Source organism: Lissotriton vulgaris, chromosome 1_2, assembly GCF_964263255.1.
Source record: "Lissotriton vulgaris chromosome 1_2, aLisVul1.2, whole genome shotgun sequence".
Taxonomy (NCBI): Eukaryota; Metazoa; Chordata; class Amphibia; order Caudata; family Salamandridae; genus Lissotriton; species Lissotriton vulgaris.
In genome coordinates, this window is record NC_141686.1 from 320921732 (window position 1) to 320993820 (window position 72089).

At 46.8% G+C, this 72089-nt stretch overlaps 1 protein-coding gene across 1 annotated transcript; it reads right to left on the reverse strand.

Annotated features, from left to right (window-relative positions):
• Positions 1-9540: 9540 nt before the first annotated feature.
• LOC147736618 (uncharacterized) lies at positions 9541-37105 on the reverse strand. The gene is made up of 5 exons (XM_086953788.1): positions 36872-37105; positions 25010-25176; positions 20605-20682; positions 15587-15742; positions 9541-9998 (listed from the first exon to the last, which is right to left on the reverse strand). Exons 1-5 carry the CDS (start codon positions 36879-36881, stop codon positions 9858-9860), a joined length of 552 nt encoding a protein of 183 aa, XP_086809914.1. The 5' UTR covers positions 36882-37105; the 3' UTR covers positions 9541-9857.
• Between the last annotated feature and the right edge of the window lie 34984 nt (positions 37106-72089).

The window sequence follows — 72089 nt, forward strand, 5'->3', positions numbered from 1 at the left end:
TATGGCCCTTCTGCCAACTTAAAATACAGCTGGGGAATAGCGAGTTTGGTAGAGGCAGAAACACATCAGAGTTATTATGTGTAGCAGGGACAGCCGTCAACGGAGGAACCGGACACGATAACAGACTCGTGGTCAGCTACCCCCCTCTCACCTGCTTCTGTTTCCTCTCATCAGCAGGACAACTCTTATCTTCCCAGGTTATTATGTGTAGCAGGGACAGACGGCCAACGGAGGAACCAGACACGATAACAGACTGGTGGTCAGCTACCCCCCTCTCACCCGCTTCTGTTTCCTCTCATCAGCAGGACAACTCTTATCTCCCCAACGAGTGGCAAGAAGACACGGAGTCCCTATGGAGACACGAGGAGGAAAACAGACCCGGTACGTTTAACTGGGGTCTCCCGGAGAACGAGACTCCTCCCCTCGTGAGCGTCATCGCGGCTGGTACGTCAAAAGAAGGAGGAACCAGGAAATGGATGGACGGCGTTTCCTAGGAGGAGGAAGACAGAGAGTATGACAGAAGGAGAATCGAGCGACTGAAGAGTGCGGAAGAAGAAGACGGGACGGGCCAGGCTCCAGACTATCGAGGCAGTACCATCACGCCAGGAGGCCAACGTCCTCACGAGCCGCCCCGCCCCGCTCCACGGGAGGAGCGTGGCTCGAACAGGTACAGGGCAAGGTTGCGGGTTAGGTGGGTCTGAGTAACCAGTCTGCCTTGCCAAAGCACGCCTGTAAATAAAGCACCTGTACAGTCTCCGCACACCCTTTCCCTCTCACGAGCACTTGAGCACAGTAGAGTCAGCTGTGTATAACACTCGAGCACTCGGTTTCCCTCACTCCCCGGTCCCTCGCATTGGCAAAGTCCCGAACAAACCTCCTAATTTCTGCCCTTGTGTTTCTTTCTTGCTTTTTTTGTTCGGACTGGCCGTGGCGTTCCACCTGATATCGGAGATTTCTCAGCCTGGAGTCCCTAAAGTATAACAAGACGGACCCTGCAGCCTTTGCAAGAGAAAGGATAACCAGCCGAAAACGAAAAGCATATCTAAAAATAAAGCCCTCTTAAAAAGCACTTCTCAAAGCTTCTGACTCCATTACTCCTGCGCCAGTAGCCCCTTTTACATTATGGTAGTGCTCTCGATCTGCCAAACTCTAAATAAAGACCCTAGTTTCATCTGTTTTTGCTCTTGGTGCCTTGACCACCAGAAATAAACCACAAAGCATCATTCTTTAGAGAGTAGGACAGGCTAGATGTACATTATGCACACCCAGAAGAGGCCAGAGGAACAAAAACAGGGCTGCAACTCCATTGTATGTAAAATATGTACATTTTTGTGTTTAGCAACTACAAACTTGTATGTGCACACCCATATACCAAACTTTAAAAGCACTACATAAATATCAACAATTCAGGCATTACAAATTGTCTCTTAATGCTGTTGAGACCTCTTATTTCAAATTCTGTTTTTCAGTCCTCAACCTCCTCAGTGGCTCTATTTTTCCCCCCAGAGTTTTATATAGCGCAAACTTGACCCGAAGATATCAGGTAAGGGAGCGCTTTACATGAGCATCACTTGCTTTACACAAGGAGATATAAATTTTTTTAGGCACTGGGAGATTAAGTGATTTTCCCAGGATGTTGAGTGTCATTGCTGAGACTCAAACCCGGTTCCCCAGATTTGATGTCGACCGCCCTAGCCTTTAGGCCACATCATCTCCCCAATTCCATGCAGTCTCAGGTGTCACCCATCTGCCTTGTGTCAAAATGTCTATTCCCACTCTTAAGTTGTTTGCAATAACTTGGTCTCTTATTTTGTACAAGATCAGGCCCCATGCATGATTATATTGCCATGCCTCCAGTTTCATCCTGTCTCATGTAGCATAATTATAAGCCTTTGCCTTTTTGTCACTACTGTAATAACTCTCCCAATGATTAAGGAAGAGGGCAAGGTTTATTCCTTGTTTCCTTCCCTAAAGTTGGGCTCCCCAGATAACGCATGTCCAGTTGAGACTCTAAAATTGTTTGACCTACTTTTACTTTATCCTTTACGCCTGTTTTCATCTGTCAAAGGAGTCATCAGCCTCTTTTTAAAACAATCAAATTTCGTGCCCAGGGAAGACGCTTACTATAGACTCATCTTTCGTTTGCCAACAGCCACTAAAATTGGTGCTAAGTTCTGGCTTACCAGCTCTCAAAATATTTTCAAGAGCAACAGTTACCAGATGCTAGCCAGGTGATTTTAAAACCTGGTTACGGCACTGATTTTTCCCATGTGGCTGTATTGAATTACAACAGACAAGATTACAATGGTGACATTTCCACCTGCTGCATCAAGCTGTTGCAGTCGTGTCATCGTGTTACCTCCAAATGAAGGTCTCAAAGAAAAACCTTTTTATTCTGCTCCCCATTAAATCTTATGTTTGTGTTACCATCACTATTAGATTGAACGATGCCAGAACCTGCTTTATTGGCCTTCCTGAATCAGCTATTTACAAGGTTCAAGTCGTTTAGAATGTGGCAGAATGACTTGTCACAAAGTTCCTTCCCTGTTATTTGCTTCAACTATATGGGATGCCCCTAGTCTTAGTCTGGTGAAAATAGAGGCAAACGCCTCTATGATTAGTTTCTCAGAGTGCATTGTAAAACTTGTGTATCATTTGCTTTAACCTATGGCTTGTGTGGCTTTTCTCCGTGGTTAGTGTCTATGAAGCAAATTGTACCAGTGCTTCAGCGGTGTAAGCAATGCATTACTGTGTCCTGCTTCTTCAAATTAGCATAGTTTGGCAGCAAAATGCCGGAGAGACCTTATTCTGCTGCCACACTTAGCCTGTGTCTGTCAAAAACCTCATAACTCTGACCTTGTGTAGGATAGAGCGTCCCTGTAAAAGCATTAAATAATGAAAATACTTGTGCATTAAACTTGTTCCAGAGTTACAATAACAGACTGATAACCATGTTGTCTGCCAAGTATCTCCCTTGCGCCTCATTCAAGGGCGCCCTGTTTGCTGCCTAGGCTAAGTGCTATAATTAGTACGGACCTTTAGGAACAGCATGATAGAGAATATGGTCATTCTTTTCAAAGGAATTTTGGAAAAAGTGAATCAAGTGTTGCGTTTGATAATGCACATGCCGCTGCACGTTTTAAAGACTGATATTTTAGTGGGTGTTACTCTTTTTATGCTGGGGACTATACAACAGTCTTGAAAGCATGGTTGTTATAACTTATGCCATTCATAGGCACTACTTCTGCCTCTGTTAAAGTGACCTATTTGCAGAATATTGCATATCATCCACACATTCAATGTGTTCTGGAGCTTGAGAGAATACATGGTATAACACCTTTGGTTGCAAAGTCATTTCAAGCAGTTACCGTTTTGCCATTTATTTAGGCTTGGTGGCTTTTTGAATGGATGAAACGCATTCATCTTTTATGAGCACTGCTCAAAATGAGTTATTATTTTGCTATTTTATTTTGATCCAGGATTGTACATATTCCTGGTACAGTATATCAGGTGCTAATATGGCCAACTGATTACCCCTCTCTTGTTCAGGAGGAATGAAAAATGTATAAGGAATCAAGCCCAAGACTTGCCACAAGAGCATTACCTCACTAAAATCAAAGTTCTGAGACCTGTACATGTATGTGGCCTCAAACAAGCATATGCTGCTTCCTGATGAGCTAACGGAAGACATATATTTGTTCAACAGCCAAGCAGCCATACCTTTCTGAAGATGGAATTAAAATATTTAATGTGCTCATTGTCATTTCACAGAAGGAATTTTTGGAGCATTGGCAAAAATGGTCATTGTCTTGAAATAATTTTGTGAGAACTGGTCTTAAAGTACTTTCTGTTGAAATGTATAGAAGCTGCTTTAAGGTGTCAAATCATTACTTTTCCTTTTTTTTTAAAGATCTCTGCCAGAAGCCTATTTAACATTGTCAGATCAACTAAAACTTGTAGGAAGCATGCAAATATTGTCAAATCCAGTTAGATATTCTCAGGTTTGACCAATATGTTTAAAATGCACAATTTATTGCTATTGTTTTGTTTTGGCTCTTAGAATAGCTCTACCCCATTGTTTGAAGTGCTAGCCCTGCCTCCATTGGTTGAGCTGTTAGGCCCTCCGTCTCACCAAAGTTTGCGTCTGGTTACACCCCTACATGGATCCCTGCATTTGCTAGATGTAGTATAACAGAATCTATAAGGACTGCAATCAGTGATCTACGGGCTCATAACTTTTCCAAGATATAAACAAGTTTATTCGTCTACTGTTTTCTTTCATTTTCAGTCTTTCCCCTATTCTCTCATTTCATCTTTATTGTTGACTAGCAGCCCGTCCCGACGTTGTCTGGGTAGGCTTTGCGAGGTGAAAGGACTCACAAGCATTGCGCACCCCGGACACGGGCAGCTCCTCTCTCTATTTTACCAATCACCCCTTTTTGCCCACTTCCCCTCAAACTACCTGGCCTTCTGTTCTGAGAGCCTCTGCTTCACCTGTTCCGGCCATGCACCTGCGCACCTACCCCCCCCCCCCCCCCACCCCCACCCCCACCCCCAACCTCCTGAGCCCAATCACCTCATCCTCACACCATCACTCGAGTAGTATATAGAGTATAGATATATATATAGCATAGATAGATGTGTTGTATTTCTAGGTCAGACCACTGGGTGGCAATGTTCACGCAGTTGTCTTGCCCCCAAAAATGTTGGACGGAATGTGAGCTCGGCATCAGATGGGTTGCAGCGATTTTACATAATGCCATTTTAAAGTTCCAGCTGGCCAGTGTTGTTCTGTTACTATTTTTTAAATCCAGGCCTGTGGACAACTGATTTTCATTGAGATTTTATTGAGTGGTAGGCATGCCGCGTCCCGAATCCCCGGCCCCCAACCACCTGTACAGCCGTGGGCCATAGACGGGGTGACACTCACCTCCCTTAGCCCAACGCTGGCGCCGCCGCTCCTTAGCCTTGAGCTCTTGGCCACTCCTCCCCGCGCTCCTGGCCGCTCCTACCCCTGGGCATGTCGGACCTCTACCATAGCCCACTGCGGGCGCCGCCGCTCCTCAGCCTCGCTGTCCTGGCTGCTCCTCCTCGCGCTCCTGGCCGTTCTTCCTCGCGCTTCTGGTTTACTTACTTTACTTTACCAAAATGTGTGACCGTGATGTCAGCACGTTCTGCACGCACGTCGTTAGAGCCCACGCCCACCTCAGACATGGCGCTACTTCCAAGGGACTACTTTGGCAAAGAACGTACTTTGCCCTTCTAACATATATTGTTTTTTGTTATATAGCCTATGTCCATCTGCTTACCCTGACAATTCCAATGATGTATTGGGTGTTTGGATTGGCGCTGTGGTTCCCGAGTTTACCCGCCTCAAAGGTTCCCAGTTCTCTCTTTATAATAGTAGTATAGATTTCTTACCTTTTATTTTACTATTACTTTTCCCTGTGTTCTAATATGTGTATCTATTTCCATCTGTCGTCCTTTGTGAGTCTCATGTCTTTTCTTTCTTTTTACACTTTTCTTACTCTCCTTTTTGACTTCATTTTCTAGTATTGCCTTTTTCCAGGCAGTGCTAGAAAGCAGGTGAAAGTAAGGCTGAATCCTACTCCTCCCATCCTGCCAGGACAGTCCATCAGGTTACACCTAAGCTCCTGTTGTGTGTGGTTGTCTAGGAGAAATACACAAAGCTCAACTAGCACCCATCACAGACATGTGATCAGATACAGGCAACAGGTTACAAACTGCTAAAGTAAGAAAACGCCAACTGTCTAAAAATGACTTTTTGAGATTTGTACTTTTAAAATCCGATTTCACCAAAAGTTAGGATTTTAAATTAGAATTCCAGAGACTCCCAACTTGGGGGTCTTATCTCTTCCAATAGGAAATTACACATATAAAATGTAGTAAGGTAATCCCAATGCTATCAGATAGGCCTTGCTGGATTGAAAAATGACTTTGGGAGTTTTTCACTGCTGGGACATGTAGAACTTAAAAGTATATGGCTGCCTTTTTAAATACATGGCACCCTGCCTTCTGGGTTGTTCAAGGCCTACCTTAGGGTGATATATATATATATATATATATATATATATATATATATATATATATATATATATATATATATATATATATATGAGGCAGTTTGGTTCTGGCAAAAGGTAAACTGCACACATAGGGTCTGTATTGGTTAAAGGGCTACTTAAGTGGGTGGCACAATCAGTGCTGCAGACCCACTAGTAGATTCTAATTTACAGGCCTGTGGTACAGGGAGTACCGCTTTAATAGGGACTATAAGTAAATTAAAAATGCCAGTTGGGGATGAACCAAGGTTACTGACTAAAGCAAAAAGAGAAATAGAGATAGAAGTGGGCTAATTAATAAACAGACAGGTTTTTAAAGATTTACAGAAAGAAATAAAATCCAATTTTACCTTGAGAGAGACTGACAAAGGATTCCAAAGTCTAGCTGTACCAACTATAAAAGTAAGAGTAACATAGAGAAGATTATTGTTCGAGATAAATTAAGATAGTTCAGAGTTTATGGCCTTCTCCACTAATTTTGCTGGAGAGGAATCTGAGAGATTGGCCTGTAGTTGTTCGGGTCACTGAAATCAAGGTTAGGATTTTTTAACAGGGGTTGAATGGAAGCCCTTTTCCATTCCTTGGGACTGGTTTTCCAAGAATATTAAAGATGTTCTTAAGATAATTAGCTGTAATTTCAGGTAATGGATGCAGGAATGTAGGGTAGCAAGATTCAAATGGTGAGCCAGATTTAGATTGGTTTAAGAGGGCATGAAGAGTACCTTCATCAAGAGGGCAAAACTTGTTCAGACTAGAGTAACTTTCCGATGGATCGATGGTCTGCTTTGCAGCCTCAGAGGGAGCGTTAAGATCTTCCCCAATGGGGTTGTTCTCTGATGGGGTGTTAGAAAAGGAAGTTTCCCCTGATTGAGTGTAAGAGCCGTTCCTTCAAGAGGTATCTCTCTTGGGTGGCTGATTACAAAAGTATTATAAACCAATTCAACTTTGCTCAGGAAAAAATCCGCCAGAGAATTGCAGAAATCTTAATTAATTTCAGTATTAATCGCTTGAGCCAGTTTACTTAACTTGCGCACTGTCGCAACAAGCTCTTTAATGAAATTTAAAGAGGCCTTTATTTTGGCTCTAAAGTAGCTAGATTTGGCATTGGAAACTGCCACTTTATAAACCTTTTATAATACGTTTTATCAATGGGGTCATACTGTACCCGCTATTTTCTTTCCAGCCTGCAACAAGCTTGTTTAATGCGCCTAAGTGTATCGTCAGACCAGGGCTCGGACCGAGAAATCCTCCTATTATTAGCAGACCTGAGTTGGGCCAACCGAATGAGATTGGAGGAGATCCAATTATAATAATCTATGGTAGCCTTCTTTAGATCTTGGGAAATTTCCAGTTTAGAATAGACTAAGAGCTGACTAAAAGCTTCAGGGGTGATTTTATGCCATGGTCGACTTAGAGAGTTAAATATCTGGGAGACAACAGAAGAGACTGGCCTTTCTGTATTGAGTGGGAACACGGCACATTGGTCTGACGATGCCAGTTGGAGGATAGATATGACTGTAAGATAAGCGTTGTCAGAAAAATATAGCTCTAAAATGTGGACTGCAACATGCGTGGAGGCATTTATAAGTTGTACTTGCCCCCTCTTTTCATGAAATCGGAAAACAAGACTGCATTACTATCTAGTGGGTTCTCAAGATGGAAATTAAAATCACCTGAAATGGTGAAATCTGAGGAGTTCCTTTTTATGTCTAGCAGCTGACTGTTGTTATCCAAAAAAGCTGCTCTAGGACCATGAGATCATAAATAGGAGCCCCATTAAAAGAGTAGTGATTGGTCAAGGATATTTTAAAAGACAATGCTTCACATTTAGAAATTGCCTCCAACGGCCCAAAAGAAGCTTTGAAAGAGTCCCTATTTATAACGGCTAATCCACCGCCCTTTCTTCCTATCCGGTCAAGCCTAGTGATGGTGAAACCGTTGGTAATAGCCATGAAGAGATCTGGAGCTGGAGCAGCATCAGTCCATGTCTCAGTGACTAATGCCAGGTCCAGCGCATGGGCCTTCAGAAAGTCAGAGAAAGCCAAAGCATTTTTAACAAGGGATCGAGCATTTATGAGACTGGCATTAGAAATCTTAGGGATAGGCATAGCCTTTGTGATAGGAGATCCGTTCGTTTCCAATCACTGTCCCTAATATTGGATGACGGGCGCAAATGAGCTTGCCTTTGGTGCATCAGCGGCGCTGACGTGCTGCTTGGGCGTTTAAATAATCCTCCATGCCGTCTTGAAGAAATGAGGGGGCATGCCCAAATTGGAACACTGATATTGTGTGGCCCATGGAAAGCATGGTCACATAATAAACAACCCGGTGTCCAGCAGCCCTCTCTCCTTCCCCCTTTACCTTAGCCAAGCTCCCCTGGCAGGGTAAGATACTGGTAAATAAAGTCAATTTAAAGAAAAATGAAGAGTGCAACACATACAATCAGTAAAACGGGTCTAAAGACCCACTAAAATAGGAATACTCAAAATACGGCCCGGGGGCCACATTCTGTCCTCCTGACCTTTAATTGCTGGCCCCTGGTGAACTGCAGTACTGGGTTGCAGTTCACTTGACAGAGCAGGAACACACAGAAAAATATTTACACGTTAATCAATGAATGGAAAAGTAGGTGTCCTGGACAACTTATCTGTAGGAACACCTTAGGTTTTAAAGACTTCTTGCACTAAACATGTAAAATCATGATAAACTCTCTGCAAACTTCAAAAAAGTGTCTTTTATTAACATGCATGAGCATTTCTTTGACTTTAATTTTTAGCGCATGCCAGTAGAGCGTTGGTGGCAGACAAACATCACGTGAAGGCTCGGTTTGTTGTCCACACCATGTATCTGTTTCGAGTCTCCCCTATGGCCACCTTTTATCACACTTACCTTGCCCTTCTGGCATCGGTGTGGCCCTCGCGCATGCCACAGAGAGCACTCTGCGGCACCCAGGGAAATGTTCGAGAGTACCCATTTACTAAAAGATGGCACCTACCTCTATAGGAGCCAGGCACCTCCTAAAAAGGGCACCAAGGTGCTTACAAGGAAAAGAAATAAGGCGGAAATGCAGAGTGGGAAGTAAGTCAAGCAGTACCCCTAGTCCAAGCTCTGGTTAGAAGTGGTAAAGTGCACAGAGTCAGACTACCGGAAAAAAACGAGATCAGAAGGTTGGAGGACGCAAGCAAAAGGATGGAGGGAAGACCACCTTAAGGTTATCAGGTCTAACAGTGTGTTTCAAGTATTTAATTTAAGATTAAATGACACAGACCACGTACAGAGCGTGAAAAATGTTCTTTATTTCATAATTTGTCATAGATATCTAAATATATTATATTAAGTATAATACTACAAATAAAGTTATATACATGTAAAATTAAATATATAATATTAACAAATATAAATATTAATACAATAAACCGATTTACATCTTGATATAGCTGGGTTGCTATCTGGATTGTTTTGATAAGAAATGGCACACTCCTTGGGAGTATTGGCTTGTGTATTGGTACATCCTGGAGTAGAGTCAGTGGCGATCTTAGGATTCTGCTGACATATGAGATGGACGTACTAGAAATAAACGAATATGCAGTCTCCTGCTGGCATACAAGGTGGCAACAGAAAATGGTCAGGACCTGAGAATCCTACTCACTTATCACGCAGGTGCTGGTCAGACACGCAGAACTGAATGCCATTCTTATGACCCCCTGGACACTTGGTGTCTACTTTTGTCTCATTTGGTGGTTACACCAATGATGCTTATGTGCTTCAAGTCTTCTATTGGCACAAGGAAGGGATGGAGAGATGCCCCAAGTCTCCCAGCAAGTTCTGTACCAGTCGCCGTCCATCGTTGACCTCCAGCCAGAGGGTTTGTGTGCGGACTTGAATTGTCTCACATTGATGCCTGTGAAGTGGCCGCTGTGAAGGAAGGAGTCAGATTCCAAGTTACATTATAATTGATTTAATCATGGACACCATTGAATGCTCATCGGAAATAACTACTCATCCATCCTGTCAACCAGCCCCCAACACTCATTGAAGCATTATACCCCTCCAAGTCTTTGGCTAATTACAGACAATGAGTTTTTTCAAGCCATCAACCCATGTCAAACACCTGTCTCATCTAAACCATCTGCTCATCATTGGCTTGACTAAGACATCGACGTGTGCCAAACCAATTACTCTTTAAAACACACATACCCCGTCCCAGAACATCGATTCATGCAAATTAAAGTGGCTTTTCCAAAGCAAGCATGTTGCTACAATCCAGCAAATTGTCCCAAACCTGTACCTCCTCTATGCTTCCGACTCCCGCAATGCATAAACATTGCAAATTTCAAACACTTCCTGTTGCAAAGTCATCGTGTGCACTGGGAACCCCCCAACTTTTTGCTGACTGGTACTGGTGGTTACTGACTCTGACTGACCCTGGGCTCTGGCTAACCAGGCCCAGGGCCAGTGCTATGCTGAAGACACACGTGGAATACAGTGAAAACATCTACATACACTAGGGTGCACTAAGGGTTAAGGTATCCGTGTGATTGGCGTGACCTCCCCTATAAGGCCCTATTACATATAGGGCAGGGGAATTGAAAATAACCTTAAGTCCCTAGTATAGAATATGGCAGGGCAGTTTAGAGGCCAGCAGCCTTTTCTGCACCTGCATGTGTGCACTGCAGAAGCCTGAGGTCAGTTTAGAATCAGCCCTGCGTTGCTGCACTGCTTTTAAAATGCAAATTGTGCACAAACTCGACTTTGTTGTTTAGGGCACTTAAAATGGATAAATTAAAATGTATGGTGTGTAACCCCAGGGTCTCCCCCAGGTGTCCCAGGGGTTGGGGGGGGAGGGGGAGGTACTTAAAAGGAGAATCCTTATAAAAAGGTTTTTATATGCCCTGGGGTTAGTGAAATTGCACATTTCACTCCCCACATTGTAGAAAAGTGCTTCGCAAAATCGACTTTTGAACTAGGAGCACTGTGAAGTGAGGATCTGCAATATTTTGATATATTCACCACCCCGAAAGTATTTCCCAGGGGTTCCAGGGGTGGGGAGGGGGAGGTCCTGTAGGTATAAACCTGTTTATAAGCCCTGGTATTGGAGAAATTGGCCAGTTCATTTTTCCATTGCAGATCCCCAGCCCATAGGTTAACATTGGAACAGGTTATGAGTTAATAACTTGAGAAAGAAAAGCCATAAAACTATGATTAACGGACTCAGTAGAATGGTAATTTTAAATCGAACAATATAGTATTGTTGAATTTATTCTAAAATGTACAGTCAGGCAGTGAAAAGACTTTCTTGTCTGTAAGACAAACTTCAGTCCTTTATTGCTCTGCCTTGATTGGTCAGATATAAGTGGGTGAGCCTGGCTGCTTTGAAGAGGTGATAAATGATCCCTGGGGTTAGAAAGCCTCTCGAGGAGGAGAGGTTGCTGGGCCCAGGGTAGGGATACTACATAATACTCTTCAAGAGAAGGGTGAGAAACGCTAAAGACATCAGTTTCATTTACAACTCTCTACTTTGAACCAAAGGCATATGCTAGGCTTAAGAAAGGAATGAGCAGACGCAAGGGGGAGAGACTATGGAGATTAGCTATCCTAGGGGTGCGTTTAGCCAGCTCTTCTCTCTCTGCTGAAAAGTCTGACATATTGAATTTTGGCAGAATAGTGGTTTCTGGGTTAACATTTTGCCACACTTTGAAGGAAGTGGTCATTGGGGTGTTGCCCTGCACCTCATTGGACAGGAGTGCCCTTCTGCTTGACCCCAGAGAAAACGGAATAAGAGGGGCGGTGCCTCTCAGATCTGCTTTTGAAACCTGAGAGAAGCAGAAAGGCCCAGCTAAAGAGTCTGATGTGGATTGATCACGCTTTTTGCACCATCTGAAACTACAGCCCTGTGGATCAAACCTGCTTCAAAAGGACTACAGAGTGGACTCCCTGCAAGCTACAGGTTAACAGCGCTCACCTGGACATTACCACAAAGAAACCCTAGCCTGGAGTACTACCAGTGGATTTGTAAGGGTTTTGTCCAAGTGGATTGTGGGAATTGAAGTATCACACTCTCAAGGACCTTCTTGGAGATTCCAGACCCTTGGACTGTGTGTGGAACACTTTGGACCCGCAAGAAGAACTTCAGGAAGGAGTTCTAACTGGACCCAGCATGCTGGAGGAGGCTGCACAAGTCTGGTGAGAGATCCCCAGAAAAACTGCTAAAGGTGAATGTGTCCCTGTCAGAGGCAACAAAATGACTAAAAGGGGCACTGTTGGTTTCTAAGCACCAGAAAGTGACTAATCTTTAAAAATTCGTATCGCTGGTTGCCTACAGTGGATTTTGTTTGTTTTGTTGTGATTTAAGATTTAAAAAAATCCTATTTTTATAAATTGGTGTTGGATTTTTATTGTGTGTTGATCTTAAATATTAACTAAATTGGTGTTTTTAAATGCTTTACATACCTGGATTTGAAGTTAAGCCTGCCTGCTCGCAGCCAAGCTGCCAAGGGTTGAGCATAGGAATAATTTTTAAGACTTATGCTGAGCCCTATATAGTGTCAGGGGTATGATTGCAAGTGGTAAATTCATATCTGCCACCACTAATAATCCACTTTCCAACACTTCCCATGCATTAACAAATGCTTTCTGTTTTGTGAGGCATATTTTTCGTGCATTTAAACAACCATTGACAAAGTCAAGAGATCTTATTTTTACAACTAAAACATTTGCGCCTTTGAAACATGAGGATGTTTTTTAATGAATGGGTGTGTGAAGTTGGAGTGATCATTGGGGCATTGAGGTGTTATTACATTGGAGTGAGGAAAATACCACGATAAGACTTGATAGTGCAGTGTTAGTGGATGGTTGTCCACTGTCGGAGGTTAAGACTGGTTGTGTGGTGGTTGAGCAATTCTGAATAATGGACTTCAGTACTCTGGGGGTGGTGTGAGTGGGTTGTGATGCTCTGAAACCTATTGTGGGGGTGTAGTGCTGCTGGTCAGAGTGAATGTTTTGAAGATATTGGTGTAGATTACTGTTATGGTAGTGGAGTGGGAGATGTCACTATACTTCATGTAATTTATTGCATGACAAAAATATTGCATTCACTATACTGACTACCAGTGTATAGTTGAGGTAAATAGATGTGGAGGTAAGAAAATTGTTGACTACGATAGTGACATACAACCAGTTGTAATATCGTGGTGGTGGTAGGATGGTGGGGTGAACACTCTTGGAAAGGTAGTGCAGTACAGGTGTGCCCTAGACGGATGAGAGCTTGTGATGCTAGATGGGTTAGTAATGCTGCTCTGTGAAGTGGTAGTGTGGTCAAAGAAGAGAGGAAGCGGGATTGTTGCAGGGCAGTACTGTGAGGGTGCAGTGCTGGAAAAAGAAGTATGGTTGTTGGGTGGTGTTTAAAAGTAGTGTGATACTGTGAGGTATTTGTGTAATGATGAGGTTATAGCAGAGTAGTTGGCATGAGAGTGTAGCGGTGAGGGTGATTGTGTGTGATGTGGGATGGGATTCAGGGAGAAAGAGCCTTTATGGGGAGTCCGTAAGCAGTGCTTGTGGGTGGCAGTGAGTCGGCGTGGGCAGAAGCCAAGTGTTATTGTTGGATGTGAATTATGAGAAGAATCCAACATTTCCGGAATCTACATCTCTAGATGAGAACAGGCAAGTAATTTGCAAATAGCTGAATGATATGGTGGGACAGAGCGGTAGTCAGCGTTTGGAGGGTAGGGGTGGTATGAGGTGGAAGTGCTGCTGTGAAGGTAGACATGCAGTCATGTTGGGTGCCATTGGCGTGGCTGGAAGTGGTAGTGCGGTGACAGGAGTTAGATGTGCATTAATGGGACATGGTAAAGCAGTGGTGGGGGTGTAGCGGGATCCCTGTCCAGTGTGCTGGCTTTGTTGGTATCATGCACATGCGCTAACCACAGTTCGCCAAACGTTCTTCGCCTGAAACCAACATGACTGCTGCAATTGGCAGGGATATCTCCGTTTGCTGGATACACACAAATGACACGTTCAGCTCGACTAATCTGTTGCTCCCCAAGGCTGAGGAGCTGTAGGTCCACAGTTTTATGTGCTGTTTTTGTTTGCATAAAGTATGAGCCCTGTAGATAGTGCATCCGAACCAAGCAGATTACACGTAATCCTCCTTTTTAAGTATTTCTTTGTTTAGATTCATCATCTCACCTACCACTCGTAACTGTTCTTAGTCCTTGATTACAGAGAATCATTGGATGCTTGTAATTACAATTAATACAGTTCATTGAACCATGTCAACTATGTCTGAAAACAGGTCAGCCGCTATCACTAGCCCCTTTAACTCCTTTTGTAGATATTTAAGAATCAACAAATTGGCGTTAAACCCACAAGCCAAGTACCCTAATGCATTTACTCCACTCGACCCTGGTTGCTAAACGTTTTTATTTTGGTAAAATGACTGCATACTTAAGTAAGAGACTGTTTCTCAGTCCACCCACGAGGGCTGACATGAGATGTACTATTGATAAAGTCCGTCCACTTTTCAAAGGTGATCGTCACAGGTGGCTACAGTGCTAAGAAGTTGTCCCAGGACACCTTCGGCTAATGCAGCTGTTTAAGCCAGTGATTCCCTACTATGGAAACATGTTGGTTTGTGTTTTTTTAATGATGGGTGCAGGCTCCAAAGTCTAAGCATGCAAATTGCTTTTGACTAATAAGCCTGCGCTGGCTGCAGAGATTGCACGTAACATAGGGCCACTTAGCAGGTGTGTGAGTAACTGCTCCCCACCCCTATCATTCCTTCAGAAGGGCATTAAGAAGAGGCAGTCATACATGCTACAAAAAACAAGGTACCTTATTAGCAAGACAAGTCAGGCAACTATTGCTTAAGTAAATGAATAGACTACTAAAATTAGACTCAAATAACAACTTTGAGCATTTAATGTCCATGCATTCATCTGTGGATTGATTGCTTGTCTGCACATGGAAAGTAAACAAACAAAGCGGTCAGATCCAGGTGACTGATAGTTGGCTCGCAAAGGATCCAGGCTTGTAATGGTGTAGAAGTTCAAACGAAGAGTCACTGACAAAGTAAGTGCATTTGCCTCTGAACTAAGTAGAGGAGCCATGAGCTCAATCTACAATCAATTTTAGTCACCTATGCAAGTGAAGCAAAAAAAGTTGTCAACGTTTGACATTGGTGGACCACTTACGCCAGCCCAGTCAGTTAAAACTCAAAGATAAAACATGCTGTGGTGTGCAGGCCACACATTTGAATCGAAGCCTGACTCAGGCCAGATTTAGATCTTGGCAGATGGGTTACTCCATCACAGCGGGGACGGATATTCCGTCCGCCAGAATATAAATTCCATTAAATCAGGCCATTAGTCTGCTGTCCGTCTGAGATTGGTAAACTGAATATGATTACATAAGGTAACAATAACACCTGTTACTTACAGAGATATGGTGGGAGAGTCGCCTGAAGTATTATACAAAAGAGGCTATTTCTTCAAAGTACATATTCTTACCTTCATCTTCCTAAAAGCTGCCAGCAGATTGTCTAGGTAGATGTTCGATACGACCAGCTCATTCCTTATTTTATTGAGGCGAGGGTATGGAAGCAAAGCTTGCTCTACATGCTGGAAGCAGACTTTATATTGACACAGGCGATGCACAACTGTATCCTAAGACATTAGAGAGAGAAAAAAAGCAAGCAAGAGATCAGCAGTCATACAAAGAGCCAGATACAATACATGAAAGAGGAAAATGCTTCATCTTCAAGCACTCATATCGTCCTCGACATCCCAGACTGTGCCCCAATCTCGCCTTGTTTCGCTTTTGTTTCTGCTGCCATTTTGTTGTTTGCTTGCCTCCCACCATGTCCCTCCACCCCGCTCCCAGCTGCTCCTCCCTCCCACAGAGAGTAAAGGAACGTCCTGCCTGCCTTATCGCTGTGACCGCCCTGACTCGTGCAGAAGCGGTCGCTCCCCACGCTCCCTGGTATCGTAGCATTCTGTGCATTGCTCACATTGCCTACATATTGACTTGTGCCAGATTTATTTCGTAGCGCTATACCGCATTGACTGCATATTGACTTGTGCAAGATTTATTTCGTAGCGCTATACCGCATTGACTGCATATTGACTTGTGCCAGATTTATATTGTAGCGCTATATTGCATTGACTGCATATTAACTTGTGCCAGTTTTATATCGTAGCGCTAGATTGCACTGCTTGTTTAACAATTTTTGCCTGATTGTGCCGGTGCCTCTGCCCATATTATTGAGACTTCCAAGACTGTGCCCCAATCTCGCCTTGTTTTGCTTTTGTTTCTGCTGCCATTTTGTTTGCCTCCCAGCCCGTCCCTCCACCCCGCTTCCGCCTCCCAGCTGCTCCTCCCTCGCTCCACCCCCCTCCACTATCTACATATGTCAGAGCAACAGACGCGCAGCGGACGCGCCCCATGCGCGCCGAAGGCGCGCCAAAGGTAAGCCCGTCTGTGCCTGGACCGCGCCCAGCACCAGACCCCCTGACCCCTGCTAAAAACCCACTCCACCCGCATAACGTACGACGCCGCAACCCTCTCAGCACTTAACCTCGACCGACTCCAAACTGCTACCAAGCCGCCCCAGGACACACCCATGGACCCTTCACCTGCACTCCTGCAAGTTTGACTGCATCAGGACCCACACCAAATCCACAAACTCCAAACAGAACTCCGACAACAACCACCTGAAGTGCATCTTGCTCAACACCCGCTCGGTCCACAGACACGCCATTGAACTTTGGAACATACTCGACACCACATCGCCGGACGTCGCCTTTCTTACAGAAACCTGAATGAACGCCTCATCAGCGCCCGACATCGCCATCGCCAATCTGGACGGCTACAAGATCATCCGAAAAGACCGCATCACGACCAGTTCCGACGATAACCTCGCAGCCTCGGAACACCTTCACTTCCAGATCCACACTGACCCCAAGACCACACTCAGAGGCACCCTCATCTACAGGCCACCAGGACCCCGCACACATTTCAGCGAAGACATCACTAACTTCATCAGCCCACACGCCCTCCTCTCCGAGGACTACATTCTACTGGGAGACCTCAACTTCCACCTGGAAAAGAACAGCGACAGCAACACCACCACCCTTCTGGACAACCTCGCCAATCTCGGACTCAAACAACTTGTTGACACCCCCACCCACTATGCCGGGCACACGCTCGACCCAATCTTCACCTCTGGCAAGCACATCTCCTTCAATCACACCACAGCTCTCCATTGGACGGACCACAGCTGCGTTCACTTCAACTACAAAAAGACTACGACCTACAACCACCCACAACCAATTCCCCGCAGAAACTGGAACAAAATCACCACCGACCAGCTCTTCACATCGCTCCACCAAAACCCTCCTGCCAATTCATCGGAGCCAAATCAAGCAGCCACCAACCTCACACAATGGATCACCCACATCGCTGACGAATTAGCACCCTTGAAAAACAATCAAATCAAGCAAGGTAGCAAAAAAAAAAAACAGGTTCAATGATGACCTTAAGAAATCCAAGAAGATCTGTCGCACCCTCGAGAAGCCTGGCGAAAAAACCCAACCACTGACAACCTAGCCACCCTCAAAAACGCCACCCGAAAACACCACCAACTGATCCGATCCATCAAGAAATCTGCATTCAAGGATCGACTCAACAACAACGCCCACAACAGCAAGGAACTATTCAACATCGTCAAAGAGTTTACCAACCCCACTGCCGGCACCAACGACATCACTCCCTCCCAAGACCTCTGCGACTCTCTAGCCTCGTTCTTCCACAACAAAATCGCTGACATACATAACAGCTTTGGAGACCAGTCCACCCCACCCACCTCCGAACTAAAACCCTCCTCCAACAACCTTTGCGCCTGGAACCCAATCACCACTGAAGACACCATCCGCCTGATGAACACCATCCACTCAGGATCGCCAACCGACCCATGCCCCCACCACATTTTCAACAAAGCAGGCTGCATTATCGCACCCCATCTCCGAGACGTCATCAACTGCTCCCTCAACTCCGCTACCTTCCCGGAAAGCTGGAAACATGCCGAACTCAGCGCCCTCCTGAAGAAACCCACAGCAGACCCCACTGAACTTAAGAACTACCGCCCCATTTCGCTCCTCCCATTCCCTGCAAAAGTCATCGAAAAAGCCGTCAACAATGAGCTCGCCGCCTTCCTCGAATCCAACAAAGCCCTCGACCCTTCACAGTCCGGCTTCAGAGCCAAACACAGCACCGAGACCGCCCTCATCGCAGCAACTGACGACATTCGACCTCTACTGGACAACAGAGAAACAGCTGCCCTCATCTTCCTTGACCTCTCCGCAGCCTTCGACACATAGCACCCTTATACAACGCCTCAGCAACTTCGGAATACAAGGAAAAGCACTGGACTGGATCATCTCGTTCCTCGCCGGAAGAACACAGAGAGTCCGCCTCCCCCCTTTTAGATCAGAGGCCACGAAGTCATCTGCGGCGTACCACAAGGATCATCACTGAGTCCCACCCTCTTCAACGTATACATGAGTCCCCTCGCATCCATCGCGCGCCAACACAACCTCAACATCATCTCTTACGCAGACGACACCCAGTTGATCCTCTCCCTCACCAAAGACCCAAACACCGCCAAAACCAACCTACACGAAGGGATGAAAGAAGTTGCCGAATGGATGAAGAACAGCCGTTTAAAACTGAACTCGGACAAAACGGAAGTCCTCATCCTAGGATCATCCCCCTCCGCCTGGGACGACTCATGGTGGCCACCGGCCCTGGGAACCGCACCCATACCGACGGACCACGCACGTAACCTGGGCTTCATCCTGGACTCCTCCCTCTCGATGACCAGACAAGTCAACGCCGTCTCATCATCTTGCTTCAACATCCTACGTATGCTCAAAAAAATCTTCCGTTGGATCCCCATAGAAACAAGAAAGACGGTCACCCATGCACTGGTCACAAGCCGACTGGACTACGGAAACACCCTTTACGCCGGAACCACAGCCAAACTACAGAAAAAACTCCAACGCATCCAAAACGCCTCGGCCAGATTCATCCTAGACATCCCCCGCTAAGCTCACATTTCCGATCACCTGAAAGACCTCCACTGGCTCTCCGTCAACAAGAGAATAACGTTCCGCCTCCTCACCCACGCACACAAAGCCCTCTACGACCTAGGACCTGAATTCCTCAACACGCGCCTGGCCTTTTACACCCCCACCCGCCAACTACGATCGTCCAATCAAGCCCTCGCCGCAATTCCACGCATCCAAAGATCCACCATGGGGGGAAGATCCTTCTCCTACTTAGCGGCCAAACCTGGAATTCTCTCCCCACCCACCTCCGCCTTACACAGAACCACCTCTCCTTCAGAAAACAACTAAAAACTTGGATATTCGATAAGTAAAGTACCCCCTCCCTCAAGCGCCTTGAGACCCTCTGGGTGAGTAGTGCGCTATACAAATTTTTAAACTTGAACTTGAACTTGAGCCCAGGTGGCTTTTTGTTCCATCGAATGAGCGATTTTCATTTGCCACTTCTCTATCCTCAACCATGGATAACCTTGCTGCTGGACAGGTTCTACAGCAAATGACGGCTGAGCAGCTAACTGCTGCACCACCAACAAAAACGTTCACTTAAAAGAAGGCAGCTGGAGCTGCATGCTCATTCTCCCATGGTAGCACAAACCCTTGCTCCAGCGACGCTGCGGTCCGACTGCTCTTTTTTCCAGAGTATTTCTCTGATGGAAATTGGTTTAAGTTAGGCAATACCTCGCAAAAGATCCTCCACCATTCCTCGTTTTGCTTTGAATCGTCGTTTATAATATAGGAGCTGCTCATTTGCATTGAAATGATACCAACCCCACGTCCTGACATGAACAGCGAGTTTTACAATGACGAACAGGCAGATCTTAGCACATGAGTAACATGAAGACGTCTCTATTCAGATCATTTCATTCAGAGCACTAATGCAAATTCGCAGGTGTTTTATGGAACCTGCATGTCTATTGTAGCCCCAGAATTGTTATATTGTGTGAGGGTGGGCTATTAACTTAGTGCAATGTTTTAAAGTGGTCAAACGCATTAGAAAACGCTCTTCTGTTGACTATAAGGGTTCCCAAATCAATTTACAATTAATGTCTCTGAAAGATGCAAAACAAAGTAACAGCTGTATCATGGCTGACAGTTACTCATTATGTATTAAATCTTCTCTATCCACCAGCCATTTCTTCTTTGTTTTTTAATGTTGTGTAACATTTTGTAAATTAGTTAAAGTATTAGGTTCACTGAATATCTAGGAATAGAGGGTATCTGTTAAAAAACATAATGGACACGATTCTGCACAGAGCTCCAAGCCACTGTCGCCTTATCGCGACTATCTTCAGGGTAGCTGCATCCACTCTCTGGGTAAGCAGGGATACCTGATGAACGGGTACTGTAGTTCAGATTGGGCGAAGGACACAAAGAGAAAGGTGAGACTCTCGCCTCCAACTCACCAGCTGTGTGCTCCAGTCAACTGAGTTAGTCTCTTCTGGGACACAGACACCCGTTTCACTCCCGGGAATTGCTTCATTCTAAAATCAGAAGTTGGGAAAGAAGAATCAGGGATCTGCCGTCTAAGTTTATCGTGTACAGAGACGGTGAGGGTGAAGAGGGGAAGGCTAGTGCATGAGGTGGAATGCACATGGCAGAGTGAGAGAGGGAGAGAAGCGAACAACAGGACAGACTTTGAAAGGAAAGGGATCCACAAGGCATTGTGAGGAGACCAGTCTGTAAATGACACATATCAAATCGCGAGAGTGGCCAAAGCAGTTTGAAGAAGGCTTCTTAACAGCAGATCTAAGAAGGTAGGATCTAGGAAGACAATGGGGTTTGGGTGGAACTTGGGGTTGAGAGGGAGTGGGGCGCTACTGGCGAAAAAGAATGAGAAGTAAAGATAGTGCAACAGAGAATGAAAAGGAAGGACACCAAAGGGCAAGGTGTGAAAGGGTAGAAACCAGCAAGGCAGTGTGAGGAGCAATGTGTGTAAGAAGAACAGCATCTGAAGACATGGTACCAATGAAAGAAGCCCACAGGGTAGAGTCCCGGAGCCTGATACGGGAGTGAAGAATTCACACCAAACAGTCTGCCAAAAGGAATGGCCCAAAAAGGCAGCATATCAGAGAACATGACCCACCAAGACATTTAGAAAAGGAAAAATGCAAAAAGAGAATAGGAGAGAAATGGTCCCCAGAGGCCTGTTGTGCAAGGAATAATGACCCTATGATAGAAGCTAAAGAACAAGGATTCGAAAGGGCAGGCTGGAAGAGGAAATGGCCAGCAATACAGAGTATGGAAAGATCGACTTTAAAAAAATATATATTTAGAGAGTTTAAGTAGTGCGAACATAACCCGAGGGTATCAGACCCATATACAAATGATCAGGGACAAAAGAGTGGAAGACAAGTAGGTCAGAACAACAACAGGAGTATGCAAGATACTTTAGTGCACAAGAGGACTGCTTTATCGCAACACTGCAAATACAATATACATGAGCATATAAAAGCGATAACAAATAAGGGTGTTAAAAACAACCATATGTTACAAAACATAACAGGATGTATCCGTGCCTGTCGGGTGGGATGTCGGTAAAAGAAGGAATAGCAAGTTTGAGAAGGAAGCATCATACCATAGCATGTTCCCACAGGCGCAGTAGGTACATTTCAAGTTCAGAAAAAGTATTCGTAAGGAGTCCTTTCACTTCTTTTTGTAAAGACACCGTTGAGGGATTCAGTCTGGTTTCTGGAGGCAAGGAGGTCCAGATTCTCTGGGCAATAGCAGAGAAGGCTCGGTTATAGGTTTTCTTTCTTTAGAATGTTTGTGGTTTAAGCAGCAAGATGCTGAACTCCTTGAAGATCTGAAACCAGCCAAGAGTTCCAGTTTTTGGGCGAGGTACAAAGGAGTATTAAGGGGAAGGGCTTTGTGGTTCAAACAAGCAATTTTAAGATTTATCTTAGCCTCAAATGGAAGTCAGTTTAGGGATTTCAGCTCTGGAGTGATGTGGTTATTTCTTTTGGATCCTGAGATGAGCCTTGCCACCAAATTCAGACTTGTAGTTAGGTAGACCACAAAGAGTTGCACTACCATACTCCAACCTCGAAATGACTAACGCTTGAACATTAGACTTGAAGTCATCCGGGGGAAGGAAGGGTTTTATCTTTCTTAGGATGCTCATTTGGAAGTTTTCTCCTTTGGAGGCTGAACTGATGTGCTCCTGCATGTTCAAGTCAAGAATTATTCCAAGAGATCTAGTTCAATGGTATGTGGTATACAGTTGAGAAACGTTAGGTGTTCCATATATTCAACAATAATGGGAGCTTGTTTAGGTAGCGAGATAAGGAGGAATTCTGTTTTGATGGAGTTTAGCTTGAGATGGTTGGAAGTCAGCCAGTGTTGGGTTTTGAGTAGGGTTGATTTAAGTGACTTGATATCTTCAGGGGAGGAGATTTTCAGGTACAGTTGAGCGTCGTCCGCTAACATGTAATGGAGAATGTTGGGTGATTTAAGTATTTCCGTTAAAGGCTCCATGAACAGGTTGAAGAGTATGGGTGAGAGCGTGCAGACCCCTCTGGAACCTTAAGTGTGATCGGAGTAGAATTGAAGAGGGATTGTTTGACTTTTATTCTTTGTGTTGTGAAGGAACAAGGCAAATCAGTTTAGCACCGATCCTTATAGACCCATCCTGTTTTCCAGTAAGTCAAGGAGGTTGAGCGCATCAGAAGCTGGCGAGAGGTCAAGGAGGATTCCACGGCAAGCTTTGTTCCAATCCAACATTTTTCGAGAGTCATCCGCTATGTGACGGAGGGCTGTTTCAGTACTATGGCCCTATTGAAAGCTAGATTGGAATTCATCTAGAAGCTGGAATTGATCAATGTGGCTACATAGTTGGACATGGACACATTTCTCTTGGAGCTTCGACAGAGTTGGAATGTTAGTGAGCAGTTGTTAAAATGCAAGGATTGTTAGTAGGAGAAGCCTCAAAGAATGGTGTGCCAGTGGGAAGGAGCTCACTGAGTAGAGTGCAGGAGGGAAGCCTCCACGTGTTTGGGTGAAGATGGAAAGCCCTCAGCCTGGTAGAGTGTAGTAGGCAGGGCACTTACATGGGAGGTTTGAAGGGAGGTCACACCCATTAAAGATGGGGACCGGGAAGACATTTTCTTAGGTAGATGTGAGATATATGCTTCCCAAATGGCAGGTTGGAGACAAGATGTTGCCCTCTGAGGCTGTGAATAGGTCCCCTAGGGCCGTCTCCGATATATATATATATGCTTACTTGGATCAAGGGAGAATACAAGAGTGATTGCTTCCACTGGCAACTGAGCTTGAGCGAAAGGAATGGCAGTACAGGTGAGGGAGTGAAGTCCTCCACAGCGAACAGTCAGAGCAAGGAGTATGAGTAACTCTGAGGAATCAAGGGTGTCTTCAGCTTGCAAATGAGAATTGAAGCTGATGGATTAAATACCTGATGACAAGAGGTTAGTACAGAGTAAGATCAGTAGTGGGACCAGCATTGACTCTTGTGCAGAGGCTGGAGGAAGGTAGAGAGCCTTTCTATAGAGCAGTAAAGGAGGAAACCCAGGCCATTGAAGTACACTTACCTCCAAGAGAAAGAGAGAAGTGTAGAGTCATTATCATATAGAAAACGAAGTAATACAAAAGTGCCAAGTCAACACGTGTCATGGATTGGTGTATGACATTTGAAAAGGGCAATGGATATGTCAAAAATGTGACATGCAAGAATGCACAATTCATTCCATAATCAAGAAGATGCAAGATAGACCAGAATGTGAAGTCTAAATAACAAAAGGACAATGGCAGCAGCTTTAAGAAAAGAGGGAAAATATCAGAAGACGGGTTCAAGAGACTGTTTGAGGAAAAGAGACTTAGTGGGTTTTACTTAAGATAGAAAAAGTCTACATAAAGAAGCAAAGACCGGCAGGGGCTAAAGGAAATAATGTCCGAGTACAGTAGATGCCAGGAGATGCCAGTACAGGTAGGAGTGGTGGGGCGGGTTGGAGGGTGGGGCTCCACAGATGAGGAGGAAAAATACAATAATTAATTGTCGAATTCCCCACCACTCTTACCTGTACGGGCTGCTCCTAGTAGATGCAAAAGAGCTACTATGGAGAGATGCATGAATGAGATCAATTAAGGTAGTAACCTAGTGTGAAAATGAAAATCCTGCCGTAGTGTAGCTGTAACTGCTGCAGCCATCCTTTTTTGCTTAATGCTAACCAATGCTGCCAGGTTGTGTCAGTTACATCGTTGACATGCAAAGCCACACTCTCATGGCTGGTACTGTAGGCAAGGAATGTTTGCATAGCTTGCTCGGCTCCTGAAGTCTACATTCCTGTATCAGTTTGAATGTTTTTTTAATACTTCCTTGTGACTTCAGATCCTGCACGTGTGTTACTATCTTGGCCTTGGTCTCGTCATCATTAGAGCCCTAGGATCACGGGGTGCTAGGACATCCGCTTATTGCCAGAGTTGGTGTTTCACAGTTAACTCTTTCTTTTCTTAATAAACACTTGAAGACTTACATTGGAGTATGAACAGATTTTCTTTAACAATAGGTGATAATGTTTTGTGATGAACGATTGGAGGGGCCTGGGGAACAGAACAAGCAGTCTGGGTAGTGTAAAAAGCACAATAAGATTTAAAAGACACAACTCAATGCAGGTGCTTTTCTAAACTAGTTTAATCAAATTAAACAAAAGTCCCTGAGGTTGTAGGGATAGGTGAGGTGCAAGTACATCTTGTGTAGGGCGATGGCAGCTAAAACAACAACAACATGCTCTGCTCAGCGTTCTTCTTTGTGGCAGAACAGTCTCCTAAAACAATCTCGCAGATCGATGCACATACCTGGAATAAGATCTGAAGTTCATGCAGGCTGCTTTTCAGGTGCTGGGAGCTCTTCCGGGCCAGGTTTGTCTCTTCATAACATATAGGTCGTGGTGTCCGTGGCAAACAGATGGTCATTGTCCAGAGAGAGGTGAAAATTTGGCATAGAAACGAGATATCTCTACATCCTGTGAAAAAAGTGGGGAAAAGGAAGCCACTCAAATCAGTGCTCAAATAGCTAGGATTTTCTAGACCTGATATTTTTGCTAGTTGTCAGCTAACACACAGCTCTTGTGTCATGCATTTATTAAACTGTTTTAAACAACAAATACCAACACGTATGCTATTGCTGCATAAGTGGTGAAATGCTGTTTATGGGAAAATGAAGAAAGACCACAGAGGCAGTGCTGGAACGAAGGTTTGTTAGGAAGGCAGTTTATGCAGTATCCATGTTTAACTTTGGATATGTTTCAAATGTGTTTCTTTATGGTGTACTTGTGTTTACGTTAGATGAGAAGAGACTGGAGTGCGATTGGATTGTGGAGTCGAAGCTTACTGAGCTGAGAATAGAGGAGATACTTGCACTCATAACTAGCTGACAAGGAAAGCTGAACTCTAAGTCGAGGCCTCTTTGTTTCTTAAAGTATTATAGGTACCCTTCTGATTCTGTCAGAAGAGGGCGGCTTTGCATTCTGCCTGTCAATGCATAGATGCTTAGTTGAGGGGAGTGAAAAAATTCTGCTCTGCCGGTGGAGTTTACAGAGTTTTGCCCACTCTGCGCAACACGAGTAGTGCGGAGTTCCTGCAAAACTCCACCAAAGGCCACTTGGCAGCATTTATTCTTGAGCGCGACTCACCTACCTTAAGTTGGCGAGTGCGAGCGAAAATTTGCATCCCATAGTGCAGTTTTTAGGGTCCTAGAACACCTCCCAGTGAGATTTCCCAAGCGGGCACTTGCAGCAGGTCGAGACCATCCGTTTTGTGAAAATGTTATTTTGGAAGCAAAGAATCATCATTCTTGCTTTCAAGCTTTTGCAAATATTTGCATATAATCAGAGTGCATTCTGGGAGCATTAAACATAGCCTCATATTACTAAACTTTGAAAACGTGTGTTCAAATTTATACTGAAACCACCGTCAGTACTGCAGCCCAAGCTTACAACATTTACTTTGAGTGCTCACCCTAATAATAAAGACTATGTATTAATAAATCATAAATGCAAGTTTGATAGCTTTAACATTTGGACACACATATTACCTTAACTGTAGACAATGCCCTTCCCTGATCCAAAATGTTGTACTGTAAACTGGCAGCCAAAGTGTTTGTGCTGCAGGGTGTTGGACCAACTTGTCCTAAGGACAAAATACACATGAAAACGTGTTGGCCTTGACCCTAAACAATATGTCCTGGGTGTCGGGCTACAGGAATTCCACATCCCTATCACACAGCAGTACTAAATAGTACACATTTTCAAAGGTGATCCAGTTACAGGGCTGAATATCCATACAGAATCAGAGAGCTTTACAACAAGAAGGATATAAGGGTTACAGTGGGTTACATTACAGGTAATTAAACTCTAACAATTACTTTAGTGGATATGTGCAGTAGTAACCACAAGAAACAGCTACAGCCATTTCAGAGGAAATACACAGTTGCTGCATCAATTTAGTTGGTTCGGTCAACTAACGAAGGCAGGTCAGATCGCCTTGTAGCGAGTACATAAGTCTGGTCAAAGGTGAATTAACCAAGATGTCTGTCAAAAAAGAGGAGCTTGTGGTCTTTTTGAAGGTTACTAGGCAGGTGGTTAGATGGAGGCAAAGGGTTCCAGATTCCAGTGTCACTCCCAGAGAAAGACTGATTTGTGTATCATTCTCGACTGAAGGTGGGATTGGGCATTTCTGGAACCCCTATTTGCCCTGGAGATTTTCAGTTTTTTATTTAAATAGGATGGTGAGGAGGAGTGCAGCGCTCTGTGGGTAATGCAAGCAATTTTTAATTGAGCCCGTGCTTCTATGGGGAGCCAGTGGAGGATTAGCAGGGCTGGAGAAATGTGGTCAGATCTCAAGAGACCTAAAACGAAGCATGCTGCAGCATGCAGAGTTGCTCTCAGTGGGCCTAGGTGAAGATTGAGTAAAGATAGGCAATTCCATAGTATAATTTAGAGAGAATGAGCGACAGCACCACTATTTTGAGGTCTTGTCCCAGAATCAATTGTCTGATGCCCCAAAGCAGCCGACGTTAGAGTTGTGCGCTTTTGGCCATGGCTGCGATGTGTCTGTAAAGATTGAGATGATTATCATGGGTGATGCCGAGTGATCTGGCACTCTGCTCAATGGCATGACACCCATCTAGGGCAGGAAGGTTAGCCATCCATTCTTCTACTGGTGTTTTTGCTGTCAAAGGTGAGATCAAAATTAATTCTGTTTTAGTTTGGTTGAGTTTTGGTGGTTGGACATTGACTTTTGAATCTTTAAGAGAGTTTTCCAAAGTAGGTAATATCTTTCGGGGAAGAGATTTTCAAGTATGATTTTAGTGCCTTGCATGGTAGAGTCTCAACCATTTCAAGGGAGTCATTGATAGGCAGTAAAGTATTGATGTCTCTTAAATCCACAAAGTTGTTGCAACGGCCCACTGATGACTTAGGAGCCGAAGTGGTGGAGGGATTAGTAGTCTTTGCAGTGACCTCGAACAGGCGCTTCAGTCTACTCTTTGCTGAATCAAGAGGGCTCTGATATTAGAGGAGGATTTGATCTTTGTAAAGTGTTCTTGCTTTGCGTAGCTAAGTCACAATTCAATTTCAATTTATTTATTTATTTTGTTTTGGAACTCCTACGGCGGTCTACAAAAATACGCCAACAATTAAAAGGACAAACATTACATACAATACAAAATTCCTTCCTTAAACATTGCTATAAAATTATATCAGACATACTGAGATATGTGCAAATAATGCTATAATACATAAAACAATCACATAACCGACCGATAAAAATTCCTGTCAAACATACCAAGAAATGTGCATATAGTGCTATGAATACATGAAACAATCAGCCAACCTCAGGTGAGATGGTGCATTTCTTTCGTTCTCGCATTTTCTGATCAGCTCTCTTCCTTCATAAAGCTCTTTAGAGAACCAGAGCCTAGAGGATTTAGGTCTGGATAATTAGCATGTCAGGGGTGCACATTTGTCGATAAGGGATTCCATACAGGAGTTTTACTCCTCGGTGGCGTCGTTACTGTCCATGTGAGGAATAATCGAAATTAGAGTGGGAAGGACTATTACGGCCATGGCTTCTGCGTCAAGGTTGAATGTGTCCCTGAACCATATTTTGTCTTTCAACGTCGTTAGGTTGGGGGAGTTGGATATTATCTGATCCAGAATGGTGTCTTTATCATGTGTGGGTTTATGGCAGTGTTGTTGGAGATCATTGGCAATGAGGAAGAATGTAAAAGTACCTTTGTGTCCCCGTTGGTGTCTGTTAATGCCCTCTTTTTTTCTCTTATGTAACTTGTACATGTAAATGTTCAGTATTTGTAAAGCGCAAATAATTACTCGAAGGCGACAAGGCGCTGGGGGTCTTCGGAAAGACTGAGCAAGCTATTTCCCAGAGGCGCATGGTGCGGTGCTGATCGGCGCCAAGAATCCGACCGTGAGCCCCCAGGTTCCGGAGTCAGTTGCCCTGGCCGCTGCGCCACACCTCTTCCCTTGGGCAAAGATATAAGTATAGGCTAGGCACAGGTGCAGATCCCTAATGAATATTCCCAAGACTGGCTAGTAGGTCAGTTTAATTTTATTTTGGCCCAACAAGTCTTAGTTGGCAAAGGTTACCATTAGCAGCAACAATTTTCCTTTGCTTGCATGTAGGCAGTCTCTGTGTCCGTGCAGGTACAGTACTGTGCTTGCTGTTCAGTAAAACTTGTGAGCCCTGTGATTTGGTTCCCGGGTGGGAGACCACGGACAGCAGTTCAGCCCTGCTCAGGATTACTGTCCACCTGTGCGGCTCTTGGCCAACACAGGTGGACAACCTGTAGGAGCGGATGGGCGTGTCTCGGTGTTTCAAAATTACACTGGGACAAGTTCAACATACCTCTGTGGGGCCCAGCTTTTTAGCAGGGGGACAGCGTCCACCCTGTGAAAAGAGTGGGTGGACGCCGTCCACCAGCGTGTACCCGCGACTCATGCCCTGCCATGATGTACAGAGACGAGCTGCCGCCCGGTAAAGTCTGAAAGGGTTTGTGGCTGGACCTAACCTAATGAAGATATTTCACCGAAAACAGTCCATGAAATATGACCTGTGGGTGGGAACCTGTCCGTTTCGTATATCAGGTATCTGTACAGTTGTCTCGGCTCAACTCTGAAAGTAGTATTTTACTGTTCGGAGAATGGGACGGGTATTGGGCTAGCGATGGATAATCGTGGTTCTTTTTGGGGGGAGGGGGTCAGCAGAGACCGTGAGAGCAAGAAGGGCCGGGGAATGACACGGAAGCGCAGGTCGGGCGGGGGTGGTCAGAGGGGGATAAGGAACAGCTGGAGAGGCTGACAGCGCACACTGGGGTGGAGAGAGGCTGAGGCTGGGACGAGACGAGAAGCAGAGAGAGGAGAGGAGAGGGAGGCAAGGGGGGTGATGCGAGAAGAGAGGGGCGGGTGGACGAAGGAGGAAGAGGCCGCCGTCCTGGGGGAGCAGCGTCTTCTGGGGACGGTGAACCGCACAGACCAAGAACGGAGAAGAGGCGCAGGCGCAAGCGAGAGTAGGGGAAGGATGGAGAGCCTGGAAGGACTGCTGGTGGGAGAGAGGGCAGACAGACAGGTGGCGGGACGCTCCCTCCCCTGGCCTCACTTACCCCCCCGCCTGTGCCTGGAGTGCCTGTCCTCGCCTCCTGTACACGTGCCTCCTCCCTGCCCTGTCCTGGCACCGCTGCCCCGCCATCCCCAGCCGCTAAGGAGTTCCCTCTGTCCTATTTCCAGAAGCAGGTGTGCGCAGATTCCTCCGAGGACACAATGTGGATCGGAATTCCCCTAATCAGCAAGGCAAATGATGCCAGGCAGTCGCACGTCAGCCCCGGGGCGCCGGGTGATGCTGGCATTGTGTAACCGGGAGGTGTCATCCCGGGCCGGCAGCAGGTAATAGGCTATTGTGGCGGCCTCCTACGCAGGGCCAGCCTGCCTTTAATCGTACCCCTGGGTGAAGGAAATCCGCAGCCGTTGGCCCCCGTGTGCCACAGGGAATCAACGAGCAGGGACCGTGTGCGCGCAGCAAGCAGGGACCGTGTGTGCGCAGCAAGCAGGGACCGTGTGTGCGCAGCAAGCAGGGACCGTGTGTGCGCAGGGCTTTAAGTGGGATGAAAAAACTGGGGGTCTTTCAAAGAGGCGTGATCAGTGTAATTAGGGGCATGGCTTTAAATCACTTACGCAAAAAATCTGTGCTTAGCATATTTTGCTGTTTCTGTCATTGCATCCAGATATTTGATATAAGTAACATCAAACCTACATTAAGAAAGGGATATTGGCTTTGTCAAAGGTTATTACTTGCAGAAGATAAATAAGCTGCAACTATGACTTGTATCATATAATATTGACAAAGCTTCCAATTAAATCCCTGGTGACACAGTGTTGCTGCTCCTGAGTTTCAGAAAGAGAAGGGAAATCTAGAAAGAAAATGACTCTTAAAGGATTTCCCTTCCCCCACAACGCTCCCCTGGCATGACGTCACGGTGTAACTTCTCTACTACTAAGAAGTTAGCAGTGTGAGCAGAACACATCCATGTGCCTGCTGTCTCGAAACAGGTCTCTATCAGGCTTTGTTTTGAGCCATGGCACTTTTTTTCCAGACTGCAGTGACAGCAAACAACTGTCAGTGACAGCAAACAGCTGTCACTGCAGTCTGGTTAAAAAACGGACTGCCTGTGTCAGGGCTCAAAACGGAGCCCGACAGAGACCCGTTTCGAGGCCCCCTGAAAAAAACTGTCGGTGCTCAGACCCCTTGAGACTCGGCCCACTTAAAGCCCACAGTACCCACAAGCAGACGTCGTGTGTGCACAGCGAGCAGAGACCGTGTGTGCGCAGCGCACAGAGACCGTGTGTGCGCAGCGACCCTGTGTGCGCAGCGAGAAGAGGCTGTGTGTGCGCAGCGCGCAGAGACCGTGTGCGCGCAGCGAGCGGAGGCCGTGTGTGCGCAGCGCGCAGACACGTGTGTGCGCAGCGCGCAGACACGTGTGTGCGCAGCGAACAGATATCGTTTGTGCGCATCCAGTACGGAGTGGAGGTATGCACCGCTGTCCCCACAGGTGCAGAAAGTGCATTGGTGTGTGCTTGCGGACAGCCGTGCAGCCGTCTCTTAGGCCAGCTTGCAATATTTGCGGAATTCGCCTCTGTCGATTCCTGGGTTTTCAGGCAGCTGCCCCAGGCGTGCTGGCAGCCTGGCACAGGTGGGTGCCACGCTTGTGCCACCTTTCTGCACACGGGGTGTCCCCTACCATCCTAAGGTTGGCAGCCCTTCCTCTGGGACTGGACCCGATGTGCCGTGGACGTTGGGCAGAACTCGTAAACGTGCAGTATTTGTCGACAGTTATTTCTGTGGGACTGACATTCTGTGCATCGCCTTAATACTCCTTTCTGAATCGTTAGCTTTTGGTATTACTCCTTTTTTTGTACAGGTCAGGACATTATTTGCTTATGCAACCAACTTCGTGTAATAGTTGCAAGTAACTTTGGCGCTATAGAGGCGCTGTTAAAATAATAAGATAACTACGTTTTAATCCCGCTTGCAAAGCGCTGCTGGTTAAACAGCAGGACTGGGTGGTGTCCCATGGGGCTCACGCCCATCTGATGGCAAAGCCATTCATCTCTGGGCCTATGTGGCGGGGGTCGCTTGGAGAAAGAGTGCGAACAGGTAGAAAGGACACAGGAAAGACCCACAGCAGCAAGAACAAGCAATGCGATAGGTTTCTCAAGTGTGAGAGTTTGAGCTACTGGCATTGTAAATGACAATGTCTTTTATTTGTGTTTTAAACACCTGAATAATAACACGCATTGCCATTTACAATACCACAAGCTCAAAGTCTCTCAAATGCTTGACCTATTATTGTTTTCAAACCCCATGCTGCGCTTTCACGTTATTAGAGGCCACGCCCCTTCCGGAGGGCCGCAGCCGCTGTTAGAGTGGGGCTACACTGCAATCCATCCTCCAGAGGTGGGAACAGCGGCCATCAGTGAAATACCTCTGAACCACCCCGGTCAAAGCTTACACTAGAGAGCTGATGAAGTATTCTTGAGAGTCTTAGGATGACAAGTGTGTCATCCCGTGCACTGTGGGGTGGGGGGGGGGGGGGGGGGGGCATTGCACCCGTGACGTCAGCGCCGAGACCCACGCGTGAGTGCGCGCTCTGCAAATATACACGTCTCAGGACATCCCTGTGGCCGTCACACGGATACATACTGCCTAGTTATTTGTGCCTAAGATAATATGTCCATCCCAAGAGGAAAATATTTTAGGAACATGTCACCGATCTCGGTTTTCATCACGCACAAAAATATATTTATTAAATTATACCAATGAGCATAAAATACAAATGAACACTAACACATCTTTGTAAAGCCTTTCTGTTAACATTATTCATATTCTTAAAACCACTACCAATTTCCAAATAATTAAGCCTCACTCTCCGATGCCATTAACCATAACTTGCTAGGCAAATCCAAGGCTTTGTTGACATCATGTTTGGGACTGCCGCCTTCCTCGGGACCCCCGTGCGCTGGCATCTGTATGACATGCCAGTCACACGCAGTGAGCAGCTTCCCTCGGCCAAGCTTTGGCGAACATGCCAAGGAGCCATCACATCCTTCAGGTTGATAAACAGTATTGACTTGGAAAGTCGAGTTTTGAATGTCAGGAAGTGTGGCGCCTTGCTATGTGTGCTGTAGGTATGAGGGATTCCCCTATAACTCCTTTATGTGTGTGGGTAGAACCCCCACAAATTTCAGAAGAGGAATTAAATAACTACAATTTTCGACTAATGCTACAATTTTCGACTAAAGAAATTGAATTAGGGATAATTGGTCTTTCCAGTAACAAAGCCCCGGGCCCCGATGGTCTTCCACCTGACCTATTCAAGTCTAACATCACCTTATGGGCTCCCATTCTTACATCTGTCATCAATGCCGGGGTCGAAGTGGGGGCTCCTAAATCATGGGGAGCATCTACCATCGTCCCTGTCTACAAAAAGGGGGACAGAACAAAAGCGGCCTGCTATAGACCAATCTCCCTGATAAACTCTGTTGCGAAGGTAGTGGGTGGGATTCTACTAAAGAGGCTGAATGCTTGGGCTAAACATCACAACATAATGACCCCAGCACAATATGGATTCAGACCAGGTCATGCAACTACCACACAGTGCCTGAATCTGTATCTAATTAGTGGTAAATACACTCAAGCAAGAGAAGGCACAGTGTATATGGCCTTTATGGACCTTTCCTCTGCTTTCGACTGCGTCGATAGGAGCAAACTATGGGAAGTCCTACAAAAAATGGGCGTAGAAAATAACTTGATCAACTTTCTGGCCGACCTACACAACGACACCCGAGCAAATGTGCGTTTTACAAGAGACATGAAAGTAACGAGAGATTTTAAAATTAACAGAGGAGTCAGGCAGGGCTGTATATTAGCACCTTTTCTTTTTAACTTATATATTAATGGACTTGAAGATCACCTGGTAAAAACAGACACTGATTACCCTCGAATTGGTAAAACAGGCGTACCGGTCCTGTTGTATGCGGACGACGCTGTTCTTTTATCCAGAACCGCACTCGGACTCCAAAAATTACTGGACTCTTTTTTTCAATTTATGTCCTCACGTGGCCTAAATATTAACAATTCCAAATCTTTTGTTATGACGGTTGGTTTAACTCCTAAAAAACAATACCCCTTCTCAGTCAATGGAGAAAACATACCACTAACAAAAACATTTTCGTATTTGGGTGTACTTTTCGATCATAAACTTTCCTGGGGCCCTGCCATAACTAAAAAGAAAGGGGAAATACTGAGGGCCAATTCTGGTATAATGGATTTCGCTCGCAAATTGGGAAACACTCCAGTGTCTGCTGTATTGAAGCTTTATCAGGCAAAAAGTGTAGCGGTGGCATGTTATGGAAGTGAACTGTGGGGGTTCTTACCTACAGATACCCTAGTAGCTCTCGAAAATAACTTTTTGAAACAGGTCATGAGCTTACCAAAGAGTACCGCAAATTTTTCCATACATGAGGAACTGGGTATTCCTTATCTAGCCGACAAAATTGCTGCAAACCCTTTGCTCTGCTGGTTAAGCTGTTGGCGAAATACAGCGATTCCACTGACTCACAACATCCTAGCTGAAGCCCTTACTTGGGAAGGTCAACTCAAGTTACCCTGGATGAAATACATCCGTAATTGCTGTAAAGATCTGGGTAGATTGGACCTCTATTTAACACCCCAGAATACCACCAAGCAAGATGTCAACTTTGTAAAAAATACTTTTTACATGAAGCGACAACTCTCCAGGGAAGAAATTGAGTCAAAACTGGAACCACGTACTAACAAAGACTTGTGTGTTCTCTGAACCTTATTTATCGTGGAATATATCCAGATATGAACGCTTCCTGCTAAGCAGATTTCGTTTTGATCTTTATCATCTGCTTTTAGCTGTACCAAGTGGAGCCCATAGAGGCCAAGTGCTGCCAGCTTGCGGCTGCGACAATAAGTCTCCGCAAGACCTGGCTCACTTTTTATTCCTCTGTTCTTATTATTCTAGTCCACGTAACATGTTTTTAAAACCGTTGCTTAAAAAGATGAATTTTACACAAATTAATCCCGCACTTTTATACCTTCAAATGTTGCATGAAGACAGTACTTTTTTTATCTGTAAATTTTTAAAAACAGCTCTGAAGTATAGATTAAGTATGGAAGGATGACTCCAAACTGAATTATGTTACTGATACAACTCCGTCTTGATTAAGTATATGCACATAGGACCTCTGTATTATGACTTTTTAATAATCGCTCAATACTTTCTTCCCATAAGACAAATGGAAGATAAACTTTTTCTCGTTTTATGTACGAATTGTATATTACTGTATTGTGTGCTTTTATGACTGCTTTTCTGTCAGTCGAATAAAGAACTTTTGATGAAAAAAAAAAAAAAAAAAAAAAAACTGAAGGATTCCTAACCTACCTGATTGGACCTTTTATGATAACACTCCAGAGACATGAGACTTGACTAAACCCTGGTACGTGTGCCCAGGACTTCTGCTCTTACATTGATCAACAGGCTGTTTATGGAGACATTGGCTGTGTCGCTCTTTCTTCCTGCCATGGCTACTGCCGCTTCAGGTGTGTGTGTGTGTGCGTGGGGGTGTGTGAGCTGCGCCTTAGGACAGCTCCAGTCTGAACCCACAAGTGTCCTGTAGAAAAACTTCATCTTAAAACTGGTTGAATGTGGGCATACACGAATAGAACCCGCCGTGTTATTTCTACTTCCAAAGCAGGGATCGCACGTTTACAAGAAGCCGCTGTTTTATTCCTATGAAAAATAGAACGCAGACGATTTGTAATGTAAGGTATCCTCCTGACGCCCGGCTACATGTCAGGGGGGTCCAGTGGGAAATCGCTGCAAACGCCTGGCATTTGTGTGGGCACCAGCCAGAGTGTGCTGGTCTCACCCTGAATTCACTGAAGCAGTAAACTTCGAGACGTCTTCGCCAACCCCACAAGCAGTGGGCTCTGGCTGGTGCCAGGCGTTTGCCTCCCCAACCCATCAGGCAGCGGGCTCTGGCGAAGGCGTCTCGAAGTTTCCTGCCTCTGTGAATGCAGGGTGCAGGGAGAGACCAGCACACTGGCATCAGCATTCACACTGAAGTGTCACCCGTTACCGCACAATTCACAACGCAGCCTCCACCTTCGCTTCGCTTCACAGGTCCCTTTCCGATCCTTAGCAGTAACAAGACGTGCTATTAAAACCGGGCGCAGAGGCTGACGTCCTGACCCCGGGGCCCCGTCCTAACCCCAGGTGCCCCCTCAGACAGACTGTCCCCTGCCGCCCGCCGGACTGCAGCCTTTCACCCCCCCCCCCCCCCCGCACAAGCCTACACAGCCCTGGCACCTGCACCCAGGTGCGCCAGGAAGCCCTCTCGCTTCGCTGGAGCTCCCTCCCCTAGACCACATTTTGGGTTTGGCCGCCATGGACCCCTGGTCCGGACACCCGAGGCTCTCCACCTTGGAACAACCAGCGCCGCTTTAAAGCGCCTACAGCTGTGACTTACGCGGCACAAGCACTGGCATTCAATCCACCATTGAGTCAAATGTGCGTCAAGTTCTGTATTACATGGAATATGTGACCGTACAGGCAGGAATGTGTTAGTTACAGCAGAGCCTGGGGTATATTACCGCACAGGTACGCATTACCTCACCCCACGCACTGTATTACAGCACCTTAAAGCAGTCTGTTAACACACACTCGCTGCTATCTGCCACACTTGGAGGAGCGCGCAGCATCGATTACACAGAATATGTGACCGTACAGCCAGGAATGCGTTACAGCACAGCCTGGGTATATTACCGCTCAGGTGCATACACTACCTCACGCCACGCTGCATTACAGGACAAACACTCTGTGCTGTCTGTCGCTTCAGAGTTTTATTTATTTATTCCGTAGCCATCGACAGAAGGAAAGACCGGCCCTCCCTGAGGTCCTGCTGTCTCCTCTTCCTTAGACCCGGCCGGGGCCCCGGCGCAGCGCCCAGCTGCCTTCCCATTGGTCGCCAGTGATGATGTGCCTGCCTGGTGCTGTCCAGGCGCTGCTGGCGTGGGGGTATCGGGGCCCTGCCACTGAACCCCACACACGGAAGGACTTACCCAGTCTCATTCTCCTCCACGTGGCGAGTCTCTCTCTGGTCCAACGGGGGGCTCCTGCTCACTCTGCTTTTTTCCACCGCTCAAGTTTTTCTCCTTTTCCTTAGCTAGCTCCGTGCTGCATTTCTCTTATCGCTCTCGTTTCTCACCGCGGCCCTTTTGTCTTAGTAACTGTACTATGTGCACTCACTTTCTTCTTCTTCCTCTCTGTGTGGCCCTCTTATGTTCCCTGCTTTGCTGTCCCTCACTCCTGTCTTTCCACCGAGTGCAGAACTGATGTCTCCCTCTCACCTTTGGCTTTACTGCTGTCGTCGCTCTCTTTGCACCCTGGTGTAACTGAGCTGTACCCCTTTCCTCTGCAGGGACACCCTCTCTTCACCCTGCTCTCCCAGCCTCCGTGTTCTCTGATGTTTCAGTTCTCCGCTCCTACTATGAAATCAGTTTATGCCCAGGCCCTTGTGGTGGAGAGTTCATCCGTGTGTTCCTTTGCACCCTAATATTACTGATCTCCCTCCACTCCTTTCTTGGCACCTGTCCCTGCTCTGCACCTTGATATTGCAATCTCCCTCCACTCCTTTCTTGGCACCTGTCCCTGCTCTGCACCCTGATATCACAGCACAGCTCCTCTCTTGCTTTACGTACCTCACCCCTTTAAATACCATTCTGCTTCTCTGACACCCACAGACGTGTGAAGAAAGAGTTCAAAGAATTTCATAACAAGGAAAATCTCTGCTCCTGCACCTGTCACAAGGAACTAACCACCCAGGCACTGCCCCTGCGGTGCATTCTATCAGCGCTGGAAACACGAGCTGTCCCTGCAGGGCACTCCGAGCGGATGCACCGAGCAGCAATCAGGGAATTCCTGCACTGCATTTCAGGGTTGCGTGGACGGAGACGTGTCCTGAACTGACGCAGAGGTCAGGCCGAGGAGCACGGGGAAGTGCAGCTCCATTGCACTTTATTTTTGTGTACAGGTTCTGTTGGATGCCAGGCTGCACCCAAGGAAGTGGAGAGGGTTGGAACCACATAGTCTTATTACTTCAGTCTTTACTGAAGTAAGGGAAGTGAGCCTCCCTTACTGAGCCTACACAGAGAACACTGTACTGCACTCATTGGAATAGTGAAGGGGCTGCTCATTGGAGGGACTCTGGTCCCCTCTAGGCTTGGATGGAGAGAGGAGCTGTGCACTGACCCCAGGAGGAAGACAACCCTACACTACCCCAAAAAGTTAGATTTTGAACTCATCACCCCTCTAAAACTCTGCACACAAGGTCTGGAGCGCCAAGCAGGCCCTCAGCTGTAACGCCAACTCTGCTCCACGGTTCGGGGCAGAGTGCACACCCTGCACTTAGGGAATTGAGTTTGAACTGAACCTTCTAGGGCTTGGAGTGAACACTGGCCCCCAGGGACTGGAGTGCCGACCCTGCTCCCCGGCCCGGGGCTGAGTGCACACCCTGCACTTAGGGAATTGAGTTTGAACTGTACCTTCTAGGGTGCAGGACTTCAAACTTTTGTAGTTTGAGCCCTCCCCAGCTGATTTTTTTTTTTACATGTGGCCCCTCCCCCCCCCCCCCCCCCCCCCCACCACCTGACAAATTTCTGGTATCTCGTACACCACATAATGGACCGCCACCCTCATATCCTGGGCCTTATCCGGCAAATAATGTCCAACACAATAAGTGTGTTTAGTTAACTGCAGGTTTGTGAGTGGGTGTGGTTAAATGGCAAAGGCTTATTACACAGCTCAAAACTCAATCTTCCAGCAGGTACATTAGTCACCTGACCCTGGTGAACCACACCTGAGTATAAGCGATGCCACTTTTATTGTTGCCTAAAAAATGCTGGATATACAAGGAACTTTGCAGTGTCAGCCCCAAGTAACAAACCCGCACCCACCTTTCCAGCCTCCCTGGGAAACGCCTGATACCCGGTGCAGCCAGTCAGCCTTGCTACCACCCTCCAATGGTGCCCCTCATCTTCCCCAATAGACCGTCCCTCATGTGTATTTGATTTCTTTTATAGTGCTACTTATCCCAAGTCTGTACGCCAGGGTGTTGAAGTGCTTTAAATCACACACATTATATAAAGACAATGACTCATATAAATGTGAAAGTCAATGTTCTGAAGATAATGGGGCTACAAGGTGTAATCATTCCCTCATCCATCATTCAGTCTTTCACCATTTATTCATTTCACCATGTCCTTCCACCTGTGTGCCCATCCATGGCCACACATATTCAACCATTTGCAAACCTATCCATCATATATCCTTCAATCCATCATTTCACTCATCCATCCACACATCCACCCTTTAACCCTATCCATCCGTACACTTGTCCATCCATTCACCCTTTTAGTCATCCATCCAATCTCCCTTTCTCTCTCCATCTCCCTTTCTCTTAGCCACCCATCAAGCCTTCCATACACCCACTCATCCATTCATGAATCCATCTATTGACCCTATCACTCATCCATCCTCTCTCATCCATCCTTCCTCTCATCCATTCACCCTTTCACTCCTTCACTCATCGACCCATCCTTCTGTCCATCTACCCTCCCTTTCACTCACTCATCCATCAATCCTTACATCCATTCACCCGTCTACTCATCCACTCATGAATCAATCCATTGACCCTATCACTCATCCATCCTCTCTCATCCATCCTTCCTCTCATCCATTCACCCTTTCATTTCTTCACTCATCGACCCATCATTTTGTCCATCTACCCTCCCTTTCACTCACTCATCCATCAATCCTTACATCCACCCTTTCATTTATCTGTCCATCCACCCTTTCAATTTTCAATCCATCCATCATTTCACTCATACATCCACCCATTCACTCGCACATCACCCACCATTCCACCCATACACGTATCTATTTACCCTTTCTCTCATCCATCCTCCCACTCACCTATCCATCCTTTCTCTCATTATCCATCCATTCACCCTTTCATTCACCCTTTCACTAATCCACTCCACCATCCACCCATCCCTTCACTTACTCACTCACCCACCATTTCACGTTAATTATGTTCTGAGCTTTTGTCTGTTGGTCTGAGGGCTAAGTTTTCTCTGGGACTAAAATACCTGCAGGATACTTGCCAAGGGCCCCTCATCCTTTCAGGTGGCGCCCCATTCAGCCCAAGACCAATAAGCACATGTGAAACTCTGGTGCCTCTCCACACATTCTGCAGGAGGGGGCATCTTTTTAGGTCGAGCCTAGACGAAAGCAAAGCGAAGCTTTGCTGTCTAGGGCGAGACAACTAATGTTATCACTTTTGGGGGAATGTGGACAGCAGACTGACATGCGCTTTTCCTGCCGGAGATTTGACCTCGTGGGCGCGCTTTGGCGTCTTGGCTGCTTGGCGGTGCGCGCGCTACATCGTCAGTTTCGGGTTTTTTTTCTTCTTAAAAGGGGCTGGCGTCAACACGTCTTGAACGTGCGGCGTGTCTCTATATTCAGTCAATCACCGGACCCCCCACCTAGGGCCCAGGAAGCGGCGAAGCGCCAGCACGGCTCTCCCCGGAGCAGCGGGAGAGCCGCTCATTTAATATGCGGAGCAGGCCATAATGCCTTGCAGGCCAGGACCGACCTGCAAGGGCAATACAGCGTTTTCTTGGGGGTCTCGATGGAGCGGCCCTGCTGACCAGGTGGGGCCGCTCGGTGGCACTGTGGCAAGGCCCGGAGCTCTCCCCCACCCCCCCCACCCCCCACCTCACGACACTCACCGGGCTCTGCTGGCGGGGGCTACACGAGAGCTCCCGCTCCTCGGGGCTCTTTCCGCAGCACTTCTCTTTGCTCCAGGTGTGACTCCTCAGCTCTGCAGCTCTTCTCCGGGGCCGCGGGACAAAAGGCTACTCCTCTGCGCAGGCGGCTTCGGGGCTCTCCACAGCTCACGGGAGCCCCGGGCCGCGGGAGGACTTTTCCTCTCCTTTCTCGGGTACTCGAGGAGGCGGGACTTCTGGCACATAGGAGACAATGGCTACTCGCGCACTTTTGGAGACACGGGCTGTGAACGCGCGCATTACCTTTCATGAGCGAGTGCGCGAGCCGCAGATCACGCTGGTTTAAATGTTGAAAGGATTTGCTGAATACGTGTTCTGTAAACTGTAGCTGTAACAGGAAGAACTGGTCCTAGCAGTATGTTACCTATGTGCCCAGTCATCATTCATGAAACATTCGGTCCAACAGCTGAGCCCTTGTTTTGAAAGGGGTAAATGTATAGAGGGGTCCCCGTGAGGAGGAATTATTTATAAACAACCAATAAAAATTTCAAAGGGACTAAGATGTTTTGAAAGGGAGCTTTTGAAGAGACGACTGCTCTTAATGGGATGATTACCCTGCGTTGTCAATGTGAGCCTTAAATGTAACAAGTACTTCATTATACTGGGTACACTAATGGTTTATTTATTTATTTATTTTGAAAGTTTTATATAGCGCGAACGAGATTTTTACAGCAAGGTGCGTAGTTACATAGGTAGGTCAGAAACAAGAGGTAGGTCACAGGTGAGGTAGTGTCGGTACAAGGTGCATAGTCCAACAGTTGCGCCAATAATATAAAGTACAAAAATAAGGAGCATATACTTGTTTAAGCGTGCTTAAAATGTTTTTGGAGATAGCATAAAGGTAGGCATAGTTGAGGTGGGTGAGTGCAGGATGTATAGTCGCACAGGAGCATCAGTAGTACAAGAGTAGGGATCGTTGAGGTGGTGTAGGTACAGTGTGCTAAGTTGTTCTGTTATTGTGATACTTTTTCCAGTCAATGCTATTACGATCTCCCGAAGGCCTCCCTCCATACGTTTATTTGAAGGTGTCGGTTTTTGATGACAGTGCGAGGCCCAGCTATATCATCGTGTTGGTCAGTTACGTTCTCTACAAAGCAGGTGAAAGCAATACCAACGCTTAGAACTTTCGAGTTGGGATAATTGCACTTTTGGTGCGCTATGTTGGTCTTTCCTAAAAAATAGTGCTGTAAGCCAAGTTGATCGGAGCTGTGTTAAAGGCATTGCATTATTAAGAGATTTTTGTTGAGCAGCATGTTTTAGATTGAAATGCTACTAACTACTTGCTCCTTTTACCTCTGCCGAGCCTTCGTGTACTCGTACCTCAGTGGTGCAGTCAGTATTTGGTAACTCCACCATGTCAGTCTTTTGTATTGGTGGAACCACCTGCCAACGCAGAATTCTTCAGATTCGTTGCAACACAGCAAATGGCTGCGCCGAGTTTGGCATGAGGAGAGTACTATAAATAGCGATGTATGCCAGATTTTTGCAAGTGCTGGTTCGCCCTTTACTTTTCCCAGAATATCCCTTCTTTGTTTTAGGAAAATACGTAATTTTCCTTTTAAATTGCAGTTCATCCTGCGGAGTGTCGTTAAAATGTCCTGGTTCAGCTTTTCCTCTTTCCAGCTCTCCAATTAATTCTCAACTCTCCAGGTTCTATCTACCTCTTCCGCGGCAAATCTTTAAGATTCCTAGTGGTTAAAAGCACTCTGCTGCCACTAGAGGCCTACTTAAATTGTCCAGGCCAGTGTCTGTATTTCACCAATTTTGATAATTTTGATAATTTTAAAGGACTAAGAAACCTTCTGATTGAGGTTTAAGTTTTACACAGTCCAGACGAATATAACATTGTGATGCTTTTGAATCACATTTTTTGACTTACTTTTGGCATCTTGCAGTTTTGTCCTATCGCTGAAGGTTGGTAGGTTGGGGAAGTAGTGTCTGAGGCGTCCTTTAAACAAGCATTTGCAATGCAATAGGTCTCACTTTTGCTAACGTTTAAACTATTAGCATTGTAAATGACAATGCCTTTTATTTAAAACCCAAAACATAAATAAAAGGCATTGCCATTTACAATGCCAAAAGCTCAAACTTGTGTAAATGCGAGACCTATTGCATTGCAAATGTTGTGTTATGCCACTTCACCAAACACATAATAATAAAAAAACGAGGACAGTCATTTCAGCTGCAGTGGGAATCACGGAGTCAAGTAACTGACAGTCCACTGTAGACTGTCTGTGTGTTTGCTTTCGGTTTCATAGCAGAGGATACTCCCTGCCTCCCACTGCAGCTGAACCATTTCAGCTCTCACAATTAACCCATTCCCGGGACAGTTAGCTCTTTCCAGAAGGGAGGCAAAATTTCCCTTGAAATTAAAAAAGCATGGGCACGTCGTGACCCATCCATTTCCCCTCTAACCCTCTGTGACAGCTGAACCCCCTCCATGTCCCCCTCACAGACTTGTGATGTGGGAAATGATAGTGAGAGTTTAGGATGGAGTGCGCGATCCCCCTGAGATGGCAGGGGCGCGCCCCACAGATTGAAGATCACTGTTCTAGGGCTTGGAGTGAACACTTGGCCCTCAGGGACTGGAGTGCCTACGCCATAATTGGGGTTTGGAGTGCACATCAAATGCTGTAATGTGAACTGCGCCCTCCAGGGGGTAGAGAGAGGGCCCGATTTGTAGCTTTGCGGATGCATCCAGACCATTGAAAAAAAAAGAAATTCCTGAAAAGCAGCTGAAGGAGGTGTTTCAGCCAAAACTCCGCCCTGCATCACAACTTTGCTTTCCGTCGTCGTAACCATGGCATTTAAACCTCCACACCTGACCTATATATAAGTAATTACTGAACATAATAAAACGTCAAGTACATTTGTAGAAAGCTGTGGTATTGTGAAGTGATTCTGGTTAAACATCATGCAACATTCTTTCACACCCCAAAGATGGGACTTGGATTCACAATAATAAATCCTTAGCGCAGTCCTGGTAGGGTGGCAAAGAACAGTCAGACTTTATTAGAGGAATGTGTTAAGCATTTTAGAGTGCCCATATGAACGATATGTAATTGATTCGGCTCAAAAGAAATCTTACACCAATTTATAAAAATAAAGCAGATTTTTATATAAAGATAGACACCAAAACAAAGTAAATTGCATAAGTATAAGCAGAGTTATAGATTTTAGAAACAAAATGTAATCAGTGCAAAACAGTACTGCTAAACTTTATTATTGCGGTCAATGGGAAAAAGCACAAGTGACAATCGTTCACTTGCAGGTCGTTGCGTGGAACCCAAGGAGGGTTAGGTGATGCCGGTCCCAGGGCCAAGCCATGCCAGTCCGTTCAATTTTACCTGGCTCGAAAATCCCAGGTGCAGAGTTGTCCTGTCTGTCCTTGGTGCTAAAATGGGAGCGGCAGGGGAGCTGGTTTTGCCGTTTACACAGTACTGGTGTGGAAACTGTTGCAAAAGGTCAGGAACGAAGCCACTTCTGAGGTCTGATATAAGTTTTGTGGTGTTCCCTAGAGGTGAAGTGTCAAGTAAAGGTGGTGGTTGCCTGACTGGCCACCAACAAACTTTAGCAGCGGTAAGGTTAGCAGAAAGTTATTTCAATGTCCGGAGAAAGCGGTAGCAGTCTGAAACTTTCTGGAGCTCTGAACTACGTTTCCCACAATGCACTGGACCATCTACTTTTGAGCGATCCTTCAGAGATGGCCAGCAAGTCTTTGGTTCCGCTACGTTGTTTTAACCGGCAGTGTGCTAGGGACTAGTGCCATTAATCCAGGGGAGTCTAGACTTGCCTTAGTCTCTCAAAGGGGTCCCTCAGTCTTGAAGGGGGGAAGTGGGGGAGGGAGGGGAAGAAGGGCGGTCTTTGGTCCGGGACGAGTCCCGGACCAAGAAGGTTGTTTCACACAGGTTCAGAATATCAAGCCTTTGGTTTGTGCAACTCTTGTTGTTGCAGACTCTGATCTCTTCTGTGTCCTTTGGTGCAAGTCAGATCAGAATAGGAGTTCTGATGTCAGGGGTAGCCCTTAAATTCCAGATTTAGGGGCATTAGGCATGTCAGTGCAAGTGGCCTTTGGGCTATTAGCCCAAACAGCTAATCTGCCTGTGGTGACCACATCCGGAGGGTGTGTCACCTTTTCTATCCAGAACCTTCTATTCTGTCACAGTTAAACATGGCATAAACCTTCCTGCGTTATACAGTCCAGGTAGCCCACCCAAGAGGTGTGGCTAGCCTTCTGGTAGTGTACACCTCCTTAATATTTTCGCACCTGCCCTGGTGCAAATGTGCCAGGGGGACAGGGGGCAGGTGGAAGGCTGTTGCTCCTTTGGGAGGCAGCTTGGTTGCATATCACAGGATGTGAAGGCTTTGAAGTATTTTTAAATTCACCTATTTCCAAGTTGTTTTCCCACATACATTTTAATTGTAATTCCTGTGTACAACTCCCCCAGTATGATGGAAGCACACACCAAATAAGCATTGTATATTACCTAAATACATTACTGATAAAACACTAACTTATAAAGTAATTTTATTAAAACTTCTATGACACAGACACTTAAATATGTATAGTATTTTTTTATGAATACTGTATTACAACATTCCTGTCATATGTCTCTCCTGATGTGAACATATCATACATAAACATATGTTCCATTTAAGTCTAACTGAAATTCTCTAAAATACATATCCCTGCTAACCTCTTTCTTTACCCTAGCATACCTTTATTTAATTCTTTTCTTATCTTTATAGTTGTTTGTATATCTGATATGATATTTAACCCCTCCCATGCTGGTGACGGAACCGCTCCGTCACCAGCCTTGGTCGCGCTGTGCTGGTGACGGAGCGGTTGCGTCACGGCCCGCTCGGCGCGCCTGCGCCGCGCTGATTTCACACCTGCGCTGGACGTTCCATTGAGCGGGCGGGGCCGTGACGGAAACGCTCCGTCACAAGCACAGGGCGCCCAAGGCTCGTGACGGAGCAGTTCCGTCACGAGCATGGGAGTGCCGCGCGGCCTCCCGTCCCCCCTAGCGCTGCGGCGGAATTGCCGCCGCAGCGAAAGGGTTAAATGAGCTAAAAGTAGATGCACATAAGTATAATTGTGACTCAGACTGATAATGGTGTGTAGAACTTAAATCTAAAATAACATGAAAGAATCCATGTGGTGACAATGTAAATTGAATTTATCTACCTAGATTTCGCTCATATATAAATATAAATGTCATTGTTATAAATATAAAACGAAAGCCTAAGAAAAACAGTCTTTATAATTTAACAGCACAAAATAATCTTGTCTCACTCCTTGTACAAAATATACCTCCTTCTAAAGCGGCTTCTCTCACCTCAATTAACTGGGTAGGGAGTGGGTCCTTTTTTAAGGGGTTGTAAGTAGGAGTGGATGTAAGGAGAGATTGTGTGAAGTGGGTTATTTTGAGGTACAGGGATGGGTGTGATGATTTGTGATGGCTGTGTGTGCTGGTGGCTTTTGATGCTTCTTTTGGTGTGGTTGTGGTTTTGGGTTGGTGTTTGGGTGGGGGTGTGGATTTATGGGAAGGTGTTGTTTTGGGTGTCTGCATGGGGAAGGTGTGTGGGCAAGTGTGTTTTTTGGGGGTATTTGGGTGAGGGTGTAGGTTTTGGTGTGGATGTGAGTTTGGATGAGAAAGTGATTTCTGCTGGATGCTTGCTAGAAGGTGAGCGTATTGTTGTAGGTGGGTGTTGGGGTGGGTATCTGTGTATTGTTGGTGTCCGTGGTGAATGTTGTGTTAGTACCGTATTTTCCGGCGTATAAGACGACTTTTTAACCCCTTAAAATGTTCTGGAAAGTCGGGGGTCGTCTTATACGCCGGTTACTAAAAATGGCGGTATTTTTTACATAGCGCGGACTTCACCCGAAGGTGTCAGACCGCGTCTCAATTGAAATGGGTGCCGCTTAGGGAACTCCAGCACAGAACAAAGAACGTAGGCGGTCTTGAAAATAAATTACGGTACTGTTACGGTTCCACAGGCTGCTAATGAGCAGAGCAGAAGTACGAACGTTACATGTGCAACACGATATCAGCCCCTCGCCAGCCAGAGGCAACTCAAACACTGCGCAAGCTTTAAAAGAAAACAAATGGCGCCGTGAACCCTACCTGGACTGCAGCTGCACATCCCCCAGGCAGACGAGGCGCTCCTCCACGTGTGCTGATCTCTCTCTCCTTCCGCAATTCTTACGCTCATCGGAAGGAGAGGAGCGTCAGTACCACATGATCTCCTCAGTCCATGGAGATAGAAAGGGGACTGAGGACGTTAGGAAGTGGGGGTCGTCTTATACGGCGAATATATCATGAAACCTACATTTTGTCCATGAAAGTAGGGGGTCGTCTTATACGCCGGGTCGTCTTATACGCCGGAAAATACGGTAGTGATTTCTGATGGGTGTGAGTCTGTTTCTGTTTTTGATGTGTCTGTGGTGGTGGTGCTTTTTGTTGGTGTGTGTGCTTTCTTTCATGTGTTGGTGATGCTGTAGGTGAGAGTTTGTGTGTGGGCGTAGTGCTTGAGTCTGGGATTTTGGTTGTTAGTGGAGAGGAGTTGTTGGTAGAAGGAGGAGGGCTTTGGGAAGAAGAAGGCTCTAGAGTGGAAAGGGCACGTGGAGGGCCGGGCAGTGCTGTCTAAGGGAGCTCAACTCCAGCACGAACTTCTAAGTGGGTTATTTACTGACTTATTCCCTTCATGGGCACACAGCAGTGCAGTCTACCCTACATCGAGGTGCTGCAACATATCCAGATCCACCTTAATGGGGCACTGCTGGGTGGACAGGGGTTGGAGCTGAGGTGCCTCGGGTGAAAGAGACCACACACATTTTTGGGGATAGGTGTTGGCATACAGGGGGAAGCAGAAGGGAAGGTGCAGATGGATCTGATGCTGGTGGACAAGGTTTTAAGTCCGCCAGAAGATCTATGGTCCACAACCACTTGGGGCTCGTCTGATGTGGAGGCATCAAATTCTGATGATGATGTGGCCTCTTGCCCACCCCATCACCCTCCAATGCTTCTGGGTCTTTCTGACTCGATGGTGACACATTCAGACTCCCAGCAGACCTCTTGTTCTCCACCTTCATGACCAACATCGCCTTCTCGAATATTGGAGGGTGCTTACAAGAGAAAGAGAATCCTATTGCAATAAAGTAGCAAACCATTTTTCTTATTTACTAGTTTTTAAAAAACATTGACATCAGTTGTTTTTTATGATTTACTCTGGCACAAATATGAATATGGCTCTGTTTCTCATAATTATATAATAATTTGTATAATTACTCTTGTATTGTTGCAGAATAATTCTCTTGAATTTGAGTTGTGAGGCAGTTTCCTTCGGTTGAAACAACATTTCTGATGTGGGCAAGTGTGTTTTTTGGGGGTATTTGGGTGAGGGTGTAGGTTTTGGTGTGGATGTGAGTTTGGATGAGAAAGTGATATCTGCTGGATGCTTGCTAGAAGGTGAGCGTATTGTGGATTCCTCACCTTTTGAATTGCCCCTTGTGCAGCATTCCACAGAAACTTTTTCATATCTCTCCCACGTCGACGAGGAATTCAGAATGGAACAGCTCTGATCACGACTCCGTGTGACATCATCAGAGCCATAAGAAGACTTTGTCGGAGTGCTGACGTCAGTTTCCTTTTTTCCACAAAGTCGACGCCTAACGGTATTTCTATGACTTTCCAGTTCTTTGTGGTTAAAATTGTTACAGTAGATCTGTAATTGTAGCAGTGCGATGGCTGCACAGAAAAAGTCAGGGATCGAACCTTGTAGGGAATGTAGAGGACATATGTCTATCATGAACCCCAACGTTGATTGCCTTTGGTGCCTGCCGTCGGACCAACACGTCGAGGGATGTTTTTCTTGTCGCCGGATGAACCCGAAGGCTCTCAAGGAATGAGAGGCGAAACTGTACATGGCTCGGGCGAAGAAGGAGAAGAGGGGTCAGAAGAGAACAAACTCAAGGTCGAGGCCGCCGACTCCACACACCACAAAGTCATCAAGGAACCATAAGAAGAAGCGGCGCCATAGATCCAAGTGGGTGTCCCCAGCTCTACGGCGTCACAGAAAGGATGACATCTCACCTTTTCTTTCACCGTAGTTGACTCCGGTGCATTCTCCTACTCCGAGGGACTCTCTGGCATCTAGGGAAGTGAGTCCTTTGCCTCTGGCCACTCCGCCCCCGGCTTTGGTATCTCTTGTGCCGCAGCCAGAACTAGCCTTGCGACCTCGAGTGGTACTAGATCCGGCGGTTCCGGAACCGTACCCACCTTTTCTGGCTCCAGGTTGTAGGAAGGTGGATATCTGACTATGGTTGCCCCCAACTTTTTGTATAGTGTTTTGCTGGTTTTCAACATATTTGGCCTGGGATCCTGCTATTCACGACCCCTGGCTTCCTGCTCTCTCTGTTAAAATGGACTCCATGTACCTTAGGTACATGTCTAATTGGATACTGGGTCACCTTATCAGTCCCTGTACAGTGTACCTTAGGTACCCAGGGCATAGGTGCACTCAGGGCCTACCAGGGGCTGCAGCATGTATTATGCCACCCATGGCTGGCCATCCAAATCTGACACAACTGGCTGATCAATCAGCTGGGGCAATGTGGTGTAATCACCCTTTGCTTTAGATATAGTATACCTCTATCTAAACCTAAAATGGACACATATACTCCTATAAGTCACTCCTATGGCAGGCCTTAACAATCCTGAAGGCAGAGTGCTTAGAATTATGTGAGATGGTGCTCTAGCAGGAGCTGAGCCTGTCTGCAGCTTTTGGAACCAAGTCCTTTAGCTGTTTCCATGATAACGCTATACCATATACTCTTAAGTGCATTATAATCCTCGCGGTTATTGCTAACTTTGGCATAGCATTATCAAAACATGTCGAGTAAGGTGTCATACGAATTGGAATACTACCCCCTCGCCAATTCTGGCGACGGGGGTAGCATTCCACCCTTTTAGAGGGACACAACATGTAAGTAACTGTGAAGCCCGGTTAAAGTTAACTCAAGCCTCAGCATCACAAAATGGATGCTGCCACCACAGACACAATTCTGACCTGCTGCTGGGAGTCCTTCCAGCGAGGGAGGCTTGGACAAAGGGTTTCCTGCCTTGGGAGGTGCTAGCACCACCCCAGGCAGGATTTTGTGTATTGGGTAGGAAAGGCCTGAAAGGAATGAGACATGCCTGGGGCACACAAGGTGCCCTGTGCATACACCGGCTCAAACCAGTTGCTGGTGCACTCCAGCCCCAGCTCTGGCGCAAAACCGGACAAAGGATAGGGGGTGTAACCACCCCCCTTCCTGGTCCCACCCATAGGAGGGACCTAGTGATAGTTCCGCCCCTTTAGCAGAATAAAGGTAGGAGCTGGTCCCATTCCAAGTTAGATTAATCCTGAACTGACACTCTACAAAAAGAAACTCTGGACTTCGACTTTCTGCTACAGAAGACTGAAGAAATCTCCCTTGTGGGCAAGGAGTGTCCTCCACTCAGTTAATAGAGAAGAACAGGAGAGCTTACTTTTTACTAAGTCCAGAACAGCATTAATTAACATCTTTACTATGCTGTTGAGAAGAATTTGTGTAGGTAAAGTTGAGGGGGATATTTCCCCACTGGTTATAAGCAGTAGCATTAAACCTTATTATTCAATAACAGTTGCATTAATACAATTGTTAAGCATCCCCTTGAATACACTGGAGGAACAGTTGACTCAGTCGTTAGATGTGGCCACCTCAGACACTGGTGGGGTACATGTGACAGACAGTTGAGAGAGTATGTGGGTTTTATGAATAATATACAGAGGTCGTATCCTCTAGACATGTATCTTTCATAGACATCGTCTTTGTATATTTAGAGCGGTGCCTTATCCGTCCGAGCAGTTGCCGGGTGAGGTGAGGTCCACTTCCCACACACAGCTGGGTAAGTGTTAAAATTTGTGTACATTATTTTCAACCATTGGGTGACGTATTATAATGCACTTTTACGTGACTATTACTAACGAGTGATGGTCCTTGTCTGAGGCATGAGAGTTGTCACTGGGTTTGGCATGGTACATCATCCACCAGAGCATAGTTGGTGTACATGTAATTTTTCGAGCAAGGTCGGAATGCAATGTTTACATTGTTCTCCCTCATCTTCTTGTGCCTTTACTGGAAAGACCTACCGCATCACCAGAACAACACTGAGAAGATGTGGTAGGATGGTTTTGTTTTGTTCACTTCTTCATATTTTGTTTTGTCCAGCACATATCATAGTGCCTTGCAGTAGCAGATATTAATTCGGCCCTGACGAATGCCAGTGATCCTTCACATTTAAGGCAGAAACATGTTGGCCCTCTTATATCTTACTTAGTTTTCTTCCAAGCAAGTCAAACAGTGATTTTTTCACACTGTTGTTTCACTATTTTTAACCTGACGTCCAGGCAAACGCTAATAAAGGTCTTTGTTTGCCTTGATAGCCATTTTAGCACACATCACTTTATTTTATTTTTTTGCACTGCACATATCAGCCTCACTCTCTAGTCTAACAACTGTGGTGACCATACCATGGTTTAGTACTGCGTCGCTAAAACACAACTGGGCGACTGCATACTTACCTCGGTATTGGAGTCCTACATGATGAGGCTCCGCCATTGGGTGGGCTGATAGGACTTAATCAGCTACAGTTGATAGTCTTTTGTTAGTCTCACTCTTGCACAATCATACCAGTGTCAATAGTCGTACCTCAGCACCATTTTGACTTACAGGCTTTGTTGTTATTTAGGTAGTCTTACAGGGGGTAATAGCCTGGTTTGTCATTAAACACTTCCCTCGGACCCTCTCTTACGATTTGTTTAGATAGTGTATAGAGCAGCCTCGGCTGCGGGTCATGGTTTTTATTTAGCACTACACAACAAATGTCATAGTGCATCCTGCTCACCCACTTTACTCATCTAGCTGTCTGACTGTTACAGTTCCTCACTATGGAGGACTTTGGTGGCTTAGCGTTTGACGATGAGGATTTGAATACCATCCTCAGCAATAATCCCAGCATACTAGACGATTTACCCTCCACCTCCACTCCCACGACAGAGGATGATTGGGTCAAACTTCTGAACCTGAAAAAGAATCACTCTCGGATTTCACTGCATGGTGTGATCATGAATGAGTACTTACATGGCAAGTGTGCTCCATCAGGCTTGATCGTCACTACGACGCCCAGACTCTTTTTGAAAGACAAAGAATTCCTTAAAAATTGGGCACTGATTGGTTGGCGGTGCACCCGCGATTGGCTGGTTTTAATCATCAAAACAGCTAAAAAAACAGCTGATGCCCTGCTGATAGAGATTCAAGTCCTAGAGGGACAAATCAATGCAGCTGTGCGGCCCGTGATTTACAAAAAGAACTTGGAAGATGCCAATAAAACAAACAAAGACTACTATGATAACATCTTGTTAAATAAAGTGGAGAAATTTAAGAAAGATCTGGCGCGCTTTTCGATGGAATTGGCTTACCCATATTTAAGTGATTCCTATGTAGCCCCCTCCACCAATTCGAAAGGGAGAAGATATGGGTCAAATTACTCCTCGTCGGGATCAGATTCTGGCTCCAGTGACCAAGGGAACTCCAACACAGGCCCTAACACCGGCTCACGAGGTGGAGGTTTCCAGCGTATACCCTACAGAGGTCGGGGTGGACAACAGTACTCTAACCCAGGACAGTGGTGGCCTCCGGGCCCATGGAACTACAATCCAGGGGCAATGGGCCCCCCACCAATGGGTCACCCCATGCCGATGTACCCTCCAAATCCGACATTTTATTATGACCAGTCTTTTTTATGGCAGGGCCGAGGCAGGAACCGCGGCAAAAGGAGAAACCAACAGACTGTGAACTGGGCTCCACAATCCAACAAGACAGGCCCAACAACAGGAGCGGCGACCTAGTTGTAAACCTGAGTTCGAGGACCATTACACCAATTGAAAATATTGTCCTCAACAAAGGGCTAGGTTTTGTCCCTACAAATACAGGTGACCTGTTCAAATTGAGATGCGAGCTTGAAAGTTTTTATAGGAAAATACGCCTGCATTTCTTTTTCAAGTCATCCAGTTCCAATCTGAACGAGCCTAACATGACTGACCAAGGTGAACGGAACACTGGCCTTAGACCTAAGTCAACGTTCACTCCTTTGAACCAACAAATACCAGCGAATGTCCTAGCTTTTGAACAAGCAGTGACTCATGACGTCATGAACATGGAACAACGACGCAAGACCTTTCACAACATGTCCAATTTGGAGAAAACAGCACTGGCTACTCTGTCAAATGACAGATCCCTTACAATCAAGCCGGCTGATAAGGGCGGAGCGATAGTGTTACAGGACACAACAACTTACCAACAAGAATGTCAGCGACAACTTGATGACACTAAATCCTACCGTCTCCTCGATGAAGATCCAACCCCGAGAATCTCCAATGAAATCAAGAGTCTGGTAGAGGAAGGAATGGCAGAAGGCTGGATCATTTCTCATGAAGCAAGATATCTAATTACCACGTATCCGGTCACTCCCTATTTTTACTGCCTTCCTAAAATTCATAAGGCACAAAGACCGCCTCCTGGGAGGCCCATTATCTCGGGTATAGGTTCGTTACTCGAGCCTCTATCTACGTTTGTAGACTTCTTCCTAAAACCGATGGTGCAGGAAACACCCACATATCTCCAAGACACTGGTGATGTGCTTAGACTCCTGGCCGATGTTGAATTTAATGTTGAGACAGATCTACTGGTGAGCTTCGACGTCGAATCGTTGTACACGTCAATCCCTCAACAAGAAACTTTGGACTGCATTAGGAACCTCTTAGAGTCGAAACAAATGGACACGATCACACCTGTCCCTTTCATTATGGAATGCGCGAGAATCGCCATGATGGAGAATTTTTTCCAATACCAAAATGATCTCTACATCCAGGTCTCAGGGACTTCAATGGGTAGTGTATTTGCGCCGAGCCTGGCAAACCTATACATGCATCAATTCGAACAAGATCATGTATTAAACCACAGTAACCCCTTTATCCACCAGGTGGTACTGTGGAAACGCTATATCGACGATATTTTGGTGATTTGGAGAGGGACGTCAACGGAGGTTTCGTCCTTTCATGCATGGTTGAATTCCAGGAATCCGTTCCTTAAGTTTACCATGGAGAGCAGCAAAGAGAAATTGGCGTATCTGGATCTCCAGATCTTTCCGGCAGAAGGAGGTCTACAGAGTGAGCTCTTTAAGAAACCAATGGCACGGAACTCGCTTTTGTCCTATCAGAGTTTTCACCCCCAGTCTCTTCGTGAGAACTTACCTGTAGGACAATTTCTCAGGGTGAGAAGGAACTGTTCGTCTAACACCCTATACGAACATCATGCGAAGGAACTAGCGCTTAATCTAAAAAACCGGCACTATCCAGATCATCTAATACGCCGTGCTCGTAAGAGAGCCTTCAACAACAATCGAGAGGCACTTCTGCAACACAAGAGGCCAGAGTCCACAAGAGACCAGATGACCATGGTCCAAACCTTCACCACATCTTCCAACCAGGTGAAGAAAACCATACTCAAACATTGGAAGATCCTGAATACAGCAACAGGTACAAAACCTCGCCCCTTGTTTGCGTTCAGAAGAGGGCCTTCAATTCGGGATAACCTGGTACATACCAGACCTCGTACCGAGACGAGACAAACCATCAATACCATCTGGAACAGCAATCCAGTTCAAGGCCATTACCCGTGCGGGAATTGTGCTGCCTGCCCACAGACGCGCAAAACCTTAACAGTAGATATTGGAACCAACAGACCCTGGAAATTGACAAGGCACACTAACTGCAATTCCGAAAAACTGATTTATTTGATCATCTGCCCATGCAAAAAACAATATGTGGGCCATACTACGCGGATGATTAAGGCTCGCATTAGCGAACACAAAAGCACTATCCGGTGCAGGAAGCAATCCACAGGCCTTACCAATCACTTCTTGGAAGCGAAACATAAACCTGAAGATATGAGTTGGTTAGTGCTGGAACAACCATACATCCCACCACACATCACCAATGTCTCCCATTTTCTTTTTGTGAAGGAGCAACGGTGGATTCACAGATTGCAATCTGATGTGAATGGATTGAACGACAATATTCCATGGTTATCCATCTGAATGGACCACTTGCCATTTGTGCTCTTGATGGTCACAACGAGCCGTGTTCAGTGCGATCAACCACTACTTATTTGTGGCGTTAATGACACCTGGCTCTTCGTTGACCATTTTCAGGTTCTTAAGTTTAATGCAGTTTTCTGGTCTACTGTTTGTACTTTTTTAATAGACCCCTAACTATACATTCACCATCAACCTACACCCGTCAAGAGAGGATGTTCACTGGTAGGGTTAGGTCTCCTAGTAAGTTGGCCCAGTAATTTGCTAATCCCACAGTCATACACATTATTACCATTGTCTAGCAAAACAACGCTCAATTATGCTCCATGGGCGAAGCTATCAACCAATGGGGCCTTAAACTTGTAACATGGCTTATCAAGATCCTTTTAACTGGCTCCCGTCCGCTAGGTTAAATGACGAGACGTGGTATTTCTTGTAGCATAATCCCCTCCCCACTTTTTTCTTACAAACACGCTATAAATAGAGCTGGTTAGGGGCCGTAAAAACGCAAGCGCGAGACGGCTGCTTGTAATCAGCGTCTCGCTACTTCGCCGGGATAGATCGAGGCAGCGCTTCACCAACGCGCATGCGCAGGACGCATGAACAAGCGTGATTGTGTTCGCGCATGCGCGGTACACATTAATAAGCGTACTTGGGCTCGCGCATGCGCGTGATCTGTTTACGTTGGTGTGCGCATGCGCGCGGGTTAAGTGAGCTGTCTATCGCGCAATGGCAGCGCGAACACATCGTTACTCAGCTGAACCTAATGATTAATTGAGTAGCGCTATAAATAGACGTTAGCCTGTCCGTTCGGTGCCTCCCCTTCGGCTCGCCATTCAGCCTCAAGGTACCGACGGACAGGTAAGCAGGGACTGGGTTACTTATACTGGGTAGATCAAGGAGCTCAGTATCATTTCTGATTCCTCCACTCAGTTAATAGAGAAGAACAGGAGAGCTTACTTTTTACTAAGTCCAGAACAGCATTAATTAACATCTTTACTATGCTGTTGAGAAGAATTTGTGTAGGTAAAGTTGAGGGGGATATTTCCCCACTGGTTATAAGCAGTAGCATTAAACCTTATTATTCAATAACAGTTGCATTAGTACAATTGTTAGGCATCCCCTTGAATACACTGGAGGAACAGTTGACTCAGTCGTTAGATGTGGCCACCTCAGACACTGGTGGGGTACATGTGACAGACAGTTGAGAGAGTATGTGGGTTTTATGAATAATATACAGAGGTCGTATCCTCTAGACATGTATCTTTCATAGACATTGTCTTTGTATATTTAGAGCGGTGCCTTATCCGTCCGAGCAGTTGCCGGGTGAGGTGAGGTCCACTTCCCACACACAGCTGGGTAAGTGTTAAAATTTGTGTACATTATTTTCAACCATTGGGTGACGTATTATAATGCACTTTTACGTGACTATTACTAACGAGTGATGGTCCTTGTCTGAGGCATGAGAGTTGTCACTGGGTTTGGCATGGTACATCATCCACCAGAGCATAGTTGGTGTACATGTAATTTTTCGAGCAAGGTCGGAATGCAATGTTTACATTGTTCTCCCTCATCTTCTTGTGCCTTTACAGGAAAGACCTACCGCATCACCAGAACAACACTGAGAAGATGTGGTAGGATGGTTTTGTTTTGTTCACTTCTTCATATTTTGTTTTGTCCAGCACATATCATAGTGCCTTGCAGTAGCAGATATTAATTCGGCCCTGACGAATGCCAGTGATCCTTCACATTTAAGGCAGGAACATGTTGGCCCTCTTATATCTTACTTAGTTTTCTTCCAAGCAAGTCAAACAGTGATTTTTTCACACTGTTGTTTCACTATTTTTAACCTGACGTCCAGGCAAACGCTAATAAAGGTCTTTGTTTGCCTTGATAGCCATTTTAGCACACATCACTTTATTTTATTTTTTTGCACTGCACATATCAGCCTCACTCTCTAGTCTAACAACTGTGGTGACCATACCATCGCTTAGTACTGCGTCGCTAAAACACAACTGGGCGACTGCATACTTACCTCGGTATTGGAGTCCTACATGATGAGGCTCCGCCATTGGGTGGACTGATAGGACTTAATCAGCTACAGTTGATAGTCTTTTGTTAGTCTCACTCTTGCACAATCATACCAGTGTCAATAGTCGTACCTCAGCACCATTTTGACTTACAGGCTTTGTTGTTATTTAGGTAGTCTTACAGGGAGTAATAGCCTGGTTTGTCATTAAACACTTCCCTCGGACCCTCTCTTACGATTTGTTTAGATAGTGTCCACCCTACACCAGCAGGCACCATCAAGCGTCCAGCGGCTTCACTTTGTCACTTTGTCGTCGACGACAGTGTGGACAATGAGGTCGACGACGATGGCGACGACGACAGTGTCGTCGACGAGAGCCTCGACGACAGCAACATTGACAATGATGACGGCTGGGATGTCGACAGTCTCATCGTCGACGACATGGACGACGCCCATCTCGTCGTCAAATGTTTTTGTGTCGATGACACATACTCCGTCGACGACGCCGACGACAGCTGCATTCTCAATTCCCTCGTCGACGGGACCGTCGACGATTTTGTCATCGGAAAAGAGGATCACAATTTCCATGACCAGGATTACCCCGGACATGACATCTCCCAGGAGGGTAACCCCTCTTCCTCCAGCTCTAATGTTCGATGAGGATGAGTCCGAAGAGGAGGATCAGGACTCATATGGCTGTGCCAACAGCCCCTCTCAACTGCTGGTTAAATGCCAGGAAACGGACTCGGATGGAGGATATGACCAAGAGGAGAGCTATGAACGTCATGCTGCCCAACCACAGAGATACTCTGGTCAAGAGATGGTTACTGTATCATCATCTTTCCTACAGGACCTGCATAATATGCTGCAACATTATAAGTCTAAGGCTACACACTCTGCTCCAGCTCCTGTGGTGCACGGCATGCCTGTCATGGCACCGGCCTCAACGGCTGTTTCTGTATCACCTCCTCAGGAGTCTCTTCAACCACTGACATCGACTCCACAGGAGCCTTCCAGACCTGCTGACACTCATGATTATTCCTCGGATGAGTATCATGATTCGGAGGGTAGAGATGATCAGGCCTCTGAGTGGTATGATTTCGTCATTCAGGACCCTCCATCTCCTAGTCCGGATCCGGTGGATTCTCCACCTGCTGATATCGGAGGTTTTCATCAGCTGATGGAAAGAGCGACTGGAAGATTCAAACTGACAATGCCTAAGGTGTCCTCTTGTATGATTTCAAGGAACCTTACAGAAGAACGACAAGATCCATTCCAATAGTGCAACATCTCTGGGATGAGGGCCTTAAGGCTATGAAAAATCCAGCAACGGTGGTCCCTGTGATACCATGTCTAGATAAGAAGTACAAGGCGCCTGATGATGGTCCAGCTCCCTTGATAGGCCACCTGAAACCGGACTCAGTAATTTCCCAGACGGCGCAGAGAAAATCCCGCAACCCTTCTGCTCCTTTAACAGCTCCACCGGACAAAGAGGGAAGGAGGTTGGACAATGCCGGGAAGAGATTCTCGTCCATGGCGAGTCTTCTTGTGCGAGCAGCTAATGCCCTGGCAATATTGAGCAGATATGACCGTCCGCTTTGGTGTGATGTCGCACCGTTCCTGGACCAGCTACCTTCAGAAGCGAAAGCAGAAGCAAGGAAGGTCTTGCAAGAGGGGGAGGCGACATCGATGGAGGTCATTGACTGTGCCATGGACATTGCCACAACAGCATTTCGTTCTTTGGCGGGAGCTGTGGTCCTTCGTCGCCAGGGGTGGCTGAAAGCAACATGGTTTCGACCTGAGATCCAAAATAAAGTCCTGGATCTTCCATTTGATGGAGAGGCACTGTTCGGGAAACTGATTGATGACACACTCCAAGACATCAAAAAAGACACTGAGACCGCAAGATCCTTGGGTACGCTCCAGTACCGTAAAACAACTTTTAAAGGATCCAGGGGTAAGAGTATAACTACAGAGGATCTTACCAACAGCAAAGATACTCTTCCTATGGTTCAAGTTCACAGCAGTACCGCCAGCCTTACCAACAAAGGCAGGGCCAATCCTCCAATTACTCAAGGCCTAACAACAGAGGAAAGCAGGCTCGATAGGGACGCGATGCGTCCAAGCGCCAATAGCGGCCTCCTGGCTCTTCCTACTGGACCCTCCTCCAAGGAGTCATCAGTTGGAGGCAGGGTATCAAAATACCTTCTGAATTGGTCCAAGATAACATCGGACCGTTGGGTGCTCAACATCATTCGAAAGGGCCATACCTTGGAATTCACGCAAATCCCTCCAACAAAGCCCCCTGCAGCCGTTCCATCGAAACACATACGTCTTCTGAGGCTCGAAGTTCATTAAATGCTCCTCAAGGGGGATATAGAGCCGGTTCCCTCCGACCAAAGAGGACAGGGATTCTATTCCAGGTTCTTCCTGGTCAGGAAGACGTTAGAGAAATGGCGCCCCATTTTAGATCTCAAGGAGCTCAACACCTATCTCATCTCCCTATCTTTCCGGATGGTTTCCCTTCAAGACATCCTGAGGTTGATCAATCCGGGGGATTTCATGGCCACTCTCGATCTCGAGGATGCATACTTTCATGTATCGATTCACCCAGGACACAGAAGGTTTCTACGGTTTACAGTAGCCAAGAGCCACTTTCAATTCAGGGTTTTACCCTTTGGTCTTCGCTCAGCCCCGAGGATTTTCACGAAGGTGCTGGCGCCTGTAGCGGCATTCCTACGAAGACATCATTTTCAAGTCTTCCCTTACCTGGACGACTGGTTGCTGAAGGCTCCGTCCATGGAAGCAGAGCAGGACGCTGTTTAGGCTTGTACAAACCTATTTCGCAATCTGGGACTCATGTTAAGGCAGGGGGTGGCGTGGCTCTTATTGCCCGATCTGAGCACAATTTTCAACTCCTTCCCTCCTTCCCTCCTCTCCTATCAATCCCACCGAGCACCTTGTGGCTCGCTCTTTTGCCTTTTCTCCTCCGCTTACCTGTTTATTAATGTATCGCCCTCCCCAGTCCTCCCACCTGTTTTTGCCAGCATTTCAGGACCTATTAGCCACTTTGGCGATTAATCACGCTTCAGTCCTAGTATTAGGGGATTTTAATTATTGGCCCATAGACCCTCATGAATGTACCGCTTCTAAGCAATTCTCTGACTCACTTGTATCCCTGAATTTTGTCTCTCATCTGCAGATTCCTACGCATATTCACGGTCATGTACTAGACCAGGTCTGGTCTCTTAATACCTCGGTCTCTTCCATGTCCGTGTCCCCATGCCCCTGGTCAGATCATGCCTTGATCTCCTTCTCCCTCCGCCTTAAGTCGGCAGCAAAGATTCCGCCTGCCAAAAACACCTGGGCGCGGAACTGGAATAGGGTAGACCTTCCTGCATTGTCATCCTCCCTTTTGAACTCTGTACCTAACTTAGAGGGTTTATCTTCTATCTCTCAAGCCGTTGCCATCGATACCTGGCTTGCTGGAGGCTGCGATACGGTAGCCCCATTATGTCGGATATCAACCCGAAGATCTAAGGAGTCAAATCGGTGGTTCGGCGATGACCTGAAGAAAAAAAAGCTGACCCTCCGGCGGGCCGAGAGGCAATGGAGAAAGGATTATTGCCCTCTACTAAAAACCCATTATATGACTCTGCTGAGTGACTACAAAAGGGCCATAGTAGGCGCTAAAACTGCACATTTCTCAGCTAAAATTCTGGTGGCGGAGAACAAATCTAGGGAGATTTTCTCCATCGTTCATGACCTGGCCTATTCTGACAGGGCCACACTTAAGCCTCCCCCCACCCAGTCCCTCTGCGACTCTTTGAACTCCTATTTCCTAGAAAAAATTAGCAACATCAAAGCCAACATCCCACTTCCTTCCCCTACTTTTTCTGAGCCCTTTCCCCCGACTGTTCACTGTTGTCTTTCTTCTATCCCTCCGCTTACCGAAGAAGTGTTTCTTGCAATACTTCCCAAAGTAAAGTCTGGGTCCCCGGCGGACATTTGTCCAGCCCATAATTTGCAACAGATTTACTCTGTTTGCCCCAAACCGCCAATCTCCCTTCTCAATAGCTCGCTGGCCCAGGGGGTGGTAATTCCAGCACTTAAATCTGCCACCGTAGTGCCCATCCTGAAGAAGCCTGGCGCGGATCTCTGCTCCAGCTAATTATCGCCCCATCTCCCTCCTGCCCTACTTGGGCAAGGTGCTGGAGCGACACGTAACATCGGTCCTCAGTACCCATGTAGAAGCCAATGGGGGCCTAGCGTCCCGCCAGGCAGGTTTCCGGCCTTGGCACTCCACCGAGTCCGTCGTGGTGTCGGTCCTGAATAACCTCAGGGAGGGCATGGACCAAAACAACTACCAGGCTCTGGTGCTCCTCGATCTCTCCGCCGCCTTCGACACGGTGGATCATTCCATCTTACTTTCCCGTGTCGGAGCGGCGGGGGTCGAGGGCTCAGCCCTGGTTTGGCTATCGTCCTTCCTGAGGGACTGCACCCAGGCGGTCCGGCTGGGGGATTTTTCGGCCACCCAACTCAAAGTCACATGCGGTGTTCCTCAGGGTTCTTCTCTTTCCCCTCTTCTGTTTAATCTCTACATCTATCCTCTGATCTTTGCACTTCAGCAGCTGGAGGTCACTGTTTACAATTATGCAAATGACCTCCAGCTTATCTTTAATCTGTCTTCTTCTTCTCATTCTATTTCTAATTTTCAGTCTACCATGATTTTCATCAGGGACTGGATGAACCACAACCATCTGAAGTTGAACCCTGATAAAACAGAATTGGTCCTTACGGGTGGTTCCTCCAGTCCCTGGAATTCTTCTTTCTGGACTTCTTCTTTAAGACCCCCTCCCACACCCTCTCCCTCAGTTAAGACCCTGGGCATTAAAATCAGTAATCATCTCAATCTCCATTCACAAATCAGTTCTGTTGTTTCTTCCTGTTTTCTTGTTCTTCGAACTATCCGCTCTGTTTCTCGTTTCTTTTCTCCCCTTGCACTTAATCTAATCATGTCCGCTCTGGTTATTTCCCGGCTGGACTACGCCAACGCCCTATACAACGGCATCCCAGCGTATAGTCTGCGGAAGCTCCAGCTGGTTCAAAACCAGTCAGCCAGACTGGTGTATGGCCTCCCCCGTTCCCATCATTCTACTCCCCTACTGAAGGCATTACATTGGCTACCTGTTAGGGAGCGATCCCTTTTTAAAACTGGTTGCATGGTTTTTCAGGCGCGCCAGGGCACTGCCCCTGCCTTCATTTCTTCCTTGCTAAAAGAGTATACCCCTGCTCGTGAGCTCCGCTCATCTACCCAATCACTTCTTCAGGTACCCCCGTACAGACGTAAGAAATGGGGCGGAGCCAATTTTTCATTCCTGGCACCATCCTTTTGGAATTCCCTCCCTGATCACTTACGTCTGGCCAGACACTACTCCCTTTTCCGAAAAGATCTTAAGACCTTTCTGTTCACCCAGGCTTTTCCTAATGTAAACTGATCTCATTTTCTGCTCCCCCTCACTAGTTTTTCGTTCCTACTGCTAAATTAGTCTCCACAGCGCCAAGAAACCGCACGGTGAATGTAGCGCTATATAAATATTTTAAATTCAAATTCATTCATGTTAAACAAGGACAAATCATCTCTGGTTCCATCCAGGAAGGCACGATTCCTGGGAGCCATCCTGGACTCAAAACTCTCAAAAGCTTTTCCAACACTAGAAAGGCGGAGAAAACTTCAAACCATGGCTCTGGACCTACGAAAAAGAAGGTGTCTTTCAGTATGCAGCTACAAGTCTCTGCTAGGGGTAATTTCATCATGCATACCCCTGATTCCTCACTGCAGGCGGCGAATGCGGCCTCTTCAGGAACAATTGGGCATCCAATGGAAACAGGTGCACGGATCATACAATGACAAGGTGTCTGTCACCCCGACAATGCGAAGAGCGGCCCTGAGGTGGACAGACCAAAGCAACTTGTCCCAAGGTCTATCCGTAAACGATCCTTCTCCTCAAGTAGTGAAACGGATGCGTCGTTGGATGGTTGGGGAGCAGTGATGCAATACCTGCACGTCAGTGGCCATTGGTCTCCTCACGATTGACGGCTCCACATCAATCTACTGGAGCTCAGAGCGATAAAACTGGCTCTTCAAGCTTTTCTCCTACTTCTAGGAGGTTCACAAGTTGTCATCAGGATGGATAACACCACTTCCATGCATTATGTGAACAAGGAGGGACGAACCAGATCTCCTCCGTTGTCACAGGAAGCTCAGGAAATCTGGGAATGGGCTGTCCTTCAGGGAATGTCACTACAGGCAGAACACTTGCCAGGGGTTTTGAACGAGAATGCCGACAGACTGAGCAGGTTATCATCAGTCAGTCACGAGTGGCAGCTAAACCAACAAGTTCTAGAAGAGGTATTCCGCCAGTGGGGCACACCGGCGATAGATCTCTTTGCCACACCATCCTACAAAAAATGCCGGTCTTATGCAAGCCGGCTTCACCACCACGGATCATTGGGGAATGTGCTTTCGATAGCCTGGTCAAGAACATTTGTCTACGCCTTTCCCCCATCCCACTGATCCCGAGACTGATCAGGAAGTTCAAGGTGGATCCTTGCAGGATGATCCTGATAGCCCCTGCTTGGCCGAGACAGTTCTGGTACACGGAGCTCCATCTGTTGTCGCTAGCTCCGCCTCTTCCCTTGAAGCTTGTTCAAGACCTACTCACAATGTCAGAAGGACAGGTCTGGCATCCGTATCCACAGTCATTACACCTGACCTCATTGCTCCTGAGCAGCGAGAATTTATGAATCTCCCCATCTCGACCGAAATTAAAGAAGTCCTCTCCCAAGCGAGAGGCCCTTCCACAAACAAGATGTACCGCCTCAAATGGAAGAGATTTTGCATTTGGTGCAGGAGAGAGAAGATTGACCCCTTTTCTTCAAAACCTCATCAGCTTCTGCCTTATCTCTTGTCCTTGGCTAAGTCTGGGCTGGCCCATTCTTCTATAAGGGTACACTTGGCAGCAATTTCAAGATACAGACGGTCGGAGTCCGGACCTTCTTAGTGGTCTTCCAGAATTATTAAGCAGTTTCAAAAAGGCTTGTTTTGGGTCTATCCACCAGTGAGACCTCCGCCTCCTACTTGGCACCTGAATCTCGTCCTTACTCAACTCATGAAAAATCAGTTTGAGCCAATTTGTCGTTCAGACATGAAGTTCCTGTCATGGAAATTGGCTCTCCGTCTTGCCCTCATATCGGCAAGACGTGTTGGGGAATCACAGGCTCTCGCAATCCAAGAGCCTTTTCTACAATTCAAAGAAACACAGTTATCTTGAGAACCAACTTAAAGTTCATACCCAAAGTACCCTCGGACTTCCACTTGAACGAGCTGGTTATTCTTAAGGCTTTCTTTCCTCACCCGGCTACACCAGCGGAGAGATCGCTACATTCTCTAGATGTGCAGCGATGTTTGAAATTCTATTTGGATCGCACCAAGGGATTTCGGAAATCCTCACAATTGTTTGTAGCTTTTGGTGGTCTGAGAAAGGGTCTCTCTCTGTCAAAGCAGGGAATTGCAAGATGGGTTACCAGTGCCATCCTACATTGCCATTCTGTATCAGGTAAGCCACTGGCTGGCAGGGTTCGGGCACATTCCACAAGATCAATGGCGTCTTCAACAGCCCTCTTCGCGGGGGTACAGATAAAGGACATTTGCAGAGCTGCTACCTGGAGCAGTGTCCACACCTTTACTAAGAATTACTGCTTGGACTCCTTGCAGCAAGAAGATACTGCAGTCGGCCAGGCAGTCCTGAGGAACCTCTTCCACTAATTGGTGAGCTTTTCTTTCTATCCCACTGTCCGATACAAGACTGCAATCCTCGACCCTCTGACACCCACCTTCTGTAATTTTGCAAATTTTGTTTCTTTATGTCATGTTGGCTTTGAAATGTATACTATGACACAAAATGTGTTTTTTTTTATTGCTAACTGCTTGCTACTCTGATACAAAGGCATGGGAATCTATGAAAGTTCCAATACTGGGGCAAGAAAACAAGTTACTTACCTGTAACTTTAATTCTCCAGTATTAGGGGTTTCTTTCATAAATTCACATGCTTGAATATTCCCCGTCGTCGAAGTGGGAGTCCCACGGTACATAGAATAGCAGTAATATATGCATATATACATGAAAATTACCATAATTATATATATATACTGTAGGAGAGTAGGGTCTGCAATCCTATGATCACCCAGATTTTTTGCTTTTGTTTCACTGGTTTACGACTTTCTCTGGCTGTGGGCCTGCCAATCAGACCCACACCTGGCTGTTCTCTCTCTAAATTAAAACGTGTACCTCAGGTGCATATACCAATTGGTACTGGGCCACCTTATCAGACCCTGTAACTCAGGGCATAGGTGTACCCAGGGCCTACCAGGGGCTGAAGCATGTATTATGCCACCCCTGGCTGGCCTTCTAAATTTGACACAACTGGCTGCATGACAGCTGGGGCAAAGTCGTGTAATCACCCTTTGCTGTAGATATAGTATACCTATATTTAACCCTAAAAATGGACACACAGATTCCTATCAGTCACTCCTATGGCAGGCCTTGACAATCCTGAAGGCAGAGTGCTTGGAATCGTGTGAGATGGTGCTCTGGCATGAGCTGAGCCTGTCTGCAGCTTGCGGAACCAAGTCCTAATAGCTGTTCCATGATATCGCATACCATATACTCTTAAGTGCATTATAATCCTCGCGGTTAAATGCTATCTTTGGTATTGCTTTATCAAAACATGTCGAGTAAGGTGTCATACGAATTGGAATACTAACCCCTCACCAATTCTGGCGACGGGGTTAGCATTCCACCCTTCTAGAGGGACACGACATGTATGTAACTGTGAACCTCGGTTAAAGTTAAACGAAGCCTCGGCTCCACAAAATGGATGCTGCCACCACAGACACGAGTCTGACCCCCTGCAGCTGGGAGTCCTTCCAGCGAGGGGAGCCTGGACAAAGGGTTTCCTGTCGAGGGCGGTGCTAGCACCGTCCCAGACAGGGTTTTGTGTATCCTGGGTAGGCAGGGCTTTACAGGAAGGTGACTGCTGAGTGGCACCCCGGTGCTCACTACGCATAGGCCGGTCAGAACCAGTTCCAGGGGCACACCAGCCCCTGGCCTGGGGAAAGTCCGGCATGGGAGAGGGGTGTAACCACCCCCCTCCTAGTCCCACCCATAGGCAGGACCTAGTCACCGGGTCAGCCCCTTTTCTTAGTATAAAAATAGGAGCGGGCCCCCTGTTCAAATTAGATCATCTTTGGAATCAAGACACGACTTTCTGCGAAAGGACATCAAGATTTCTTCTTCAAGATTCTCCCTTGTGGCTAAGGAGTAGTCACCCTGCATCCGCAGGCACCATCAAGAACACTGCGGTCTGCTGCAAGTCCTTCCTCAGGAATCCGATGACACAGCTCGACGAGACCCGGCTTCCCTGGCACCTCTGACCTCTACTCACCTCTACAGCCAAGCTGAGAACCGTGAGTGCGACGAGACCTCGAGGGACCGACGATCGCCAAGACTGCACAACTTCTTCACAACAAGCCCGCCGAGTGACCCTCTGGTGAGTGCTTTGGGGTCCGAGAAGCCCCGACCCTGAGCAGCTCCAGCACCGAAGATCAGCCCTCCAGCATCTCCACGATCTGCGTGGGGCCCTTCTGCGTTTTGCTGCTCACCGCGTTGTTTGGCTACTAGCCCGCTGGCTTGTGGGCTTTTTAACGACGCCCGACGACATCACTGCTGCTGGTCTGGTTGCTCCAGACTGGCCCTTGCTCCCTTCCAAGAGAGGAGCACCCCGGACCCTCCTGGTCCACTCTAGACGCCATTTTGAGTCCACCGCGTGGGCTTGAATTTGCCAAGGCTTTGTTGCCCAATCCTGGGTCCAGCGACGCCGACAGCTTCATCCATCGTGGGACAGCTCGCTCCTCCATCCTGGTCGCCGACAACGCCTCCTGGTCCGTGAGATCTGCAGAGCACAGCGTCGCCCACTCACCTAGTCGAGGTGACTACCATCCGGTGCCCTCCTGGTGCCACCTGACTACTGGCTAGAAGTCACGAACTTGGTCCCCTCTGCTTTCAGGTGTCATCTATCTTCAAGATCCAGGCTTGGATCACTTCGAACTCTCTTCACTGGTCGCCTGCCAGCATCTTCCTTCCAGGCTCCTGGTCCGTCTACGAGGATTCCCGACGTCTTTTGAGACATATGCAGCTGCAGCCCCTGGGCTAGGTAACTTCGGCATTTCGGTGCCCCAGCATAGCCTCACTATCCAAGGGTCAGAATCCACTTTCGGTTTCCTCCCACCAGGTCGGGTTCGCCCGAGAACACTAACTCTGTGAAATCTAGCTACCATAGACTTTGTCCCGCATCACGCGTGAGAGTGCACACTCTGCACCCGAGTCCCCTGGGTCTCCTAGAAGTAATCTAACGATTCTATAGTCAAGTCCTAGCGATTCCAAAGCCTATTAGTACTGTACTTACCTGCTAGTAATTTCACATTCCACTTTCAGAGTATATGGTTTTCCGTGCCCCTCGGGCATTTGTATATACTGTGCTAACTTAAGTATTTTCGTAAGAGTCTTGTTTTGTGCTTAGTACCCTGTCCTCATAAAGAGTACAGGGCTGTTGTGATTCTTAATAAATGTCAAGTCAAGTCAAGTCATAAAATTTGTATAGCGCACTACATACCCAGAGGGTTTCAAGGCGCTTAGGAGGGGGAGGGGATTATTTGTCAAATATCCACGTTTTAAGCTGCTTTCTGAACGCTAGGTGATTCTGGGTGAGGCAGAGGTAAGCGGGGAGTGAGTTCCATGTTTTGGCAGCCAGGTATGAAAAGGATCTGCCTCCCATGGTGGTCTTGTTGATGCGAGGTACAGTGGCGAAGGCTTGGCTGGAAGAGCGAAGTTGGCGAGAGGGGGTGTAGAAGGACAGTCGAGAGTTGAGGCAATCTGGTCCGATGTCGTAGAGTGATTTGTGTGCGTGGGTAAGCAGTCGGAAAGTGATCCTCTTATTGACGGGTAGCCAGTGGAGGTCTTTCAGGTGCCCAGAAATGTGTTCGTTGCGTGGGATGTCTAGTATGAGCCTGGCTGAGGCGTTTTGGATTCGTTGTAGTTTCTTCTGGAGTTTAGCGGTGGTGCCTGCGTATAGGGTGTTTCCGTAGTCCAGTCGGCTCGTGACTAGAGCGTGGGTGACTGTTTTCCTTGTTTCGGAGGGGATCCAGCGAAATGTTTTTCTGAGCATGCGAAGAATGTTAAAGCAGGAAGAGGATACGGCGTTGACTTGTCTGTTCATGGAGAGTGAAGAATCCAGGATGACGCCAAGGTTCCGTGCGTGGTCTGTTGGGATGGGTGCTTTTCCGAGGGCTTCCGGCCACCAGGAGTCATCCCATGCGGAGGGGGATGTACCTAAGATGAGGACTTCTGTTTTGTCTGAATTCAGTTTCAGACGGCTTTGTTTCATCCATTCGGCGACTTCTTTCATTCCTTCGTGTAGGTTAGTTTTGGCGGTGCTGGGGTCCTTGGTGAGAGAAAGGATCAGTTGAGTGTCGTCCGCGTAGGAGATGATGTTGAGGTTGTGTTGGCGGGCGATGGTCGCTAGGGGGCTCATGTATACGTTGAAGAGGGTGGGACTGAGTGAAGATCCTTGAGGTACGCCGCAAATGATTTCAGAGGCCTCGGACTTGAATGGTGGGAGGCGGACTCTCTGGGTTCTTCCGGTGAGGAACGAGGTGATCCATTCCAGTGCTTTTCCTTGGATTCCGATGTTTCTGAGGCGTTGTAAAAGGGTGCTGTGGCAAACTGTGTCGAAGGCTGCAGAGAGGTCGAGGAGAATGAGGGCGGCTGTGTCTCCATTGTCCAGTAGAGTTCGAATGTCGTCTGTTGCTGCGATGAGGGCGGTTTCGGTGCTGTGCTTGGCACGGAAGCCGGATTGTGAGGAGTCGAGGGATTTGTTGGTTTCGAGGAATGCTGCGAGCTGGATGTTGACGGCTTTCTCGATGACTTTGGCCGGGAAAGGAAGAAGCGAGATGGGGCGGTAGTTTTTAAGTTCGGTGGGGTCTGCTGTTGGTTTTTTCAGAAGGGCGGTGAGTTCAGCGTGTTTCCAGTCTTCTGGGAAGGTAGCGGAGTTGAAGGAGCAGTTGATGACGTCTCGGAGGTGAGGGGCTATGATGGAGTCTGCTTTGTTGAAGATGTGGTGAGGGCATGGGTCTGTGGGGGATCCAGAGTGGATGGAATTCATCAGGCGGATGGTGTCTTCAGTGGAGATTGGGTTCCAGGCGTTAAGGGTGTTTACGGGGGGAAGATGGTCAGCTGATGGTAGGGCGGGTTGGCTTCCGGGTTGGTTGTCAAAGCTGTTGTGGATGTCAGCAATCTTGTTGTGGAAAAAAGAGGCTAGGGAGTCGCAGAGGGCTTGAGAGGGGGTGATGTCGTTGGAGTTGGCCGAGGGGTTGGAAAATTCCTTGACGATGTTGAAAAGTTCCTTGCTGTTGTGGGCGTTGTTGTCAAGTCGATCCTTGAATGCTGTTTTCTTGGCTTTTCGGATCAGTTGGTGGTGAGTACGGGTGGCGCTTTTGAAGGCGTCCTTGTTGCTGGTGGATGGGTCTTTTTTCCAGGCCTTTTCAAGGGAGCGGCACAGTTTCTTGGACTTCTTGAGATCATCGTTGAACCATGAGGCCTTCTTGTTGCCAAGTTTGTGTTGACGTTTTTTCAGTGGTGCTAAGGTGTCGGCGGTGTTGGATAACCAAAGGGTGAGGTTGGAGGCGGCTTCGTTGGCGTTAGAGGAGAGGGCTGGGGAGGTTCGAAGGAGCGATGTGGAGATCTGATCCGTGGTGGTTTTATTCCAGTTTCTTTGTAGAGTTGGTTGGAGGTGGATGATGGGTTTCGGCTTGTTGTAGGTGAAGTGAACGCAGCTGTGGTCAGTCCAGATGAGATCCGTAGTGTGGCTGAAGGAGACATGGTCGCTGGAGGTGAAGATGGGGTCGAGTGTGTGACCTGCGATGTGGGTGGGGGAAGTGACCAGTTGTTTAAGTCCGAGGTTGGCGAGGTTGTCTAAGAGGGTGTCGGTGTTGCGGTCGTTGATCTTTTCAAGGTGGAAGTTGAGGTCTCCCAGAAGGATGTAGTCTTTGGAGGGGAGCGCGTGTGGGGTGATGAAGTCTGTGATGTCTTCACTGAATTTAGCGCGGGGTCCTGGTGGTCTGTAGAGGAGGGTGCCTCTGAGAGTTGTCTTGGGGTCGATGTGGATCTGGAAGTGAAGGTGTTCGGAGTTAGCGAGGTTGGCGTCGGAGCTGGTGGAGATGCGGATGGATTTCTTATGGACGATAGCGATTCCTCCTCCTGTATGGCCGGTGCGGTCCTTGCGTGTGATCTTATAGTCATCAGGGATAGCGATGGCGATGTCGGGGGCGGAGGAAGCGTTCATCCATGTTTCCGTTAGGAAGGCGACGTCAGGTGAGATGGTGTCTAGGAGGTTCCAAAGGTCAATGGCGTGCCTGTGGACCGAGCGGGTGTTGAGAAGGATGCATTCTAGGTGGTTGGGGTCTGGAATCTGTGGTGTGGTCGTGGCGGAGATGTTGTTGGTGCCGCTGATTTTGCAGGAGAAGCAGGAGAACGGTCCATGGGTGCGTCCAGGAGCGGCTTGGACGCAGTTGGGGGCGCGACCAGGGTTAAGGGCTAGGAGGGTGGCGGCATCGTAGGTAGTGCGGGGGGGGCTGGGGAGCGCGAGGGGCAGGGGGTCTGGCGCTGGGCGCGGTCCAGGCGCGGACGGGCGTAGACGGGCTTACCTTTGGCGCACCTTCGGCGCGGGTTGGGCGCGGTCGCTGCGCGTGAACGCTGCGCGCGGGAACTCCTGTCATATATGGATGGTGGAGGGGGAGGGGCGAGGGCGGCTCAGCTGGGAGGCGTGGCGGGCTCAGGGGAACACAACAACAGCACTAACAAAATGGAGGGGAGGTCAGAGCAGGGCGCCGGGGGAAATCCCACACAACAATGCAATTAAAGCAATCTAAGCGCTGTGGGATAATAGCGCTATGAAATAACGAAGCTTACAAAAAATTCGAGCTATGCAAATAATACAACTTGGTTACAAAGCGCTATGCAGATAACACTGTTTGGTTCCAATGCAGCAATACAATACCACGCTGTGAGGAGCAGCGAGGGGAGCGATCACTCAAGGCTGGAGCAGCGAGTGAATCACAGCGCTGCGAGGTTTGGGGAATGCTTTTCAGTGCTTGTGGGAGGGCGGCTCAGCTGGGAGGCGTGGCGGGCTCAGGGGAACACAACAACAGCACTAACAAAATGGAGGGGAGGTCAGAGCAGGGCGCCGGGGGAAATCCCACACAACAATGCAATTAAAGCAATCTAAGCGCTGTGGGATAATAGCGCTATGAAATAACGAAGCTTACAAAAAATTCGAGCTATGCAAATAATACAACTTGGTTACAAAGCGCTATGCAGATAACACTGTTTGGTTCCAATGCAGCAATACAATACCACGCTGTGAGGAGCAGCGAGGGGAGCGATCACTCAAGGCTGGAGCAGCGAGTGAATCACAGCGCTGCGAGGTTTGGGGAATGCTTTTCAGTGCTTGTGGGAGGGCGGCTCAGCTGGGAGGCGTGGCGGGCTCAGGGGAACACAACAACAGCACTAACAAAATGGAGGGGAGGTCAGAGCAGGGCGCCGGGGGAAATCCCACACAACAATGCAATTAAAGCAATCTAAGCGAATGTCTGACTAAATATCGAAATCAAAAATATCGACCTACAAAAATATCGGGACAAAAATATCGAAGTCAAAAATATCGGAATCCTATCCCTAACAAGGTAAGTACAAAAATATCGAAAAAATAATATCGTAGTACAAAAATATCGGAATTAAAAATATCGTTTTTTTAAATGTATTAATAATAATGTTAAAATAATTATAAAATACATATAATTTTACAAATATTAAATAAAAATATTAAAACATAATAAAAAAATTAAAACTAATACATATACATTTAAAATAAATTAAAAACGTAATAATTTAATGTAATTTTATATTTTATAATTTCATTTAATTGATTTAATTTAAATTTATTTAATTTTTACCCTGTACGTCTGTACCCCAAAAACCCACAACTGACCCAGAACCCTAAAAATACCCCTTAACCCAAATACTGAAAACTGACACTGAACCCTAAA

Coding starts and splice junctions, on each gene's coding strand:
- LOC147736618 (XM_086953788.1), bottom strand. Junction 15,743..20,604: donor TTGACTGGAGCACACAGCTG/GTGAGTTGGAGG, acceptor CTAATGTCTTAG/GATACAGTTGTGCATCGCCT. Junction 9,999..15,586: donor CAGCTTTTAGGAAGATGAAG/GTAAGAATATGT, acceptor CTTCCTTCACAG/CGGCCACTTCACAGGCATCA.